The sequence below is a fragment of the Myotis daubentonii genome, chromosome X (genome assembly GCF_963259705.1).
Source record: "Myotis daubentonii chromosome X, mMyoDau2.1, whole genome shotgun sequence".
Lineage (NCBI taxonomy): Eukaryota > Metazoa > Chordata > Mammalia > Chiroptera > Vespertilionidae > Myotis > Myotis daubentonii.
Window position 1 is genome coordinate 50,628,485 of NC_081861.1, and position 72,089 is coordinate 50,700,573.

Consider the following 72,089-nt stretch of genomic DNA (forward strand, 5'->3'; position numbering starts at 1 on the left):
TACTGACTCCTTTATAAAATTCTTCCCTCCCTCCTTCCCTTCTTAAAGCTTCCATTCGGGAGGGGGGGGGGGGTATTGACCCCTCCCCCCCCAGCCTAGGTGCTTAGCCCTGGCCAGGTGTTCACTGCCTCCTTTCCCTGACCTCCCCGCCACCATCCTGCTCCCATTCCCTGCCCAGGATGCTCAGCCCAGCAAGGGTGGCTGAGGCCTGTGTGGCCCAGGTGCTGCTGCTGCTGCCATGAAGCAGGAGCACCTCTGCCCAGAAGGCCTCAGACTGTCCACCACTCCTTCCCAGACCCATGGGTGCCTCCCTGCCAATGGCCCACACCAGGGGTCACCACCCTCCTCCCCTGTCTGGGCAGGTCTCCTGCCCCACCCCTCGCCAGGTGCACTTGCTCTCCCCCCCCCCCCCCCCCGGCAGTCACCACCAGTCCCACACACAGACCCGAGTTTCTTTCCCTTTTCCATTCCTGCATCTTTTTCTTGTTCCCTTTCTGTATTTCTGTTTCTCCTCTTGGCCTGTCTGCATGCAGGCCTGCCTTCCTCTCCCTCTCCTTTCTTATCCCCTCCTATCATATACTATCCTACCCTGGGCCTTGCAGCTGCCTGAGCAGAGGGTGGGGACGCAGTGTGCTGATCCAGTCATGATGTAATGCTAAAACGGATAATTTGCGTATTTCTCTATTATTAGTATAGATTTTGCATTCATGTTTATAAGTTTAAAAAAGTGGTCTATAGCTTTTCTCTTTGTTGCATCCTGTTGTCACATTTTTAAAGGTCATGTGTAGAAAATATTTGGGTGATCTATACAAATCTGGAACAGTTTGAGTAATACAAAAATTTTTTTGAAGGATAGATTGAACTCAGAAATCTCTCTCTCTCTCTTTTTTTCCCCCTATGGTTACTGGAATCTGTACTGATGTCCTACCACTTCTATTTTTTTGGAGGCTTATTATTATTATTGTTATTGTTATTATTGTCTGAAGTTTTACATATGTCTTTTTTTTCCCCAACTGACCCCCCTTCAGCCATTCCCACCCCGGGCAAGCCCCCACTGCCCCAGTGCCTGTGTCCATTGGATATGTTAATATGCATGCATACATGTCCTTTGGTTGCTCTCTAACTCCCTCCTACCACTTCTGGAGTTAATTATGATACTCTATGGCATGCTAGAAATTGTTCATTTTCTTTAGATTTTCAAAGTTGTTGAAAAGTTGCTTATAATTTTGTCTTAAAATTATTTCAAAGTTGTGTTTAAGTGGTTATATCTAATTTTTCATTCCTATTAGTGTACATTTTAATTATTGCTCTCTTTTTAAAAACTAGGCTGCTGAAGGAAGTGGTTTATTTTATAGATCTTTTGATTTTGGCTTTATACATTATCCTTTGCATGTATGTGTCTGTGGGGGATATGGCGGGGACTGTGTGGTGGTAGTAATTTTCATTTCTTTAATTTTAGTTTCTATATTAATTCTTTCTACTTCTTTTAGTTAGTGTTGCTTTTTTCTCTATTTTTAAAGTTAAATTCTTAGTTCACTTATTTTTTGCTCTTATTTTAATAATAACAATATTTGAGGCTACAAATTTTCCTCAAAGTTTAACTCTAGGCACATCTCATAGATTTCATTTTATGAAGTGTTCTTTAATTAATTTCCATATCATTTGTATATAGAAATTTGGCCAAACTTCAGTTTTTATTTCCTGTTTGATTCAGTGACTGTTCAGAAGAGTATTTCCTCATTTCCAAATATTTAATTTTGGGGAATAATATATTTTGTTAATTATGTGTTTTATTTTATTTAAAGAATGCAGTTATAAATTTCTACCTTTTGGAATTTATTCGGTTTTCTTTTTAGCCAAGTACATGTTTGGTTTTTAGAAATGTCTTATGGATATATGTTAAGAATGTGTATTCTCTGTAAGGTTCAATTTTATATTAAATTAAACTTGATTGTATTATTCAGCTTCTTTATATCCTTGCTTATTATTGTCCCCTGTTTTTGTTAAATAATCAAAGAGGTATATAAATTTTCCCATTGTACTATGGCTTTTTAGTAAGTTGTTTTTGTGTTTCTAGTTTTTTACTTGCTGCATTGGCATCCCTCTTCTCTCAATTGTGTGTAAATATTCATCATCCTCGTGTTTTCACATAAGATTTATGACAGAAATGCTCTGTGGAATGTGCCTTTTATCATTATAAGAACATATTTTTGTTCTGCTTAATTCACTTGGCGTTGAATTTTACTTTATCTGATTTTAATATTGCTACTCTTGCTTTATGTTTGCACTTGTGTAATGCAGTCTTTCACTTTTTTATTTTTATTATTTTTTAATCTTTACTGTTAAAGTATTGCAAATGTCCCCTTCCCCCTCCCCATCAGTCTTTCACTTTTTGAGGAAAGAATAATATAACCCATCCTTACTTATTGTGGGAACAAATATATTTGATCTTATTCTTTCCCTTATGTTTTGTTTGTTATGCTTCTCGTTATCCTTTTCTTCTTTTTTAACTTTTGCTAGATATATCAAGTTTTTAAAAAATTACTTATTTGTCCTCTCCCTCTCCCCAATGGATTTAGATGTTCTCTAAGCATAGCTCTGTTTTGCTAACGATTTTTAGCAATTATTTAATAAATGTTTCCCTTGAGATATATCAACATTAAATAATAAGCATATTCCTCTCATTCTGCCACACACTTTATAAAGATAAATGACTACTGCAAAGTGAATTGGTTACAGAGGACTAATAGGATATGGGGAAAACAATTAGGCAATAATTGCTGTAGTTAAGAATTTTTGCCTTGGAATATATATATATATATATATATATATATATATATATATATATATATATATCTTTTGTTTTAAGTACTCTTACTTAACACCTACTACAGTCAACTGTCACATTATCATCATCCTTTTTATATTTAGCTTTATGTATTATACAGCCACTGTTTTTTGGCCCTAAATTTCTACTTATCTTGAAATGTTTGTTTTGATTTCATTTTAATTTGATTAGGATAGTTTCTTTAGTAATTATTTTATTTTTAAAAAATTGTTTTATTGCTTAAAGTATTACAAAGAGTCTATGTCTCCTTTTATTTTTCTCCCTTTGACCTTCCCCTAGCCTCCCATACCCCCCAGTGTCTTGTGTCCATTGGTTATGCTTATATGCATGCATACAAGTCCTTCGGTTGATCTTTTACCCACCCTCCATCCCCCAAGCAGACTGTCAAAATCTTTAGTAATTTTTTGAGTCCTTGAATGTCTGAAAATATATTTTGCTCAGACAGATGAATGATACTTTGGATGAGTATAAAATTATAGAATGACATCCCTCTTCTCTCAGTTGTGTGTAAATATTCCATCATCCTTGTGTTTTCATTGAGGATTATGAGAGCTCTGGTCCTAGTCTGTTTTTTTTTTCTTGATAAAATCAAATAAAAAAGCCTTTTCTTTGTCTGAAAGTTTGTAAGATTTTTCCTCCTTATCTGTGGAATTTGTAAGTGCACGGAAGTTTTCTTCTATCATTTCCTCAAGTATCACTTTTATACAATTTGTTTTTTCACTCCTGAAGTCTATTACTTGTATATTAAGGTTTTAGATTATATCTATAAGTATATCTCGTATCTTCTCAGTCATAATTTCAATTTCCCAGTGCTTTTGCTCTAATGTTGTGGGCTATTTCTTTAGTCCATCTGCTGGAAAACTAATAATGTTTTCAGCTTGTGACCATGTGTCTACTGAAGTTTTTAATTTGGCAATGATTTTACTTTAATCTTCAGTATCTCTTCTTTTATGTCTTCTAATTAAATCTACTACACATGAGTTATATTTATCATTACATATATAATAAAATTCAACAAAGTTATTAAGACTCTGAAAAACTACAGTGATAGAGTCACAAAATAAAAAAGCTGCTGATCACTAAACACAGATTGTAGGTACAAAAGAACTTCAGAGGATAATTCAAAGTGGGCAGAAAAAAAAGAAGTCTGATGCCATAGCCTGAAAGGCAAGAAGGGTGTGGAATTGGTATCTATTTCAACCTTGAAGCTTTAAACCAGGGATGGGGAACCTTTTTTTCTGCCGAGGGCAATTTGGATATTCATAACATCATTTGTGGGCAATACAAATTATCAACTTAAAAATTAATTGCTATATTTGGTCAAACATTTAATTAACTCATCCCTAATGCTGTAGCAGGCCAGACCAAATTTTGAGGGTCTTATACAGCCCAGTGGTCTGATGTCCTCCACCTCTGCTTTTTATTGATTTCAGAGAGGAAGGGAGAGGGAGAGAGAGATAGAAACATCAATGATGAGACGCCCCTTACTGGGGATCAAGTCCACAACCTGGGCATGTGCCCTGAGGAGTCAAATTGTGACTTCCTGGTTCATAGGTTGATGCTCAACCACTGAGCCACACCAGCTGGGCACACCTCTGCTTTAAACCAATATATCACCCTCATGCTTCTGCCATCCTATAAAGTGATCCCTGAATGTCTAACAGTATTCTTGGCAAATATTCCACCACTCTCCTTGTTCCAATATAATTGTTTTTTTTTACCTGCTTTTACCTCCAACATGTAATAGTCTAATTCAGCGGTTCTCAATCTGTGGGTCGAGACACCTTTGGGGGTCAAACGACCCTTTCACAGGGATCGCCTAAGACAATCAGAAAGCACATATATAATTACATATTGTTTTTGTGATTAATCACTATGCTTTAATTATGTTCAATTTGTAACAATGAGAATACATCCTGCATATCAGATATTTACATTACTATTCATAATAGTAGCAAAATTACAGTTATGAAGTAGCAATGAAAATAATTTTATGGTTGGGGTCAACACAACATGAGGAACTGTATTAAAGGGTCGTGGCATTAGGAAGGTTGAGAACCACTGGAATTTAAAAATATCAATATATTATTTATGACTCTGACTCTGCTCTAGTCCTTGGAACTGGATATTTGCATCTTGTCTCACTAGCTCTTAATTATTTTCTCCATTTCAAAGACTTGAGCTTTGAATGGACCTACTATTCTTTTTTCCTGATTTGGGCAACCTAGAAAGTATATCTGCCCTTGTGGCCCCTTGAAACTCAACCTCAGACTCTGATGTGCTAACTGGTATCCAAGCCATTCTACCCTATGAGTGCAGGGAATTCAGACAGGCTGGACATGATGAGTCATGTGAAATTGATAGAATATTAAAGGAACAGAAAAAAAAAAAGAGTTCACCATGAGGATGAGAGAGCTGTGTGTATGTGTGTGGGTGCTCAGTGAGTAAGCAGATTTACCGGGATGAAAAATATAATATATAGGCAATGGTTCATTGATGGGGAAGTAGTGGATGAGTTGTATAGCTGAAAGGGTTCCTCATGACCAATGTTGGTGTAACAAATATTTTTCCCTAAACTGTAGGAGGGTAATGTTAAAGCTAGAGCTGTATGCAGAACCAAGGGTTTAGTAGGGAGCTAAAAGTCAAGTAGGGAGCTAAGGCAGAGAGGAGATTTGCACCAATTAACCAAAACCAAGGGAAAGGTCAGAGATTACAATCCAGGGGATAAGATAAATTAGGAATAGTCTAGGGCAGTGGTCGGCAAACTCATTAGTCAACAGAGCCAAATATCAACAGTACAATGACTGAAATTTCTTTTGAGAGCCAAATTTTTTAAACTGAAACTATATAGGTAGGTACATTGTTATTAACTTAATTAGGGTACTCCTAAGCTGGCCTTTGCTAAAAAACGTCCTCAATCTGGTTGAGGTACGTTTGCTGAGGTCAACCACTTCCAACTCTCCCATCCTCAACTCATGCATGAATCGCGCACGCCTCCCCCAGCGCTGTGTATCCCCATGGCCCGCCTGCGCAGCATCTCTCGTCGCCCAACTGACCGACACCCCCCACTTCTTCTAATGCCACTTCTTCAAAATAGACTCACCCAGGCCGAAAACTGACTTCTGCGCATGGGCCACAAAGTTTCAATCACAATGTACGTGAGCGCCCGCAGGTGGTATTTTGTGGAAGAGCCACACTCAAGGGGCCAAAGAGCCGTATGTGGCTCGCAAGCCGCGGTTTGCCGACCACTGGTCTAGGGAGAGCGCTTACTAAAGTCATGGCTAACATTTAGGTGGCTCCTACAATATGACACCAACAATATGAACATGATCACATAATGAAGGATGGATGGGTGAAAAGAAAAAGGCTAGATTGTGCTGGGTCTTAACAAACAGCAATTTAGATTTGAAGCAGTGAATAATAGGAAGCTATCAAAAGATTTTTGAGCAGAGAGGTAATATGATGCAAACAATGTTATTATGAACAGCTGTTTGGCAGTTTGGAAGGGATTGAAGGAGGAGAGACTGAAAAAGATCTTGAAGATCATATAGGAAGTTCAAGTAGGAGATGTTGAAAATTTAGACTTGAGTAGTGAAAAGAAATAGGAGACATTGTGAAGAAACCCTAAATAGATGCATTAGGTGAGAAGAGATAAGGAGCCATCAAAATAAACATGACCTGTCTCCCCATGGAGACTGGGGAAGGTTGGGCATGTTGAATCTGAAGCAGTGACTGGATATACACTTGGTGGAAAACTGTTTGATATTAGCTTATAGGTGTTTAGCCATAGAGGGCTTAGATGTCAAGCTGCATCAACTTAGAAATGATCATTGAAATCATGATGGAATGGAAAGAGAAGAATGGAGAAGGAAGGATGTAGGGGCAGATGGTTGGACATTGGGAATACATTCACATTTGCAAAAGGGAAGAGGATAAGAAACATTGAAGGAAAAATAAAAAACAGAAGGCATTAGAGAAACCAGGGATGAGATAGTTAAACAAGAGGAGGTGGTCCAATGGGTTCAATTATTTATAGGGAGGTGGGAAAGGTGGGTTATCTGCGAAGGAGGGTGATAATTTTTAAAGGCTTTGATTTGGCTAGAGAAGTGATTCTCAAACTTGAGAGTGCATCAGAACCCCCTGGAAGGTTTGTTAAAACCAATTGCTGGTTCCCATCCCCAGAGGTTCTGATTCAGTAAGGTCTGGAGTGGGGCCTGATAATTTGCATTTCTACTCAGCTCCCAAGTGATGCTGATTCTCCTGATCTGGAAACTACACTTTGAGAAATACTGGACTATAAGGGTGGTTCTCAGCTTTGTATTTGTTCACTTCTGTCCCTAGACATCTGAGTGCTATGACACACTTCTACTCATATCAATGGTTTGAAAAGGCAGGGATTCTTATGTAGGGCTGGGGACCAGGTGTCTGGTTTTAAAAAGCATTCCCCCCCCCCTCCAATAATTCTAAGCATCCTTTACTTGGGGAAAATTACTGAACTGATACATGACATTATTAACTTTTAAAAACCACATTTAAAAACACATTGGGGCGCGGGTGGCCCCGGGCGCCTGACCCCGGCCGCACCCAGCGCCCCGCGGGGACCCGGCGCCAGGCCCGTCACTCGCTGCGCGGCCCGGAGCAGCGGTGCGTGACGTCCTGCGTGGCCGGTGCCGGCGCGCTCTCCCCGCCATCCCAGGCCGGCGGGGCACGCGATGCCCCTGATGGTGGAGGAGGCCATGAAGCCGCTGTGCTCCCTCTCGGAGGCGAGGAAGATGAAGGCAGCCGTCAAGCACGCGGGGCGGGGCGCCCTGGTCACCGGCGCCGTGGCCTTCGTCGGGGGCCTGGTCGGGGGCCCGCCGGGACTGGCCGTTGGGGGCGCTGTCGGGGGGCTCCTAGGGGCCTGGATGACCAGCGGGCAGTTTAAGCGGGTCCCTCAGATCCTGATGGAGCTGCCGCCCGCCGAGCAGGAGAAGCTGCTCAACCAGGTCACGGCCATCGTCAGGCACCTGGAGTGGACGGACGCTGTGCAGCTCACCATGCTGGTCCCCACACACTGTCCTGCCTTCAGACCCGCAGCTCCCCGTCTGCAGAGCCCACACGGTTTCTGAACAGCCTTTCCCCTCCGATTCCTGGAAAGATCTCTAACCCGGGAGGCGTGCACACCCAACAACAGGGACAAAGGAAGGCAGGGGGTGGGTGACTTTAAAATGGAAGGAAGCTGGGCATTCCCTGCCTGACTGCCACCTTTCCAGACTGCTCCGCCTCCCTGTGCCCCCAGGAGGCGCTGCTCCGCCTCCCTGTGCCCCCAGGGGGCGCTGCTCCGCCTCCCTGTGCCCCCAGGGGGCGCTGCTCCGCCTCCCTGTGCCCCCAGGGGGCGCTGCTCCGCCTCCCTGTGCCCCCAGGGGGCGCTGCTCCACTCCCAGAGCCTCCAGGGGGTGCTGCTCCGCCTCCCTGAGCCTCCAGGGGGCGCTGCTCCACAGCTCTGGGAGTGTGTGTGTGGGGGGGGGAGGGGCGGGTGCCCTCCTGCCCAGGATGGTCTGACCCCACACCTCCATGTGCACAGAAAACTGGGGAGTGGATTGAACCCCAGGTGCCTCAGGAAGGACGGAGCCTTTGGTCTCACAGACACTGCTCTCCAGCAGCCTGGGCCCAGGGTGGCCGCCTGCCTCCATCCCTTCTGTGCTGCTCCAGGGCTGGGCAGGGTGGCCCATCTGGATGGTTCTCCTATCAGACAAGGTGACAGGGTTACCCGTGTGGGGTGGCCCTCTGCCAGGCCCAGGGGCACAGGGATCAGAGGTCCCACACCAATGACCACTGAAGCCACCCCCCCCACCCCCCTCAGCCAGCCTGCCTTTCCCCTGGGAAACAGTGTCGGCAGGAGAGGGCCCCACCCCTGACCCCAGGGGCTGGAGGCCCCACGTGTACTGAGCCGTCGCCCATAACAAGCCGGGTCCTGGGTACTGGCAGTGGCTTTGGCCCCAGAGCCCCCCTCGGCAATGAAGGTACTTACCTGGCTTCCTCAGGCATGCTCAGTGCCTGGGCTTATTTCCTTGTAAAAGACCTTCACTTACTTATTTTTGAAAAGGCCTCCCCAGGCTGGTACAAATCAGGTACAAGCATAAGAGGGCTCCCTCCTCAGCTGCCCCCTGCCCCGCCCCTCTTGTCAATCAATGTCGTGTGCATCCACTCGGTTTAAACATGGTCTTTGAAAATGATTCCTTTCCCTATATTTGTCAATGCCGATTGCCAAAGACTTGGAAAAACACAGACGAGTATATATAATAAAAAGTGCTACGGATTCCAGCACTCAGACAACCAAAAAAAATAAAAAAATTAAAAAATAAAAAATAAATAAAAACACATTGGAACCATGCCAAAACAGACCATTCTTTGATAATGTAGGAGGTACTTAGGGATCTGGTCTGCTTTGGATGCACTCACATGTGGGTGGTGGTCCCTTCTATTTTCTGACCCTCAAGGGGAGTCTCTAGCAACTATTGGTATGAAAAGCAGGGGAAATGAACCTTACTGTCTCTCCAGCTGGATCGTCATCCACGGTGGATTATCCTTGAAACCCTGTTGCCCACAGCCGTTTGCTGGTAGGTACTCCTTGCTACCACATAGTCCACAATGAGAGTGCTGTTGATACCCATGGAGGGAGTAAGGCAGCTATTTCTCTCTTTGGCACCCTGTTCTGCTGCCATGTTTTGCCTTTCTCTAAGGCAGTGGTTCTCAACCTTGGCTGCACATTAGAATCACCCGGGAATCTTTTCAAAATCCTGATTTCTGGGCCTCATCCTCCGGAAATTCTGTTTCTTTGTTACTAATGTTGTGGCCTCGCCCCCTAACAAAGAAACAGAATTTCTGGAGGATGAGGCCCAGAAATCAGGATTTTGAAAAGATTCCCAGGTGATTCTAATGTGCAGCCAAGATTGAGAACCACTGCTCTAGGGTATACCATATACCTTGGACTCTGAAGGAGATTCAAGTAGTTTCAGGCTCAGGTGGTTGATCCAAAATCACACCAAGTTGAAGGTGAGGATAGGCATTGTGCCCATAGCCTAGCTACCTCATTCCCTTAGAAAGGTACAAGGCTTCACTGCCTTGGTTCTTGGGGGCATGACATATAGAAGCTCTCCAGGACTCTGGTGGATGGTCATTCTTCACTGATTTGCCCCCTTTCTTTATGCCCTCTATAAGGCTTCTCCCTTTACCCTTTTCTTCCCCCATGTCCCTACTTCCCCTTTTCCGGGGACATGTCCCACCCCTCCTACAGAAGTGATCATGTCCCATGTCTTCTCTGCCTCCGTTGTTTGCTGAATGTCAATGACTTCCCTCCTCTGTCCAATTTCTGCTGAATCTTCATAGGGGAGGGGCAATCATAAGTCTTTCTATCAGCGTTAATAAAATTTGTTTTCACAAGATAGCTTAACAAGTAATACAGAGGTATATGAAGAAAAATATACATCACTTTATCCCCAATCAAAGCTCCTAAAATAGCCAGTGTTAACAGTTTGTTGTATATCCTTTTATACCTTTCTCTACATTTTTACAAGTGTGTATGTGTGCATGTTTGTTTTTCCGATAGTAGATAAAATATTTGCAATAAAACCCTATGCATTACTCTGCAACTTGCACCTCCAAACAATATGTAAACTCATTGTCTCTTGATCCTATGAATGGTGGGGTTGAATGAACTCTGATGTGTGGGGATTCTACAAGGATTGATTTCCTTTTGACAACACTTCCCCCAACCTGGTTTGCAAGAGAGATTCATATTTCTTCTTTTCACATAACTTGTAAGTTATTTCTTATGAGACAATAAGTGTGACCTCATAGTGTATTTACCTGGACCTCTCCCTTTTAGCTGCCTAATGGGCAGATGATTATTACAATATATTACCTTGACAGCCCTATTCCTGGATGCCCCCAAGCTATACTTTATATACTGGCAGTTATTCTTGTTTCCTACCACATACAGTGTGCCTTTCCAATGCTTGGCTATCTTAGACGCAGGATGCCCAGGTTCTGCAACTGGACCCAATCTCCGGTCCTTGACTCCTGGCACCGCAGTTGTATCAAGTGTTTTATTTGTCTTGCTAGGTTATTCTGAGATGCCTTATCCTTTGGCTCAATTGCATATCTGTTAAGCCTGTTTCCTTCTTCACCCTGCCCTGTACCCTGAAGCTGAGGTCAGTGAACAACTGGGACTTCTGTGCAAATATCAGTAAAGGAGAAGTCAAGCTGGTAGAGTCCTTTCTAATGTCATTTGTGGGCATTGCTAGAAAAACCACATGTTGACTTCATTGCCCCTTTCGCTCAGGGTACAATATCCTCACACATTCAATAAAGCTGTGTAACTGTGAGGTCCATTTTCCACTGACCCACATTGGAGTATTCTCATATTTTGGATCCAGTCCTCCCAACCCCACTTCAAGCACAGGTATGGTTTCTTCCCTTCCATGCAATTAAGCGTCCCAAGGTCTCCTTGGGTTTTAAAGTGGTTCTGGTAAGTAGACCCCTCATGGAGGAGTTTTACAGTGTTAGTTCAAAGATTCACAGCACACTGTCTTGAATAACTTTCCCAATTTGGGGACCTGGCATTGAGGCTTCTCTTCCATTCTTGACTTCTTCTGCCTCTGGACCCTGCCCACTTTATCTTTCTAAACCAAAAGTATTTTCCCCACCCCAACCCCTCTTTCTCTTTCACATCAATCCTCAGTAGCTATGTGTGAAAGCTTTTCTGATGAGCCTATTGCAGTGATGGCGAACCTATGACACGTGTGTCAGAGGTGACACACGAACTCATTTTTTTGGTTGATTTTTCTTTGTTAAATGGCATTTAAATATATAAAATAAATATCAAAAATATAAGTCTTTGTTTTACTGTGGTTGCAAATATCAAAAAAATTTCTATAGGTGACACGGCACCAGAGTTAAGTTAGGGGTTTTCCAAAATGCTGACACGCTGAGCTCAAAAGGTTCGCCATCACTGGCCTATTGGCTTAATCATATAAGAGCCTGAATCACTGGAAAACTAGTGGTTTTCCACTCTCATCCTTTCCCACTAGAGCAGTGGTTCTGGTGATACTGCTCTTCCTAGGGAGCAATTGAGAAACCTCTAGGGGCATTTTTGATTGTCACAGTGATTGAGAGACCTTATTAATGGGAGTGGGGCCTAAGGAGTAGGTTTATAGTTGTTCATATGGGAAATAATACAAGAATAAACTCTGTGTTTTGTGAACTCACAACTATAAACCTATTTTCCCCTACCCTGTATTCTGCTGGATAGTCCAGTGGGTGCAAAGCCTGATTATAATTATCTGAGTCCAGAACCCAACTCTATGTTAAGTATAAATACAATGGAACTTTAAAAAGGTTTCAATATGTATTGAATTTTCTAAAAATGTAGCTACCACATAAATTGAAAGAATTGAGCTATGATTTGTTTGAAATTTTACCAAGAATGATTTACTATTTTGAAAAGACCACAACACTGACCAGTAGTGGTATTTCAGTTGAAAATACCACAAATAACACTGATCAGGCCCTCTCACTGTCCTGTCCACACCTCCTTGCCTCTTCTCTCTGGGCTGAAGCCCAGAGGACCAGAGTGAGAAGTCTGGACCATGTTCTGATGCAGCTTGATCGCCTTTGACCACCACAACCCTGCTGGCTTCAATTGCAAAAATGAAACAGAATTTATTTATTTGTAAGTCATTTTTTAATTTTTTAATTACAGTTGACAACCAATATTTTATTAGTTTCAAGTATACACCCCAGTGATTAGACATTATATAACTTAAGTGATCATCTTAATAAATCTCGTACCCATCTGACTCCATACATAGTTATTGGAATACTAGGGGCCCAGTGCACAAATTCATGCACCTTGAAAGGAACTGTGGGCCGCAAGGCTGAGGTGGGCACAAGGTCGGGTCTTGGCCCATCCTCTGTGCCCCAACCCAGCCCCTCCCGCTGTGCCCCCTGGTCCCTTATCTGCCAGCAGCCCCTGTGGCTGCCACTCCCACACTTTGGCAGCTCTGGCCCTGCTTGCACCTGCTGATGGTGCAGAGCGATTGGGGCAGGCGCTGTCAGTGGGTGCGAGCGGCGGCTGCTGCCCTGATCACCCCTCAAGAGCAGAGTGAGGTGGAGAAGCCCTGAGAGGCAATCGGGGCGGGAAGCCACCGCTCACACCCGCTAACAGTGCTGAGCAATCGGGGCCGGCACTGGGTGCTGGCAGTGGGTGTGGGCACTGGCAGCAGCTGTGAGCACCCAGGGTGACTGCAGCATATGGGAGCAAAGAATTTTCAGTAACCATCAGAAGCTCGCCTCAATGACAGCAGCCAGCACCCAGCCTTGGTCTGGCACCCCCGCTCACCTGCTCAACCATCCTGCTGTGGCCAATGCCCACCAAGTTTCGCACTCTGCCACCTGCTGCCGATGCCCTCCATGTTCCACGTGCGCCCCCTGGTGATCAGTGCACATCATAGCGACCAGTTGTTCAGTTGTTTGGTTGTTCTGCTGTTTGGTCTATTTGCATATTAGGGAGATATATATATATATATTTGACTATATTCCCTATGCTGTACTTTACATACCCATGGCTATTCTGTGACAATCAATTTGTACTTCTTAATTCATTCACCTTTTTCACCCATCCTCCCAACTGTCAAAATGTTTTCTGTATCTACTAGGGGCCTAGTGCATGAATTCATGCAACTTGAAAGGAACTGTGGGCCACAAGGCTGCAGTGGGCACAGGGGCAGGTCTCCGCCCATCCTCTGTGCCTCCACCTAGCCCCTCCCACCACAGCCCCTGGTCCCCTATCTGCCAGCAGCCCTGCTCCTGCTGCCACCGCTCCCAAATGCTGATGGCACTGGCCCCGCTTGCACCCGCTGACAGCGCAGAGCAATTGGGGCTGGCACCAGCAGCAGGTGCAAGTGGGGCCAGCACTGTCAGCGGGTGAGTGGTGGCTGCTGCTCCGATTGCCCTTCAGGAGGAGGGGGAGTGGAGAAGCCCTCACAGGCCATCAGAGCTGGCAGCCGCCGCTTGCACCTGCTGACAGCGCTAAGTGATTGGGACTGGCACCAGGAGCTGTCAGCAGGTGCGAGCAGCGGCTCCAGCGCCAGCTGCAGGTGTGAGTGAGGCCAGTGCAGGCAGCAGGTGCAAGTGCCAGGTGGTATCGCGGCGCGCGGGAGCAAAGAATATTCAGTAACCACCAGAGGCTCGCCTCAATGACAGAGACCTGTGCCCCACCTTGGTCTGGTGCCCCAGCTCATCTGCTCCACCATACCGCAGTGGCTAATGCCCGCCATGTTCCACATGCGCCCCCTGGTGGTCAGTGCATGTCAAAGTGGCGGGTTGTTCATTTGTTCTGCCATTCCGTCTATTTGCATATTAGCCTTTTATTACATAGGATGAGTCTGTGTTTTGCTTGCTTATTTTGTTTTTCAGATTCAATTGTTGACAGATATGTATTCATTGTCATTTGATTGTTCATATTTCTAATATTTTTTCTTCTTCTTTATTGTTTGCCATGAAGACCAGAAAATCAGACACTACAAAATTAAAGACAAAAGTAATTTAAGAAATATCCACAGCAGTGACTGATCCAAGTTCTTTGAAATGTATCTCAGAGATGACTGGTTTCTTGGTGTAGCTGTTAGACTTGAATATGGATATAATGCTGAAGAATACAAGGACTTGGTACCTGATAATATAAAAAAAATGCTGACAATGTAGCTAAAAATGCAAAGCCATTTATCATTTTGGAGGTAAAAAATTTTTAAATATGTTTTTATTGATTTTAGAGAGAGAGAAAGGGGGGAGAGACATTGATGAAAAAGAACCATCCATGGTCTGTCTCCTGCATGCTCCCTACTGTGGATCCAGCCTGAAACCAGTGACCTCTTGGTGCATGAGATGAAGCTTAACCAACTGAGCCACACCAGCCAGGACTGGAAGTAAATAATTTTGATTTTAAGGCTGGTGGAATGGCTTTAACTAATGTTCAGATTCTGTGTCATGATGATTACTTGGTAATGCTTAAGGCAATTCGCATTTTGGTCCAGGAGTGCCTGACACAGGATGCAGTTGCTAAAACAAATCAAACAAGAGAGGTTGCCTGTTGCTTTAAATAGCATATTCTTGGTTTTGACACCGGAGATGCAGTTCTTGCTAAAGCTGCTCAATTTCTATGATTGCTGCATACAGAAGAGCTCAGAGAGCTACAAACAAAAATGAATGAAGCCATAGTAGCTGTTTGGACAATTATTTCCCAACCCAAAACAGACTACAGATTGGGGAAAGTTGGAAGATGAACATTTCAGGGTTTCAGCCTCTCACCTACCTAGCACCTCTCAAGTGTACCTTGAGAATCATGTACACTCTGGTATGTGTTTGGAAATCAAATGTCACGTTTTTAAGGGAAAAATTCCAGAAAATTGACTGTTTTATAGATTTACCATCATTGCTATTTCTTTAATAAAGTTTGGGAAAGTAGAGAGAAAAAAACCACCAATCACTCATGGTATTTAGGCTGAGACTATCACAAACTACCATTCTGTTGCACACATGGTTGTTTCATCATAAAGGTATAAATAATCAAATACTTCAATATTTCTTTAGTGAAACCATAACCATGTACATATTGGAAAATTAATTAGATAATTCCTCTCACAATTTTTTTTTTTTTTTACCAGGGTGAGGGCAGTAAATGAGGTTTAGGTTAAACTTTGATGGAGAATTGAACCTGAGATCACAGTAAGGAGAGAACTAAGTTCTAAACCATTATACTAGCAGAGATGTATGGCTCACATTCAGTCTTTCATCTCTTTAACCATACTTTTTGGTACATAAAACTATACATAAGATATATTAAAATTCATAATAATAAAATAAATACACATGAATTTACCACCTAATTCAAGTAATAGAACATTATTAGTAATTTACACCTATCTATCTTATCCCACTCTCTGTAAACCCTGAATATTTGGGTTGCCACCAAATATTTGCTGTTATAAACAGTACTTATATGAACATTTCTTATTTTGAATCCTGGCACAAATGTGCAAGAGTACAGACCACGGAGTGGAATTGCTGAATTGTGGAGCATACAAATACAAATTTATGCCAACTTGTTTCCCAAAGTCATTGTTCCTGTTGACAATCACAGCAGAAATGTATGAGTTCCTGTTTATTCACATCCTCTTCAACATTTGGTATATCAGATGTCTTAATGTTTGTCATAGTCATAAAATATTATTTTATCATGGTCTTAATTTGCCTTTACTTGATCACTAATGAAGTTTAGCATCTTCTCATAAGCTTACTGGCCATCGATGTTTCTTCTGCAAATGATTGTGTATGGCTTTTGACCATTTGTACATTTGTTTTCTTTTTAATTTGTAGAAATGCTTCATATTTCTGGTTAGGGATCCTGTTTTGGTTGTATATATTTTAAATGTTTTCTAAGTTTGTAGCTTTTTTCATTTTAAAATGATCTCTTTTGACAGATAGACGTTCTCAATGTTAATGTATTCTAATTTGTCATTTTTTATGGTTAGTAGTGTTTGTGTGTGTGTGTGTGTGTGTGTGTGTGTGCGCGCGCGCGCTTTATTCAAGAAGTCCATTACTTCCTTAAAGTCACAGAGATATTCTCTTACGGTTTTTCCTAAAAATTTTGTGTTTCACGTGTAAGTCTTCAATCCATCTGGACTTTATTTTGTGTATGGTATATAAGATGGATCTATTTTCTTTTCGGCATATGGATAACCACTTGTTCCAAACCAGTTATTAAGTAATCACTTCTTCTTCAATAACCTTCAGTTCCATATATGTGTGATCAGCCATGGTATTTGACTTGAAAACACCATAAATAACACTTATCAGTCATGGTATTTGACTTGAAAATACCACAAACCACCTTGCTGTTGCAGACATGGTTGCTCTTTCTGAGCCCTCATTTAGTTCAGTTAGTCAATTGGTCAATCCCCGCATCATGCTTAATGCTGTCATAATTACTATACCTTTATAATCAGTCTCAATAAGTCTTTATAATGTCTCAATAAATCTTTAACAGCAGTAGTCAGAGTGCCCAAACACTGCCATTTTCTTTGTGGAGAGCAGTCTTAAGTAAAGCTGCATATAACTAGCAATAAGTAAATTGAATGGTTGTATACTATTCATGAACTGAATGTTTTGAGACTTGTGTATGAAATGTTTTTTTTTTCAAATTCTGTATAACTTTTAAATGGCTGGAACTACTCGTATATGGACTAGGCTGTATTTTTGACATGCACATATTTTTGCTTATGAGGCACTATTTCCCCAACTATTCACCCCCAACCCGCAGCTAATTTCTCCTCTGGTCCCTTCTTCTAGGCTTGCCTTTTCTTTCCAGCAACATTCAAAGCTAATGAATTATTATCTCTGAGATTGGGACCAGAGCACTTGGAATTCTGGGTGCCACAGATGGACAGATGAGCTAATTAAAGAAATCATTTCCAAAGATTCTTCCAGAAATGACATGAAAAGATCAGAGAAACAAAGGAGCATGTTGGCTACTCAGGCAGCTCAGTGCTCCAAGGCACAGCAACTTCAACTGGTAAGTGTTGCAGGCTCCTCTTATTGATTTCCTGTCCTTGAGTAAGAGAATTCAAATAAAAAAGCTCCAGTCTATATTTTTTTCTGTTACAGAAAGACCCCTCGAAAATACATTTGCAAATTGTTATCCTTGCTTCCCTTCAAGGCCCCAAATTTCTTTTTACAGCTAAATAGCCATCTCTATCTGGATTGATCTAATCCTATGCTTTCTGCAGAGCTGGATAAGTCGTGTAAAGGCAGTGTCAATGTTTAGAATGAGTGGTTGTGGGTGGCAGTCTTTATCCATTATTCTACTCAAGGAGACAGAATTTGGGGAGATGGAGCAGCCAGTCAGCAAGCCCCAAAATATAACCATTGTATTTGTGCAGCAATTTGCGATTTTCAAAACATTTTTACATTTGTCTTATTTTATTCTCACAATCATCTGGTGGGGCAGATAAAACAAATTCTATTCAACAGCTGATGAGAGAGGTCACAATGCACAGCAGGGGCCGAATGGCATTAGGATACAGATCTCCTTGGGGTGGGGACCAGGATTTAGAGACCACCCAGCATTTGTTAAACCAGGAGGGTTGGTATGTAGAATCTTGGAGTTCCCAAATAGGAAAGGAAAAAAAAAAACCCGCATGAAATTGACCTACATTAGACCAAAATACATTTTATGTGGTATCAAACCGTGTTCAAATGTGGTTCTGCTGGAATGACTTCTCAATGATCTGCTCAGACATCTGAAATAGGACATTTCCTCCCTGTTTCAACTCTTTATTGCCACACATTCTATTCCCAGATTCTGCCTAAAGATCAAATAAACATTTGATTTCTTAACTCTGAACTTCAGAATCAAGATAAGGAATGAGAGGAAAACAGTATTGCCTTTCATGGTCCTCCATAAATATGATACACCTGAGAGGAGGAAGCTTTTGATCATTTCTAAGTCAGGGGAATATCGCTGACACATGGCACCACATTTTGAAGCCAACCTTTTGCTCCTACTAGAAAGTGATAGTTAAAGTATTATGCTTACTCTATTTTTGTGTTTGCCAAATTGCTAGTACTATCCATTAGGAAGTTGTAAAAATCAACTCAGCAGGCTATAACCAGCATTTAAAAATTAATAAAATAGATTGGAGAGCATTATGCTAAGTGAAATAAGCCAGTCAATGAAGGAAAAATACCACATGATTTCACTCATTCATGGATAATGCAGACCATTATAAACTTTTGAACAGTAATAGATACAGAGGCAGTGCTGCCTCAAACAGATTGTCAAACTGCAGCGGGAAGGCTGGGGAGGGTTGGGGGGCAGGAGGGAGATGGGTAAGAGATCCACCGAAGGACTTGTATGCATGCATATAAGCATAACCAATGGATATAAGACACTGGGGGGTAGGGGAGGCCAGGGGATTGTCAAGGGCGGGGAAAAAAAAGGACACATATGTAATACCCTTTGTAATACTTTAAGCAATAAAAAATAAAGTTTAATAAAGGAAAAATAAATAAATAAAAATTAATAAAATAGAAAATGCCTGCCCTAACTGGTTTGGCTCAGTGGGCCCTAGCCGGTTTGGCTCAGTGGATAGAGCATTGGCCTGTGGACTCAAGGGTCCCAGGTTTGATTCTGGTCAAGGGCATGTACCTTGGTTGTGGGCACATACCCAGTAAGGAGTGTGCAGGAGGCAGCTGATCGATGTTTCTCTCTCATTGATGTTTCTAACTCTCTATCTCTCTCCATTCCTGTCTGTAAAAAAAATCAATAAAATATATTAAAAAAAAGAAAATGCCAGAAAGATATTGCAAATACAGTTGACCACTGAACATCAACATCACAGGTTTGAACTGCATGTGTCCACTTATATGTGAATTTTTTCATCCTATAAACAGACTAGAAGCCTGGTGCAATCCGTGCACCAGTGGGGATCCCTCGGCCTGGCTTGTGGGGATTGGGCTGAAACCGGCTCTCTTACATCCCCAGAGGGGTCACAGATTGTGAGAGTGCAGTTCTCAGGTGATGCATCATGGATTCGGGCTCCCTCCTCTCTGGTTCCGGGTGCGTCACCTGAGAAGTGCAGCTGCCAAATCACTGAAGCTCAGCAACTCCTGCATTGAGCATGTGTCCCCTGGTCATCAGTGTGCATCATAGCTACCAGTCAGACGTCGAATGGTTGGATGGTTGCTTAGGCTTTTATATATTAACTTACAGTATCGATACAGTAGTGCTATAAAAGTATTTTCTGTATGATTTTTTAAACATTTTTTCTCTAGCTTACTTTATTGTATAAATATAGTACATAATACATATACAAAATGTGTTGACTGTTATCAGTAAGGCTTCTGGTCAACAGTAGGCTAGGCTATTAGTTAGGTTTTGGGGGAGTCAAGTTATATATGGAATTTTGACTGTGCAGGGAGGGGTGGATAGGTTGGTGCCCCTAACCCCCATCTTGTTCAAGGGTCAACTGTAGTATCATTAGTTTTACTTTGCACGTACATTTTTTATTAGTTATATGTATGCATCTACATAGTGGGTAATGACCTTTTTAAAAATATATATTTTAGTGATTTCAGAGAGGAAGGGAGAGGGACAGAGATAGAAACATCAATGATGAGAAAGAATCGTTGATCGACTGCCTCCTGCATGCCCCAAATTGGGGATTGAGCCTGCAACCTGAGCATATGCCGACTAGGAATCGAACTGTGACCTCCTGGTTTATAGGTTGACACTCAACCACTGAGCCACACCAGCCAGGCTGGGTTATGATAACCTTTTATACTTCTGTGGGATAAAGCAAAACTTTGGAAAGCCACTTAATATAGAGGATGCATACACCTCAATCCCATATCTACATTATATCCTAAGACCCTCCATCTAACACATTATTTCAATAATATTCAACATTGCCCTTTTAAGTGCTTTTCTAGGAAGCAAGGATGAAGTATAAAGCCTGCTGATAAGACACTGAGAAATCTTTTCATTTGGCAAAGGATAAAAATTAATAGAATGCAGCAGAGTTTCATAGCATGTGTTTTGGTGAAATATTTTTATTGTATGGAGCTAACTGCTAAATCAAAAAGCCCTATCATTTTCCCCTAAATGTGTTAAAGTTATGCTTAAAGCATATCTATACTTATCTTTTCTACCCTGTAATAAATCATTTTACCAAAAATCAGTAAATGAAACCCCCTCTGTTAAATTTCCTGCCTAACTAGTTTCAGGCAAGTAAATCCAGCAACATTGCAGAATTAAAGAAATCATGCTATCTTCTTGGTTTTGACTTTGCTCCTTTCCAAAACACTGCATTTACCCTTTAACGTCATTAGGACTATCTTTTTAAACACAGCATACATTTTAGGTAGTTTTCAAAATCTAAGAAAATATGACTCCTATTCACCAAGTCACATGCATGCTTATAAATGAAGTCCGTGGCTCTTCCAGCCATGAGCTAGTCATCTAATTTAATAAAAGACAAAAAGGGTAATTGACCATACCTTCGCTATGCCTCCCATTGGCTAATCAGCACGTTATGCAAATTAACTGCCAACAAATATGGCGGCTAAATTGCATAGTGCAGGCAGATCCCACTGAGCTGCCCCAGCTCAAGATCCTGGCCTGCCGTGTGTGTGGAGGATGGGGCGGGTGGCAGCATGATCTGAGCGGCCGCTAGCCCCAGCGCAGGATCCGGGCCTGCCGTGTCTTGGGCAGGGTGGGCAGGGCAGGCGGGGTGAGTGGCAGTGTGATCCGAGCTGCTGTCCGCCCCAGCGCAGGATCCGGGCCTGCCGTGTCTTGGGCAGGATGGGCAGGGCAGGCGGGGTGAGTGGCAGTGTGATCCGAGCTGCTGTCCGCCCCAGCACAGGATCTGGGCCTGCAGTGTTTTGGGCGGGATGGGCGGCAGCACGATCTGAGCGGCCGCTCGCCCCAGCGTGGGATCCGGGCCTGCCATCTGCTACCGGGGGAGACGGGGCGGACACTGAGGGATTGGGCGTGCCATCTGCCACCCGGGGAGCGGCCCTAAGCCAGCAGGTGGTTATCTCCCAAGGGGGTCCCAGACTGTGAGAGGGCACAGGTTGGGCAGAGGGACCCCCCTCCCCTGCCAGTGCACAAATTTTTGTGCACGGGCCTTCTAGTCTATATATATATAAAAGCCCAGACACCGGAACAGTGAAACACCAGAACGACCGGTGGCTATGACGTGCACTGCAGCAGCCAACCAGCTTGATCCAGGCCTCAAGTGCCCCTCCACCTCCCCTTGGCTGGCCCAGCTGATTGGCCCCCAACACCTTTGTTGTGAGCCAAATTAATAAATGCCCAGATTTGATTAATCTGTCAACATTCAGGTTGAGTCACCTACTGACTCAATAAACCTGGCCAGAGGAAGCAGGGTGTGTGGGGGGGAGGAAGGGGGTGGGAAAGAGGAAGGGGCGGGGGAAAGATGCAGTAACCAACACAGCAGCTCAAAGACAGGAGCTCTAAACATCCAAGTGAGGTTACCACACCCAAATCAAAAGCACACGAATGAAGTCAAGGAGTGACAGGAAAACCCAGGTTCAGTCTCGGAAAGTAGAAATCAAATATAAGAGAATCACACCAACCACAAAGGGAACTGTCCTCGTCTCGGCTGGCCCCACTGGCCAACTTCCCACGGCCCCTCTCCCCCAACCGGCCCGGCCGATGGGTCCCCATCAGGGCAGGCTGGCTGGACCCCACCCATGCATGATTTCATGCATCGGGCCTTTAGTAAAATATAAATAACTAGGTGACAGAGTTTGAGTAATGAATTACTAGCCTCTTAAGCTTATAGGCTTTTACTTTTACTAATGCCTACAAATTCAGACCTAAGTCAATGTATTTCACCAATGTAAGAATGTAAGATGACATCGATTATAAGACTCAATAGTATTTTATGTACCACAGAGAAGAGAGGGGAAAAAAGCTGATTAGTCCCCTGGCCAGTGTGACTCAGTTGGTTGAAGTCCTCTTGGATACCAAAAGGTTGCTGGTTCAATTCCCAGTCAGGGCACATACCCATGTTGCTGGTTCAATCCCTGGTTAGGATGCGTGCAGGAGACAACCAATCAATATTTCTCTCACTTGGTGTATCTCTTACCCTTTCCTCTAAAAAAAAAGCTGATTCAACTGTGATTTTGCATCAACTTATGATTCATATCAATTTCAAGGATATTAAATTGTGAAAAATGTATGCACCTTTGAAGACATTAAATACAGTAGTTGATTTTATGGGCTATTGCCTCTCCTCACTCCTTTCCAAATGGCTGTTGACATATTTTTAATGTAGAATTAAAGTTAATGGAACCATACTTTCTGGAAACCAACTGTCTTTTGGTTTCACTGCCTACCAAACATAGCATTTAGCTAGTTGTTCAAAGTTAAAATTTCAGTGTCTTACCAGAAACTTCACTGCTACCTCAAATGGGTAATTTTGGGAATGTGAACAATTGGTAGAAAAACAGGAACAACAGGTGGGCTGGAGAAAAGACAATGTCCAAGTTGTCAAACATTGTTTTCAACATTATAACTTTTTAAATTTGAAAAACCTTATATTATAAAGAAACTATTACCTGTTCTGGAGCCTTAAAAAAATAAAAAGACCTTAAAACGAGCTTGCGAAAACTTGTCAAGACAAACTTTATTTTTTTTTCAAGTTACAAAAATATGTGCATGTCAAAAATATAGTCTAGTCCATATATGAGTAGTTCCAGCCATTTAAAAGTTATACAGAATTTGAAAAAAAAAACAGTTCATACACAAGTCTCCAAACATTCAGTTCACGAATAGTATACAACCATTCAATTTACTTATTGCTAGTTATATGCAGCTTTACTTAAGACTGCTCTCCACAAAGGAAAGGGCAGTGTTTGGGCACTCTGACTACTGCTGTTAAAGCTGTGGTCTTTAAAAAGCCAATCCAAAATCAGAGTAAGTTCATTTTAAATAAAGTATAAGTTTTGGTTAGTACTATAACAAGGAGTGGTCAAATTCCAATTGCACTCCCTCCTTCTATTTAATTCTATTTTGTTAATATGTCAGAAATATAATGTGTTGTTTGGGGGAAGAGTAAATGAATTACTGGTTTTCAAAAGAAGTGATAAGAAATATTAACTTTGAGCTGCAATATACAAACAAAACTGGCACATCTAGCTTAAAAACATTAAAACAACAAATTCAAGAATGAAAAAAATATTTAAAATTTAACCAAAAACTAAAGCTATATTTCTTTCTCTTTAGATGCTGAGACATAAAATGAATACTTTGTTCTCTTGAAGTTTATGGGCTAATGAAGATCTGCTGTTCTCTATTTTCTTGTTTAAAAGACAAAGACTTAACTACATAACTAGAACATGTTTTTTAAAAAATCTATTTGCTCATAATGCCATATAAAAGAACAAATCCTAAAATTAAATAATTTTAGCATTAATGAGCAAAAAAGACAATGTAGTTCACAGTGTAAAACACAGGAAAGAAATCACTTACTTTGGGGGTGGATAATACATAGGAGATTTTTGGCCTGAAGTTCACATGGAAGACTTAGAAGTTAAGGGTGTCCCAAAGAGAGAACAATGGCTTTGTTTCCAACTTTCCTGTTAGACCCTGCTGCAGGATCCGATTTATTGCTGACATTTTACCTCCATAAGTTCTTGAATAAATTGAGACATATATTGATGATAAGTATGAGGTGAACTGGAAAAACCTTTAAAAGTAATCTTTAGAACAAAAGTGACACTCGTGACCATTTGGCAGTGATACTTATCTTAATGACTTAAACCCTAAAAATAGGCTACATTTTTAGGAGGTAGAAAACAAGTACCAAAAATTTATCATGTGGCCACCCCTTCTAATTTTTGGCCAACTTTGGATCTCTATATTTCTCACTCCCTACTCTCCCATTAAAGCTACGTGACCCACTAACATTCATTACCTAAAGTTATAAATGTGGAGCTGCCATGAAAAATCTTTATAACAAGTTTTGCTTGTAAGTCACTGAATATATCCAATACCCAGGTATCAACTAAGAATATATTATACCTCTCTAGTATATTAATTCACTTCATAAGAACATGTCAACATAGAAAACATTAGATAACACTGAACATCTCTATCTGTGATTCTAATATGTCAGAGTAGTTATGGAAACCAAAAGTAGTAATATTTTCATTTGAACTTATTTGAAAAAGCCTTATACTTAAATTGCATTACCGGTGTTTACTGAAAATACATGTGTTCTATTACAAAATTAAATTAACCAAAAAAATACTCTACTTCCTCCCAGAGAATTATGCTGTGCTGATATCCTGTAGATAGTATTATAAAAGGATTTCATTTTTGCGATAGGTTGGGCTCACAGTGAGTATGTTAGTACAGAGATCATGTGTTTATAATATTACTGTAGGTATGTTATTAGTGAAATGTATGTAAGGCATGTAAAAATTTATCATTAAAGCTCTTAAGGGCAATAACCCAAACTGGCAGCTGCTAGAAATGGTGCTGCTAGGAATTAAAGCTACAATGAAATGAATTAATTCACATAAACTGTTGCTGAAACTAATGGACCAAAGGAGAATGGACTTTCGTCCCTTTATCTAGTACTAGCCCAATCTTGAAAACGGAAGCAATCACTTGCAATCTTCCACACAGTGTTGTGAGGAGTAGTTTGAGCAGTCAGCAGGAAATTCTGATTGAAGAAGTGCTGTCTGTTTCCATCAAACTTCACAGTTCCACTGGTCACAACAAGAACTGTAGTCTGGGACTGAGTAGCTTGCTCTTTACACACACACACAAAAAGAAAAGGTTAGTTTCTATATCTAAATAAGCAGATTTTCAGGCTTAAAAGACATTGCTCATAATTTAACACTTAAAAAGATTTCATAAACTTTCTTTACTTACAGCATACTCTTTTTTTTTAAAATATATTTTATTGATTTCTTACAGAGAGGAAGGGAGAGGGATAGAGAGCCAGAAACATCCATGAGAGAGAAACATGGATCAGCTGCCTCCTGCACGCCCCCCACCGGGGATGTGCCCGCAACCAAGGCACATGCCCCTGACCGGAATCGAACCCGGGACCCCTTGGTCTGCAGGCCGATGCTCTATCTACTGAGCCAAACCGGTCCTGGCTACAGCATACTCTTAAGCATGTACACTCAAAGCCAAAAAACTAAATAATCATTTCAAAGATACTAAAATTATTTTCTGTTCAGAAAGATTCTGGGTACTCTAAAGTTTCAAAATAAAGAGCTTATATTTACTAATATTTCATTGGGTTTCTAACAGAGCTTTTTCGTGTTTTGCTTAAGCTACAGCTGTCTAACTGTAAAGGAAAAAGAAATCACCCTAACCTACTAAAGAAAATTAGGAACCACCTAGAGGTTAATCTTGTAAATGGCATCAGCCTATCTTAAATCTAATTCTGTGTTGCCAAAAATCCTTTCACGTAACAGAGTAAAAAGTTTCTTCTGTGAAATTTTAATAAATTGTAAGATAATAAAACACATTTATTAGGGACATAATTTTTTGGAGACAGTTCAAGGCATAGGAGGCAACTATTTAGAGAAAATAGATTATTATTTCCCATAAATAGAAATCACATTTAGCTTCAATTTCTCACATAACTATTAATAAACTATAATCACACAATCCACCAAAACATACTAATGATCTGTTGGAGTGAGATGGGTCTAAAAGGATACCAAAAGTTTAATTTGATAACTCAGTGCTCACTAAAATAAAACAAAATAAACACCTTGAAAGACCTTGCTCTTACCATGAACTGGTTGGCAATCTAACATATTAACCTGGAATTCACTAGAAGGCAACACCTCAAAAAAATTAGTTAAGGCGTCCAGCCCTGTAACAACATTTCCATTCCATATTAAAGTGGCCTTGTCCAGATACAGCCGGATCAGTGCCTAAAAAAAAAAGATAAAAGAAAAGTGAAAATAGTTTTGTTTCTGGGAAGGCATTTTAACAGAAATGAACTGAAAGGTTACATACAGGTAATATACAAACATTTTCATAGTTCTATCTCCATCTCTACTCCCCTGCCCCCTTGCACTGGAAAACATGAACAAGGTTTACTCTTAATAAACTAGGCAGCTAAATATACTTTTTTCATATTTTACTTTAGCCACAATGAGAAAACTTTGCATCCAAACTGGAAGAGTTTTTAAAATTTGCTTTCTATATTTAAATGAATTAAATGGTCACAAGTTTCAAGCACCTACAACCCAAACCAGTTTTAGTCTCTCTTCTTTTTCTGAGAATTAACAAAGTTGTCTTCCATCAGGCCCTACCTGTACACTTTAATCCTAGTGTTCATATACATGGAGTCATTTCATGTCTGAGCCATTTAATGTTATGTTAGGAAGAATGGGTTGTTTTTAGTACTCAAACAGCATATTTAATTCAAAAGAATCACCAGTACTTGCTAAAACAGTTTTTTATAAGTCAAATTAAAGCTTCACTAAGGCAAAATTCAGTAAACTCTTTAGTCATAGCAGTTTAGTGTGTCACAGGACTCATTATTTGCTTAATTCTAAAATTTATCTTGGATTTAAAGGCCAACATATATCTCGACTCTGCCTTTTTTTTTGCTACTTTATTTTTGAAAGCAGGAAGGTACAATAAACATCCATTGTCACATCCCTTGTCCCTGGTCTCATGTCATAAAAAATCAGTACCAGGGACTTCTTTTATCTTCTGCCTTAAAAAATAAATTTTTAGATATAAGATGTTAGCTTCTGTGCCTGCTAACTATTTTTGAGACAGTTCTCTAAAATACAGTCCTATACTGATAAGAGACCTAGGCAAGCTTGAAGCATATTCTGAAACAATTACTTAGAAGATATGGCTCAGGGACAAATTACAATGAAAAAAGCTGACAAAGTGATAAGTTGTTCTTTGGAAGACTAAAAGTAACCAAGTCATGTGGATTATGCTTGTGAGTGTCAGCTACAGCTGTGAGATTTAATTTAAAAATTATCTATTAATATATTCCATTAAAGGGACAAATCCGGGAACATTCCCTATAATGTCAGACTCCTTCACCAGCACTAATACTATTTTAACCAAACTGAAGTTAATTGGGACTGAGAAAATGTAACATATTTAAATAAATATATGTTGGGTCCTTTGTTAAGTGCAGTATTTAAATTCCCATTTATCACTCTAAAAATAAAATGAGGTTAAGAGAGGTTAGCAACTTGCCTAAGGTCAGAGATAGGTAAACACAAAGCTGATATATATACATATATGCATATGTGTATACATATATATATATAATCTTTACTGTTGAAAGTATCACAGCTGTCCCTTTTTCCCCATTGACCCCCTCCACTCCACTCCCACCCCCTCCCTAGGCCTTCATGGCACTATTGTCTGTGTCCATGGGCTATGCATGTATGCATATAAATTCTTAGGTTAATCTCTTCCCACCACTCCTTCCCTCTGAAATATGTCAGTCTGCTCAATATCAGAGTTATCACTTATGCAAGTCAGATGAATGGCTGGATTGAAAAATAATGGTATTTAATAAAGAGTAATATAGCTTATAACACTCACCCGTCTTCTTTTGTCCATTGTCTCATAGTAAATATTGACAAATTCCTCAGCAGCTCTACATGCCTGGTCTACATAAGTTTTAAAATCCTACAAGAAAAATTTTAGAAGTGTACATTGCCATCCTTCCAAACGCTCACAAACACAAAATCATCAACAGAAGCTGATTTATTTCAATCACTTTGCAGCTCTGTACACAGTCCACATTCTTCCATATAAATGTTGGCATTTTAAAGGCTTAGGGCTCAAAAGTTTCCAATTTTTAAAATTTTCACTATGTTTGGGTACATATATTTAGGACATACTCATCTCTCATTAGTGCATTTGATACATTTTTTTCTCACTTCAAATATAAATTTATAATCTTAACTTGGAAACTAGTACTTCAGTGCTTACTTTAGGCTTCCAATATTTTACAAAACATTCACCATAATAAAAATGTTCCAGCCAGAAACTTTAAAAAAGTGGGGGTGAGAGAATTGCCACTGAATAAATTTGAAAAATGCCGAGTTCTTTTTTCAAGAGAGAAGTTATAACCAAAATCGAGTTGTTGAATGAAAAAAAAATGTATAGTAACAATAAAGTTCAATGAACTACTTGAAAAATTAGGTCCTTAGGAAACTTCCTCACATTACATAAAAATTTACCAGCATTTGTAAAGAATTGTAAAACCGAAAAAAAAAAAAGGAAACAAACACCTTCCTCCCTAGCCATTTACCCAGCCCAGCCTACTATTTGAATTAAGAACTAGTTTTATTTCTAGCTCAGGTGATCAAAAGTTATATAGAGAGAGCGGGAGATAATCCAAAAAGGAGTTTGCAAGCCACAAACCACAGACCGCAACATGCCCGCCTCTCGCCCGTTCCCATCTCAGGGTCCTTTCTGGCATCTTAAAGAGATTGCACAGCCCCCGGGAATAGGGAGTCGGGAACTGGGGGGTCCCAGGCAGCGGGTGTAGGAATAGAGGGGGGTCTGTGGAGAGCGGGCCCCGCCCCGAGCCCGGCGGGCCAGCCCCTGATTCGCTACTTGAACACGTGAGCTGCAGCCACCCGGCCGGCGACCCTCCCCTCAGCCGCCCGACTGCCGCGCTCAGGCACCCTGCCCACGGTCCCGGCACTCACCACAGGCATGGCCATTGGGGAGCTTGAAGCAGCCTGAGGCAGTGGCGGCGTCACTACTTCCTCACGTGTCCGGCTCCCTCTGCTGTAGGAGGACCAAATATTAAGGAAGATAGTGAAACCCGCCAAACATACGGAATTCTTTCTCCGCCCATTCTCTCCCGGAAGTATTTCGGTACGTTCTTAAAGGAATCCCATGGTTCCAACCTTAAGCCGCTTCCCTTCAGTTCCGACTGTACCTTCCCAATCGCCCAAGGTTTTCACTTAGTTTGGAAGAAAAAAAGTCACTTTGCTTTTGTAAACTAGATACTCTAATGCTGCTACTTTTCCTACCGCAGGCGCGGAGACAAGCAGAAAGAACTAGGATCCAACAGGGGGAACCTCTTTGCTTTCAGAGGCGGGACCAAGGCTAGCTGAAGACCAATGAGAAACCGAGGAAAGACATACAGGACCTGTAGCCTATAGGAAAAAAGGGGTGGAACTTGAAGCGCGCGCAATCATACTGCGCATGACTGGCAAAGAAAGTTTTAGAGTTCTGGAACAATCTGGAAGAATCGATCCTCGTATTGAACCCCAACATCTCCGTAGTACGCCTATGATAACTCACTATTTGAATTTGCTCACTATTTGAATTTGCACTATCCAGTGGAAAAGGCTCATCCGGTTCTCCCATTCTTATAGACCTAAAATGAAGATTAGTCGACCGCGCCATTCACCACCTTCCACAGCCGATTCGCTAACAGTTAAAATATATTGACTGGTGACAACGAGCAAGGTACTTTTCTAAGCATTTTAACCCATATTTACTTGTTCAGTTACAGTAACACTATGGCGTATTATCTCCATTTTATAGTTAAGACATTAATTAAGTAACCGGCTTCAGGCCATAAACTAGTTGGAATTAAAACTTAAGCGAATTTAACTTCCTCTGCAAACGTACTTTACTCCCCAGCATCCTTTAAAACGGCCCATGTCAAAGCTGCCAACAACTTCTGGGGGTTCAAATCAATTAAGTATCTCTATATATAGTCTTACCTTGAGTAACTGGCTTGTGGCTGCTCATAATAACGATCAGGGTTGCGGGAACGGTAAAGATTATGCTCCTGCTCCCACTCCTGCTCCCGGTCAGGATCACGATCACGACCATAGTCGCGAACACGACCATAGTCGCGGTCCCGGCCATAGTCGCGGTCCCGGCCATAGTCGCGGTCCCAGCCATAGTCGCGGTCCCAGCCATAGTCGCGGTCCCAGCCATAGTCGAGGTCACGGCCATAGTCGCGGCCACGGCCATAGTCACGGCCACGACCATAGTCGCGGCCACGACCATAGTCACGGCCACGACCATAGTCACGGCCACGACCATAGTCGTGGCCACGGCCATAGTCGCGGCCACGGCCATAGTCGCGGCCACTCCTTCCTCGGTATCCTCCTCTGTCTCTTTGATACCAGCCTCTTCCAAATCGTCTCATATTCTTAACCTTTTTTTTCCCCACCCCGTTTGTCTGTCTTTCCTTTTGCCTAGTTCTAACTGCCGCTTTTCTCTGACTGCCTTCTCCGCTCCGAACTCCTCTCCAACGGCTCTTTTGGACGTGTCTCCTACTTAAAGCCGCAGTACTCTTACGTGATGTGGATCGTTACTTGTATGCAAATGAGTCTCAACGACACATCTCGAGCCCCCACCTCCGTCCACTCTGAGCTCCGATTCCACATATGGCTATGAACACCACAAGGCACTACAGGCTTCTCAAACTTGTAGAGTCCAGAATTTAAATTCATTATTTCCTCTGTACTAACAATCTTATGTATTTTTTCTGTCATTTATGCTTGTATCTTGGGATATTTTTGATTCCCCCTCTCCCCCGCTCCTCCCCCCTCCCCCCCCGCCTAATAATTTTCATTTATTATTTCAATGTATTAAGTGCATACTGTGGGCCAGGCGCTGTGCAAGGTTCTAAATATAGAGTGGTGAACAAAATAGACTTGATCCATAGCTCATGAAGCTCAGAGTGCTAGACAATAAACAAGACATTAATGAATTACAAAGGAGTTCCAAGTAACTTGTCCATCTTTAAAGCAACCTCTCTGTCTCTCTCCCCTGTACACAAAGTTTGACTTTGCTCTATTCTAATTTTTCTAAAATTTTCCTAATTTTTAAAGACCTATCTTGGTTTGGGCTCAATTTACCTTTCCAAACTTTTCTCCCATTATTCACCAATATTGGCAAAGTTAACTATTGTTTGTAAAAAATGACTCATATTTATTGCTTTATAGTTGATTGCGTTGTTTTTTTATTATTGAAAGCTTAGACTGTGTCTAGTGCTTATTATGATTTCATTCAATCTTCCCAGCCCCTGGAGAGGGAATATTATTATCTAGATTTTTAAGAATTTAAACAGAAGTTCAAAGAGGTGTAAATTGGCTATGATGACACAACTAATTGAGCTGGGATTACAACCCACAACTGTCTTTGCTCTTAGATACTCTACTATTCATGCATTTGTTTGTACTATGCTTATTTTGGAATGTTTGTTCCCTCCATTTATATCTGCCCTTCAGGGACCAGGACAGGTAAAGTCTCTTCCAGGAAGCCTTCCTTCATTTCATGTCCCCAGAACCCTAAAGAATATTATCTCCCCCGTGGCAATGGAGGAGTGGCTTTTGGTATGGGGCAATAGTGCCAGGGACTATAGCATGTTGAGTACTGAAAAGGGACAGCTGGCAGCTGTGCAGCGAGTTTTAGGGGCCTCAGGCTGTTGCAAGGTAGGGTTGCCCCCTCTCCCCCTAAACTACCCCAGCCCATGCAAAGCAGAAGCTGTGCTGGGGGTGGCTCAGTCTCAAAAAGGAAGTGAAGGCCCTTCCCAGACCCTCGTGCAGTGATGGCAAACCTTTTGAGCTCGGCGTGTCAGCATTTTGAAAAACCCTAACTTAACTCTGGTGCTGTGTCACATATAGAAATTTTTTGATATTTGCAACCATAGTAAAACAAAGACTTATATTTTTGATATTTATTTTATATATTTAAATGCCATTTAACAAAGAAAAATCAACCAAAAAATGAGTTCGCGTGTCACCTCTGACACGCGTGTCATAGGTTCGCCATCACTACTCTAGTGGTTCAGGTTCCCTCCCCTTTCCCAGGCTTCTGCCAGCACCAGCACCATAGCTCATACAGCCTTTGTCTCTGGCTGAGGCAGTCTCTGGGACATTCTTCTCTCCAAACTAGTCTCCAAAGTGTGCCTTGGAAAACTTGGGTTTTATTGGAACCCTTCTTTGCTTAAAGCCCTTTGGTGGCTTCCCATTACCTTTTTCCTGTGTCGGGCCATTCAGGCCCTTTTCATTTCCTCGATCAGCTCAGCCCCTGAGCTATACAGGGCACTGTGCCAGGTACTCACAGTGCAGAAATCAGGAGAGGTCAAACAGTTACCATAGATGACACAAAAGGGACCCAAGGGTGCTTGAGACTGACTGTGGAGTGTGGTCCAGGTGCTTACAGTTTCTGCCTCTCAGAATGGTTCAGCATTGAGCATGACAGGCACATGCATATATGCAAAGGAAAGAAGGAGGTGCTTGGAAAAATACCACATGATCTCACTCATTCATGGATAATAGAGACCATTATAAACTTTTGAACAATAATAGATACAGAGGCAGAGCTGCCTCAAACAGATTGTCAAACTGCAGTGGGAAGGCCGGGGAGGGTGGGGGTCAGGAGGTAGGGGGGTAAGAGATCAACCAAAGGACTTGTATGCATGCATATAAGCATAACCAATGGACATAAGACACTGGGGAATAGGGGAGGCTAGGGGACTGTCTAGGGCGGGGGGAAAAAATGGACACATATGTAATACCCTTTGTAATACATTAAGCAATAAAAAAAAAGAAGGAGGTGCTTTCCTTTAGTTAAAAATATTATTTTAAAATGTAATTAAAGCCCTGGCTGGTGTGGCTCAGTTGGTTGGAGCATCCTCCCATACACAACAGGGTGTCCAGGTTGTAGGAGGTAACTGATGTTTCTCTTCTCTTGTCTCTCTCTCTCTCTCTCTCTCTCTCTCTCTCTCTCTCTCTCTCTCTCTCTCTCTTTCTCTCCTCCATTTCTTGCTCTAAAATAATACATATTTTTAAATGTACATAAAAACATTTGGTCACTTCATTCTGGAAGTGAAGGTTGTTTGCAGCTACATCCCCAGCCAGTCAGTCATTCCCGTGCCCAAGAAGAGCTCTGGACAAATCCAGACTCTTTTAATCTTTTATATTTTACTTTTCTGTCTCTAAAAGAGCATTATGGCTCTTGACACTTTTTACAAGTTTTCAAATGCTTTTCAAGACACTTTATGTAATTAGCTTTGAACTCTCAACAGGGACTCTTGTCACTTCAGTCTATATTTAATCACATATTCACCAGCATGTGTGAGTGAAGTAGGTGTCACTGCCCACTCCACCCCCACCCCCAGGTAAAGAAAATAAAAAGGACAGCTGAGCTAGAGGTAGAGGAAAGGCTCAGAGTTTTGCACTGAATGCTTGCACAAAATTTTGGACACTTCTATTAATGTGCTAGTAGGATGGGAGACTGGGTAAACTGGTAATGTAGAAAACAATCTTGGGCTCTGATTGGTCAGAACAGTGAATCTGAACCTTAAGAAAACTATGTTTGGTGGAACAAATGGGAACCAGGTGAATAAGACACAAAATTGCTCTTTACTAGATAACTGCACATATGCAAAACATGGAGAGAGTGACTAGCAAGGGTGTGAAAGAGCTTTTCTTAGAAACATAGAATGGCATATTGGTTATGCACATTGTTGTCAGCATAAATCTGGGTTTAAATCCTTGCCATGCCACTGAGTAGCTCTGCGACCTTGGCCAAATTACCTAAACATCCCATGCCTCAGTCTAGGGGTCCTCAAACTACGGCCCGCGGGCCACATGCAAATACAAATATTGTATTTGTTCCCGTTTTGTTTTTTTACTTCAAAATAAGATATGTGCAGTGTGCATAGGAATTTGTTCATAGTTTTTTTTTTAAACACTGGCCCTCCAATGGTCTGAGGGACAGTGAACTGGCCCCCCGTTTAAAAAGTTTGAGGACCCCTGCCTCAGTCTCTCAATCTGTAAAATGGAAATGAAAATATTGCTACATATTTTGTAATACTGTTGTAAGAATTAAACAAGTCCGTGCCTGGCATACAGTCCTTGCTTGAGGAATATTATAGTATTTTCTTACCCATGGAAGATGAGATTATACAGCCACCTATTTCAGAGTGTGAAGTTGGGACAGATTAGATAAGTTTTGGTGAATTCAGAGGCATTAGTACAGTTCAGGAGAGTGATAGGGACCCTGAGAGAGCAGATTGTAGGAGCAATAAAGTGGGTTGATTAGGATTACTTGTGGCTGTGCTGTGCAGCCATCTCTCCTGGTCAAGTATAAGCCTAAGGGAGTTAAAGCTGTTTGGTTACCAACATCCCTATCTGAATCTGTATCTTTCTCTGGACTTGATAAGGACTCTTTAGTAACAATCAGGGAAGTGATCTGAGCAGTCAGCCCCTTCCTCTCAGGTCTCTAATTGGCAACCAACCTCTTCACATTAAGTCTCATGCTCTACTAAGTAAACTAGGTGCCTTTGGTCTGTTCACAATAGATAGGGCTTTAAACACAAGTTTATTGTGATATAATTCACATACCATTCAATTTATCCATTTAAGGTATACAATTCAGTGTTTTTTAGTGTATTTACAGAGTTATGCAAGCATCGCCATGAAATTTAGGAACATTGTCCTGAAAATAAACCCCTTTTCCATTAACAATCAGTTCCCATTTCTCTTTCACTCCAGCTCTTGGCACCACCAATCTACTTCCTACTTCTACACATTTGCCTATTCTGGACATTTCATATAAATGGAATCATAAAATATGTGGTTCCATCTTAGCATAATGTTTTTAAAGCTTATCCATATTGTACTCCACTCCTTTTAATTGCATAATATTCCATTGCATAGCTATAACAGATTTTATTTATACATCATCCATTGATAAACATTTGGGTGGTTTTCATTATTTTTGGTGTTGTGAACAATGCTTCTATAAATATTCGTGTACAAGTTTTTGTGTGGACATATGTTTTCAGTTCTCTGGGGTGGATCCCTGGGAGTGGAATTGCTGAGTCATATGGTAACTTACTAGTATGTGTTAAAAAACAAAATTCAACTGAGTAAACTTTGAAGATCTTATTGGCTTTATTCAACAATTCATGAATTGGGCAGATCCAATCTAGCAGATAGAAAAGAGCTCTGAAGAGCTGTACAAAATGAAAGACTTTTATAGTCAGAAGGGAGTGGGAGTTAGTTATAGTTAGTAATGTCACTTTTCTTTAGGGCAGGGGTGGGGAACCTCTTTCTGACAAGGGCCATTTGAATATTTATAACATAATCCAAGAGCCATATAAAATTGTCAGCTTAAAAATTAGCCTGCTGTATTTGGTTAAACATTTAATTACCTCACCCCTAATGCCTTGGTGGGGCCAAATAAAATGATTTCCTAGGCTCGTGGTCTGCAAACTGCGGCTCGCGAGCCACATGCGGCTCTTTGGCCCCTTGAGTGTGGCTCTTCCTAAGCCTTAGGAGTCCCCTAATTAAGTTAATAACAATGTACCTACCTATATAGTTTAAGTTTAAAAAATTTGGCTCTCAAACGAAATTTCAATCGTTGTACTATTGATATTTGGCTCTGTTGACTAATGAGTTTGCCGACCACTGTCCTAGGCCTTATATGGCCTGAGGGCTGGATGTTCCCTTCCCTGCTTAGGTAAAGGCAGTGGTCTATCAGATTATGTGACTAGTGGTAATCAGGGGATTCTTCCTTGACTGTTTAAAGATTCAATTTCTGGGAGAGCTGAAACTGTAATTAAGTCTTAGTTTGATAACAAGAGGCTTAGGGTAAGCAACTCCATTTGGGGCCTATTGTCTTGTTTTACACATATCTTTAATATTTTAAGGAACTACCAGACTCTTTTTCACAGTGGCTGTACCATTTTACATTCCCACCAGCAATGCATAAAGGTTCTGATTTCTTCACCTCCTCACCAATACTTGTTATTGTCTTTCTTTTTTATTATAGCCATTCTAGTGGGTGTGAAGTGGTATCTCACTGTGGTTTTAATTTGTATCCCTTTGAAACCTAATGATGTTGAGCATTTTTACATGGGCTTATTCACCATTTGTATATCTTCTTTGGAGAAATGGCTATTCAACTCCTTTGTCTATTTTTAAAATTAGGTTTTCTTTTTATTATTGACTTTAAGCATTCTTTATATATTCTAAATACAAGTCCCTGATCAGACATATGATTTTCAAATATTTTGCTTCATTCTATTGATTGTTTTTTTTTTTTTCACTACTGTGGAGCCATGGAAAGAGGTATGGAAATAAGTGAGTAGGTCAAGTTACAACATTACAAAACCTGCTGCCCTTATGGGTGTTCAGTAGTTTTCCTTGAATAAATGCTCCTTAGATTTTTGCAAGTGTTTGCTTAATTTCTACAGTTTTGAATAATTAATTTTTACAATTTTGCGAATATTTTCATTGCTTTTATGGAGGTATGAAATCATGGAGGTCCTCATTTTATCATTCTAGAATTATTGCCTAGATAATACTTTTTGTTAGGGTTTCTGAAGGAGGAATGCATGAGGCCAAAGTGGTAAGGGATTATAAATTTATTAGGTCATCTGGATACCAGATGGACTGAGCCCCAAATTGGCATCAGCACCCAAAGACGAGGAGTCAGAGGTTTTAAAGGACTCTAGGCGGGCTTTTTCTGAGTGGAGAATTCTCTGTGCAGATCGGGAATCTGGGAAAGTCCAGAGGGGAGAGATAATAGTCTTAGCAAGTGGATTGTCCATTGTGAAGTGGCCTAAAGGTCAGTTCCCAGGGGAGGGGGCATTTTTTTTTATTTTTTTATTGCTTAAAGTATTACAAAGGGTATTACATATGTATCCATTTTATCCCCCCGCCCTAGACAGTCCCCTAGGGAGGGGGTATTGATTCAATAATTTGATCAGACCTAACGCTTTTGTATATATTTTAAAGACATTTTTATAGTCTGCCTTTTATTATTTATATATTTATATTCATGACTAGATTTCAAATTCCTGGGGCTAACATTATGTGTTTTTCATGTATTAAACACTTACTGGCCCTGAGTAAAACCCTTACACAATGTAGGTGGTTAAAAACGAATGACCAAATGAAATTTCCTCCTGTTTTTAGCTTGCCTTTATCCCCCTTCTGAATCCATTATAAAGGAAGGAAAAGTGTGAACTAATTTCTTATAAAGGGATCTTTTTCTTCATGTCATGATAGAATTGAGAGAATAATCCATTTTCACCTCATTACTTTTCAATTGCCTCCTCTATGGGTTATTCACAAGTCTTATCTTCAGGGGAGAGCAATTCTTTCAACTCTCTGCTGGAAACTTCTTTTTCTTCAAGTAATTATTTTCAGAAGCAAAATGTATAATAAGGCTTTTGTCTTGTTTGAGCTTATCTTGAGGTTTTGGGAAGTTTCACTAAAACTGGCTCACCAGTCTGCAAATTTCTTAGAAAAATGTGAACTATCATTGTCAAGACATCATATTGTAAGATTCAGACAGGAGCATGCATTTAAATAACAAGATGAGGAACTGAAATCTGCAGATTTTCTGATCTTAGTTGGCTCAATCTGAGATATCTCCTTCACAGTAAACAACTATTTCTTTATAACTTTCTCCATTCAACCTAGTTCCAATACTCTTCCTATGCCCATGAGCTCAGTAATAATAAACAAAACAAAAAGTGCCCACTCACTGTCCCCAAAGAAAATGTTGGTATGGGCTTAATGTAGTCACTCAATTTTTATTTCTTCTTTTTATCTTTAAGTATATGTTTCCTGATATTAACATAGACCTACAAAAATATTTGTTAGTATTTGCCCGACAGAATTTTCCCTATTATTTTATTTTGAACTTTTTGAGTCCTCATGTTGAGGTGTATCTTTTGTAAATTGCATATAGCTGGATTTTGTTGGCCTGGTAATCTGTCTTTATTTAAATGATATGTAATTTACCTACAGTAATGTTCATAAAGTTGGTGTACTGCTTAATGGATTTTTAAAAAGTAAACAACCATATAACCACTAACTACATCAAAACAATATTTTCAGTGTCCCAGAAGTCTCTTTACTGTCCCCTCCCAGTCAGTACTCCTCAAAAGTAATCACTATAACAACTTTTATGATTATAGAGAGTTTTTGTTAGTTATTTAACTTCAAACTGGAAATGACACCAATGTCAGTCAATGGGAGAATACACAAAAAAACTGATCTTAGAGGAAAATCCTCCTATCTAATAATAGAGAAACATGGTAATTAACCATAACTTCGCTACCCTTCCCATTGGCTAATCAGGGTGATATGCAAATTAACTGCCAACTAAGATGACGATTAATTTGCATATGTAGGCACAATGCTGGGAAGCAAAAGGGAAAGGACAGAAGAAGCCCCCTGCCACGGACGGTGATCGGAAACCCAGGGGGGAGCTAAGAGCCAGGGGGCAGGGCAAAGGTGGCCCTGGGGGCTGCCTTTGCCCTGCCCCCCAGCCGTGATCAGAGAACCGGGCGCCTTTGCTGCCCCGGCCAGTGATAGTGGGAAGCAGGGGTGGAGCCGGCAATGGGAGCTGGGCAGGGGTGAAGCCGGCAGTCCGGGGAGCTCGGGGTCCCTTGCCCAGGCCTAAAGCCTTGGCCAAAGACATTAGGCCTGGGCAGGGGTGGAGCCTGCAATCGCGGGGAGCTGAGGGTCCCCTGCACAGACCTAATGCCTCGGCCAGAGGCATTAGGCCTGGGCAGGGGTAGAGTGGGAGATCGCGGGGAGCTGGGGGTCCCCTGCCCAGGCCTAATGCCTTGGCCAGAGGCATTAGGCCTGGGCAGGGGTGGTGCCAGCGATCACAGGTAGTAGGGGCAGAGTTGGCAATGGTGGTAGCTTGTGGTCCCCTGCCCAGGCCTAATGCCTCAGTCAGAGGCATTAGGTCTAGGCAGGGGCAGAGCGGGAGATCGCAGGGAGCTGGGGGTCTCCTGCCCAGGACTAATGCCTCCACCAGAGGCTTTAGGTCTGGGCAGGGGTGGTGCCAGAGATCATGAGTAGCAGGGGCGGATCCAGGGATGGTGGGAGCTGGGGGTACCCTGCCCAGGCCTGACACCTCTGCCGGAGGCCTCAGGCCTGGGCAATGGGCCGATCTGGTGATCGGAGGGTGATGAGGGTCTACTCCTCTGGCCGAGGCATCAGGCCTGGACCGGGGGCAGAGCCAGCAATCGGAGGGGGCTGGGGGTCCCCCGCCCAGGCCTGACACCTGGGCCAGAGGCATCAGGCCTGGGCGGGGGGCGGAGCCGGTGATCAGGGGCAGATGGGGGTCCCCTGCCCAGGCCTGACGCCTGGGCCAGAGGCATCAGGCCTGGGCGGGGGTCAGAGCCAGTGATGGGGGAAGATGGGGGTCCCCTGTCCATGCCTGACACCTCTGGCAGAGGCGTCAGGCCTGGGCAAGGGGCCAATCCTGCGATTGGAGGGTGATTGGGGTCAACGCCTTTGGCTGAGGCGTCAGGCCTGGGCGGGGGGTGAAGCCATCAATCCGAGCGGTGTGCGGGTTCCCTGCTCAGGCCTGATACCTGGGCCAGAGGCATCAGGCCTGGGCAAGGGGCCGATCCAGCAATCGGGGGGTGATGGGGGTCAATGCCTCTGGCTGAGGTGTCAGGCCTGGGCAAGGGTGAAGCCTGTGATCGGGGGAGATGGGGTTCCCCTGCCCAGGCCTGAAGCCTGCGCCAGAGGCGTCAAGCCTGGGGCAGGGGTGGGTGGGGTGCCAAGCCACCGATTGGTGTGAACTACAGAGGAAGCACCTTTTCTGACCACTCATTGGTTAAGCTCCCTGTATGCCACTGGTAATAGTCTTAGTAACTTGGGTAATAAGAACCCAAAACGGTGATCTAGGGTTTTTCACCACAATCCTGGTAAAAAAAATGAAGGTCCGCTGCTGGAGGGCTAAGAAATGTCATATCCTGCCCTAGCCACTTGGCTCAGTGGATACTGCCTTGGCCTGCCGATGGCAGGGTCTGGGTTCAATTCTGACCAAGGGCATGTACCTAGGTTGCAGGCTCCTCCCTGGCCGGGGCCCAGGTCAGGGCTCATGCAGGCGGCAACCAATCAAAGTGTTCCTCTCATTTTGATGTTTCTCTCTGTCTTTCCCTTTCTCTTTCACATTCTCTAAAAATCAATGGAAACATATCCTCAGGTGAGGATAAAAAAATAATAAAGAAATTATTATTATATGAAAGACACATCTTGAAAATGCCTAAAGAAAGTTGTCATTTTTTCATGGTGATGGGACTGGAGTCCATGTTGATGAAAAAACCTTGCTGGCTGTGGTGACTGGCAGTGGCAGCAGCAGCGGGGTGATGGGGCTGGTTCCTTCCCCTGATCAGCCCGGTCACCTCCCACAAAGGGAGGCCAGACTGTGGCTTAGGCCTGCTCCCCAAGGGGAGCAGGGAGCGGGCCTAAGCCATCAATTGGACATCCCCTGAGGGGTCCCAGTATGTGAGAGGGGGCAGGCTGGGCTGAGGGACACTCCTCCCCCCCCCATGCACGAATTAGGCTAATATACAAATTGACTGAACTGCAGAATGACCAGTTGCTATGATGCACACTGACCACCAGGGGGCAGACGCTCAATGCAGGAGCTGCCCCCTGGTGGTCAGTGCGCTCCCACAGGGGGAGCGCTGGCCAGCTAGAAGCCTGGCTCACTGTTGTTGAGTGCAGCGGTGGTGGCGGCAGGAGCCTCTCCCGCCTCCGCAGCAGTGCTAAGGACCCCTTGAGGGATGTTTGACTGCCGGCTTAGGCTTGTTCCCCACAGACATCTCCTGAGGGGTCCTGGACTGTGGGAGGGTGCAGGCCGGGCTGCGGAACCCACCCCCCCACCCAGTGCACAAATGTCATGCACTGGGCCTCTAGTCATGCACTGGGCCTCTAGTAGTTTAATATTTCACCATTAAGTATGATGCTAATTTTTAAAAACTACCTCTTATTAGATTAGAAAAGTTCCTTTCTATTTCTATTTTGGTGTGTATGTTTTTAAAAAAATTATGAACAGGTGTTAAATTTTGTCAAATGCCTTTCTGCATCTATTGGCAGTTTTCTCTTTTATTCAGCTAATATAATAAATTACATTGCTTGACTTTCAAATATTTAAGCAAGATTCCATTACTGGGATAAACCTCACTTAGTCATGATTCATTTTATACATTACTGGATTCATTGTGTTAATATTTTGTTTAGGATCTTTGCATTTATGTTTATGACCTGTGTTGGTCTTCAGTTTTCCTGTCTTGCTATATCCTTGTTAGGTTTTGATATCAGGGTTCTGTTGGCCTTATTAAATATAACTACATTGACTTTCTTTTCTACTTTTTACATTTTATATATTCTCACCCTTTTTACTTTCAACTTTTCAATATCCTATTGTTTAATCTGAGTTTCTATTAAGCAGCATGCAGTTGCATTTTATTTTCTGTAAAAGAAAAAGTGGTCTGATAATCATTATATTTTAATTGAAGTTTTTAATCCATTTAAGTTTAAAGTAATTGTCAAATATTTTTGGGCTTATAGCTACCATCTTGCTACTTATTCTTTTTTATTGCTTAAAGTATTACAAAGAGTATTACATATGTCTCCTTTTTTTAACCCTTGACATTCCCCCGGCCTCCCCTACCCCCCAGTGTCTTGTGTCCATTGGTTATGCTTATATGCATGCATACAAGTCCTTCAGTTGATCTCTTACCCCCCGCCCCTCCAACCCTCCCCGGCCTTCCGGCTGTAGTTTGACAGTCTGTTTGATGCTGCTCTGCTTCTGTATCTATTTTTGTTCATCAGTTTATAATGGTCTTTATTATCCATAAATGAGTGAGATCATGTGGCATTTTTCTTTCATTGACTGGCTTATTTCACTTAGCATAATGCTCTCCAGTTCCATCTATGCTGTTGCAAATGGTAAGAATTCCTTCCTTTTTAGAGCAGCATAGTATTCCATTGTGTAGATGTACCACAGTTTTCTAATCCACTCATCTGCTGATGGGCACTTAAGCTGTTTCCAAATCTTAGCTATGCTAAATTGTGCTTCTATGAACATAGGGATGCATATATCCTTTCTGATTGGTGTTTCTGGTTTCTTGAGATATATTCCTAGAAGTGGGATCATTGGGTTAAATGGGAGTTCCATTTTTAACTTTTTTTAAATATATATTTTATTGAACTGTCACAGAGAGGAAAGGAGAGGGATAGAGAATTAGAAACATCAATGAGAGAGAAACATCCATTAGCTGCCTCCTGCACTCTCCCTACTGGGGATGTGCTCGCAACAAAGGTACATGCCCTTGACCGGAATCAAACCTGGGACCCTTGAGTCCACAGGCCAACACTCTATCCACCGAGCCAAACCAGCTAGGGCCCATTTTTAACTTTTTGAGGAAACTCCATACTGTCTTCCATAGTGGCTGCACCAGTCTGCATTCCCTCCCGCAGTGCACGAGTGTTCCCTTTTCTCTGCATCCTCGCCAGCACTTGTCATCTGTTGATTTGTTGATGATAGCCATTCTGACAGGTGTGAGATGGTACCTCATTGTTGTTTTGATTTGCATCTCTCAGATGTTTAGTGACTTTGAGCATGTTTTCATATGTCTCTTGGCTTTCTGAATGTCCTCTTTTGAAAGGTGTCTATTTAGGTCCTTTGCCCACTTTTTGATTGGGTTGTTTATCTTCCTTTTGTTAAGTTGTATGAGTTCCCTATAAATGTTGGAGATTAAACCCTTATTGGTGATAACATTGGCAAATGTGTTCTCCCATGCACTGGGCTTTCTTGTTGTTTTGTTGATGGTTTCTTTTGCTGTGCAGAAGCTTTTTATTTTGATGTAGTCCCATTTGTTTATTTTCTCTTTAGTTTCCAATGCCCTAGGAGCTGTATCAGTGAAGAAATTGCTTCGACATATGTCTGAGATTTTGTTGCCTTTGGATTCCTCTAGTATTTTTATGGTTTCCCGTCTTACATTTAAGTCCTTTATCCATTTTGAGTTTATTTTTGTGTATGGTGTAAGTTGGTGGTCTAGTTTCATTTTTTTGCATGTATCTGTCCAATTTTCCCAACACCATTTATTGAAGAGACTGTCTTGACTCCATTGTATGTTCTTGCCTCCTTTGTCAAATATTAATTGAGCGTATTGGTTCGGGTCGATTTCTGGGCACTCTGTTCTATTCCATTGATCTATATGTCTGTACTTGTGCCAGTACCAGGCAGTTTTGAAAACAGTGGCTTTGTAATACAGCTTGATATCTGGTATTGAAATCCCACATTACTTATTCTTTATTTGGCCTATCCTTTGTTTATTTTTTCTTTCTTGCCTTCTTTTCATTATTCAAGTATTTTATCACACCATATTTTCATCTATTACTTTTTAGTGATATATTCTTTTATTTTTTCCTTTTGTAAAATAAATATCTATACAAATAAAAGGGTAATATGCTAATTAGGGCAGACATCTGTCTTCTGTATGTCCATCCAGACAAAGCCACAGCGGCTGCGAGGTCCAGGGCTCACAGCAGTCTTGGGCTCATGGTAGCCATGGGCTCAGGTAGCCGTAAGGTCTGGCGGCTGTGAGGCCCGGGGCTCAGGCCTCGCAGCCACCACCGCCAGCAGTGGCAGCAGCAGCAGGGTGATGGGGTGGCGCCTTCCCCTGATCAGCCCGGTCGCCTTCTGCAGAGGGAGGCCAGACTGCAGCTTAGGCCCACTACCCTTGTACCTCCCCTGAGGGCTTCCAGACTGTGAGAGGGGGCAGGCCGGGCTGAGGGACACCCCGCACAGGCCTCTAGTTTTCAAATAAAAGTTAAATTATTTTTGCCAGCAGATTTACAGTACAAAAAATTTGAAAGTGGATACTTCAGGCTGAAGGAAAATGCATGGTGGTATAATAGGTTACCCTGGAGATTATAATATGTACCAATGACTTATTTAGTCAATCTTAGATTAGTATTTTTACCACTTCCTGAACATGTACTCCTATCTAATAAAAGAGAAAAATGGTAATTGGCGTACGACGATACCCTTTTCATTGGCTAATCAGGGCTATATGCAAATTAACTGCCAACTATGATTGGCAGTTAACTGCCAACTATGATTGGCAGTTAACTGCCAACTATGATTGGCAGTTAACTGCCAACTATGATTGGCAGTTAACTGCCAACTAAGATTGGCAGTTAACTGCCAACTAAGATTGGCAGTTAACTGCCAACAAGATGGCGGTTAATTTGCATATGTAGGCACAATGCAGGGAGGCGAAAGGGAAAGCAGGAAGAAGCCCCCTGCCACTGACAGTGATCGGAAACCCACGGGGGAGCTAAGAGCTGGGGGGCAGGGCAAAGGCGGCCCTGGGGCCGCCTTTGCCCTGCCCCCCAGCCATGATTGGAGAATCAGGCGCCTTTGCTGCCCTGGCCAGTGATAGCAGGAAGTAGGGGTGGAGCCAGTGATGGGAGCTGGGCACGGTCGAAGCTGGCAGTCCCGGGGAGCTGGGGGTCCCTTGCCCAGGCCTGACACCTCTGCCGGAGGCCTCAGGCCTGGTCAAGGGGCCGATCCGGTGATTGGTGATCGGAGGGTGATGAGGGTCAACTCCTCTTGCTGAGGCATCAGGCCTGGGTGGGGGGCGGAGCCGGGGATTGGGGGGATATGATGGTCCCCTTGCCCAGGCCTGAAGCCTGGGTCAGAGGCGTCAGGCTTGGGCGGGGGGTGGAGCAAGCGATCAGAGGGAGATGTGGGTCCCCTGCCCAGGCATGATTCCTGGGCCAGAGGCCTCAGGCCTGGGCGGGGGCCAGAGCCAGTGATCAGGGGGAGATGGGGGTCCCCTGTCCAAGCCTGACACCTCTGGCGGAGGCGTCAGGCCTTGGCAAGGGGCCGATCAGGCGATCGGAGGGTGATGGGGGTCTACGCCTCTGGCCGAGGCATCAGGCCTGGGCAAGGGGCCGATCCTGTGATTGGAGGGTGATGGGGGTCAACGCCTGAGGGCTCCCAGTATGTGAGAGGGGGCAGGCTGGGCTGAGGGACACTCCCCTCCCCACACACACCCAGTGCACGAATTTCATGCACTGGGCCCCTAGTCACTATATAATAGTGTTACTATTTACTGACCTCTCAACTTTTGTGTGGTTGTTGTTAAATATTTTACTTCTATATATGTTTAAAACCCTATGTGAATTAGTTTTTATGTCATATATTTTACCATGCTAAAAATACTACAGGATATTATTATCATTGGTTTAAACAGTATTCTTTGTTCTCTCCTGCAGTTTTATGCTTCCATCTATGATCATTTTTCTTGTTTAATTTCTACATATTTGTGAACTTTCCAGTTTTCCTTCTGTTATTTCTAGGTTTATGATATTATGGTTGATGTTACAAAATATATTAATTTTTGCATCATTTGACATAGTTTTATAGCTTTATTTTTTAAATTCTATACCTAAATTAAAGGTGACTTATGGACTATGGCTACAGTATTATAGGAAGCTCTATTTGTCTATTTATTTACATTTACCAGAGGGCTTTATATTACTGTATGCTTTCATGTTCTCCAGGGGGTGGATAAACCCTGATTTGTAGTATTTGCTGAGCTATATGTTGTAAATACTCCCACCATAGACAATGTCAAGTAATATAGTATATGAATTAGGGAAGAGATGTGCACAATCACCTTTAATAAAATAGTGTGAGTTTTGACTCCAACATGCCACTTATTTCAATATACCACAGAGTTTCACCCTGCACACGTGTAGTTTAGGAATCTCCTAATGATTTGAGAGGAATTCATATGCAGATTTTGGAATTAATTTCTCTGTGATTCTCTTCTTTCTATAATTTTGCCCCCTGAATTTTTAGCTACTTTGGTAGCCCTGAACTGTACTTCTGTCTCTTTGTCCCAGAAATTCTGACACTTTCTGCTTGGTGTTTATCCCCCCTCCCCCCATTCCACAAATTGGAAAAATGTCCTCTGAGAAATACCTGTAAAATATGAACTTTACCTCATGTGCATGTCATCTTTCAAGGAAAGTAGTATATAAAGTCCTGCCTGTGTTGGTTGCTTGTCAATATCTCTAAGTGCATATATAAATTTTTATAATTATTTCCAGTGGAAGAGTTTGTCTGCTAAAAGCTACTCTCTTACAACTGGAATTGCAAGATTTCTTTTTTCTGTCCAGCCTTTGACTCGAATTGAAGATGTTAGTCTATTATATTTATTGTGGTTAATGATATATTTGGATGTTTCTACATTCTAACATCATATTTTGAGTTTTCTCATTGGCCTACTTCTCTTTTTTCTCTTTATCTATTTCACTTCTTGCTTTCATTTGGATTTATATTGTAAAATATGTCTGTTTATCTCAATTGCTCTTTCCTTTTCTATTTGAAAGTTATATGCTATAAATCTATTCTTTTAGTGGTTAACCTAGAAGTGTTAACATGCATATTTAATAAAATTATAAAAGTAAATCAATATGTTTGCCATTCGTTTAAACAATACAGTGACTATATAGAACACTTTAACCCTGATCACTCTGTTCTGTGTTATATGGTCACTCTGAGTGGCTCTGAAAGACAGTGGGAAGGCAGTTTCTCCCAGTCACTGAACCTCAGTTGGGACATCTAGTTGTCAATTTGGTGTGGAAGTAGAAATGGCCTGATATATGTATACTAGTATGCTGGTCAGGGACTTGGAAAAAAACATAATTGGACAATTCCTGGCATAAGATCTAGGGAAAAGATATGTAGATGAACCTCTTGGATTGGGCAGAGTGTGAAGATAATTATGCCCTACATAAATGCCCACCTGAAGGTACCTAGTCCAGAGGAGATCTTTCGTGATCATGTGAGAAAAGTGACCAAGCCTGTGGACATCTCTTCTTAGACACCCCACTGCTTGCACAATTGACCCATGTGCAATAGAAGGGATTCAGCATGGACTCGGCAGCATAAGGCTTATTAAGGTTGATTCTGGCTACTATTCCTGCCAACAGCATAGGCCAGATCCTGTTAAGGCACCTTTACCTTGGAGGACCTGCTGGCTACCTGGTGATTACATCAGGTTGATTACATCAGACTTTTCCCATTCTGAAAGGGCAGTACTTTGTCTTCATAGGAATAGACACATATCCTGGTATAGATTTGTTTTTCCTGTCCTCAGCTATTCTGCCTAGTCACCATCATAGATTTAGAGGATGATTTATTTGCACCAGAACCAGCACACTGCAATGACTAATTGTATGTGTCAACTTGGCTATGCCCAGATATTTGGTCAAACATTATTGTGTATATTTCTGTGAAAGTGTTTTTTGAATGAGATTAACATTTCAATTGGTGGAATTTGAGTAAAGCAGATTGCCCTCCATAACATGTGTAGGCCTCATGTAATCAGTGGAAGGCCTGAATAGAAAAAGAATGACTTGCGCAAACATAAAAGACTGCCTTTGGACTTGGACTACAACTCTACCTGGGGTCTCCAGCCTGCCAGCCTGTCCTTCAGATTTTGGATGGCCCAGTGCACAAAATTTGTGCACAGGTGGGGTCCTTAGGCCTGGCTGTCGATCAGGGCCGATTGGAGCCAGGCCAATCAGGGTCAGGCTGGAGAGGAGGCAATGGTCACCAGGCCGGGTGCAGAAGGAATGGACGCCAGACGCTAATGCCGCCATTGTCGGTGCCCCGCCATTAGGAGGTTCCCCACCTCCCAACCTCCTCCTTCCCTCGCTGCTGCACCACGACCATGGTGGGCGGGCAGTGGGCCGATTGGGACCTGCCATATGGGGGGAGGGACAGGATATGGAGGGTTAGCCACCAGCCCTGAGGAGGGAACTGGTCCTCGGCCCCCCTGGGAAAGGGGCCGTGTCCACCACCACCCACCCCTGGTTCCTTGTCCCAGCCCAGGGGCTGCAGGGAGTGACTGCGGGAGGTTGGCCAGCCTGGGGAGGTTGGCTGTGGGAGTGCACTGACCACCAGGGGGCAGCTCCTGCGTTGAACATCTGCCCCCTGATGGCCAGTGTGTATCATAGCAACCGGTTGTTCTGGTTGTTCCAGTCGCTTAGGCGTGTGTGTGTGTGTGTGTGTGTGTGTGTATATATATATATTACATATTAGATCAGTGGTCGCCAACCTCTTTTGGACCTCACGGACCACCAGTGGTCCACAGACCACCGATTGGCAACCGCTATATTAGATAGATAGATATAGATTTACAGGGTGTCCCAAAAAGATGTATACACATTAACAGCGGATAGCTCAATTTGGAAAATGAAATGTATCTTAATAAACACTGCCTTTATAATTATTCAACGTGTGTGTATACATTTTTTGGATACTACATACACACATGTATACATAAACATACACATACACATGCATATACATATACATATACATATACATATACATATACACATACATATACATCCTATTCGCTTTGTTTCTCCAACAAACCCTGACTAATACATCCATGCCACATTGCCTCTGACCAGAAATACACTTTATAGCAAAGGAAGTAAAACAGTGGACTCACACCATGGAATTGACTGTCTTATCATGTACTTCATTAGCCAGAAATAGCTGTGTAGGGCTGTGATAGAATGTGTAGGGCTCAGCTGAAGACTCAGTTATGGCAGCATTTGGGAGACACCTTGTTAGGTTGAAGTGCTGTTCTATAGGACAGTTTATGCTTAAAACTAGCAGCCCATTGCCAGAATGTATAGGTATGAGAAGCAAGGACTGGATTTGGGAGTAGCCCTTCTTACTATACTATCTAATAATTAATGTTCTCTTCCTATATCTCCAAGCTTGGACTTGGTGTGCTTGCTCCAGGGTAAATGTTCATGTTTCCAATGAATTGGGAGCTGAGACATCACCTGGTCATTTAGGATACACCTTGCTGCTAAACCAATAAGCTGAAGAAGGAACAGGGCCTTGGTTGGAGTTACTGATCCCAGTAACGGGCCGGGGGGGGGGGGGAGAAACAGGGATGCTAATATACAGTGGGAGAAAGGAGGAATATTTTTGAACCCAGGTCATTCACCAAGTTGTTACTATTCTCCTTTGTACAATTTATACTGGTCAAAGGGAAACGGAAGCAACCCAATAATATAGATAAGACCACTAAGAGCTCATATCTTATAGATGTAAAGAGTTTTTTTTTAACCCACAAGTTTAAGAAACGTATCTAGCCTAGATGCTGGCAGAGGATAAGGGGAATATTGCAATGGGTGGTGGAAGAAGGCAGTTTTGATTATTACCTACACACACTATAAAAACAGAGCTTGTAGCAGCTATGTTTTATGTTACTGTTTTTAACCCTATTTTATCGCCACTACCTTTTGTGAAAAACACTAATGGTAACTATTGGTTTCAGGTGGAAATATGACCGAATTGAAATCACCCTGTGATCAAACAGTAGCTGGTGGGATTTAGCGTGACCCTGTGCTCGTGAAACAAAATTTTCACCTACACAAAGGACAAGAGTGGACACTGAGGAGCATAAGGGGTGGACTTTTAGACATCTTTCACTTGCTCCTCCAGATCCACTCCTCTACTTTTTTTTTTTAACCCTGCTCTGATACCTGGAAGGTGACCTTTACAGATTCCATCAATAGGCTCTCTTGTCCATTAGTTGGTTTCTTGTTAGGTTTATCCATTGGAAGCTCATGGCAAGAGATAGGAGAGTGAGGTTAAGCTATTTATTGCCCACAGCTCCTTCTTATTAGGGCCATCTAGAGCTGATTGTGTCCATCTGCCAAAGGTCAAAATTCTTCTCAGAGTTACCCTTATACATGAATCATTTTGGGTTCTGGTAATCACTTCTCTCATTTCTTCCAGCTTCAGGGTTTTAACAACTCCAGTGTATGGTGCCACCCCCTGTTGTTTTGCTACATCCTGTCCATCATACGTTTTTAAACAATTCCTTTATTAAACCCTCCTTGAATTTTCCTATTTTGAATGTGCATCTGTTTCCTGTTGGGATCCTATATGGTTCTTCCCCTTGTTTCTTCCCTCTCTGTCTTGTCCCTTTCCTCTTTCAGTTTCCTTAATTGTAGGTTATTTAATAGCATTTCAACTATTATCGCTAAACAGATGACACCCATTCAGGCTTAAATCTCAAAATCATATTTGACTCATAACCTTTTCCACTTCCACATCCACTGCCATCAAATCAGTTGCTGTTATCTCCATTCTATCTCTTGAATGTTTCTTTCATCCACTCCTCTTCAGTTTCATGGCATGGCTATGTAAGACATAGGCATTGGCCTCAGTCAGACCTGCATTTGAATTCTGTATCTGCCACTTACTTGGATTAAGTTCATTCTCTTATTCATAAATAGTTATTGAGCATCAAATTTGTGCCAGTTACTATCCTGAAGATTCAGCAATGAACAAGACTAAGTACCTGCCTTCATGAACCTTACATTCCAGTAGGGGAGACATATTATAAATACATGAACAAAACAATAAATAAGATAATTTCAGATTGTGCCCTGTTGAAAACAAAATAGAGTAATGAGAAATAAGTGCCATGGAAGAAGGAAATTTTAGATAGAGACATAAGATGAATGTGGCTAGAGAAAAAAATGTTGGTCCTGGACCAAGTTCTGGGGCAAGTCAAGATTTAGAGGTTGGGAAATATACAGTAAGTCCTCATTTAATGAAGTCGATGGGTTCTTGGAAACTGACTTTAAGTGAAATGACATATAATGAAACCAACTTTACCCTAGGCCAGTGGTCGGAAAACTGCGACTCGGCAAACTGCGGCTCGCGAGCCACATGTGGCTCTTTGGCCCCTTGAGTGTGGCTCTTCCACAAAATACCGGCTCTTCAAAAAAATACCGATTTCTGCGCACGGGCCACAAAGTTTCAATCGCACTGTACGCTCGCCTGCACGGGTATTTTGTGGAAGAGCCACACTCAAGGGGCCAAAGAGCCGCATGTGGCTCGCAAGCCGCAGTTTGCCGACCACGGCCCTAGGCTAATTGATAAAAATAAGAGTTAAGTTCCCATGGCATATTTCTGGTCACAAAAACATTACCAAACTTCTAACTAAAGACCCCAAACACTTCTAATGTTAAGCATTGAAATAAATATGAGCTATATGTACATTTGAGAAAAATGGATAAAAACAAGTAAGAATTTTTTTTCAGTCTGCTGATTCCAGTTCAGAGTCACAGGTAGCCAGAGCCTAGATGGGAAGCTCAGGGTACAAGGCAGGACCAAACCCTGGACAGGACGCCCTTTCATCACAGGGCCACTCACATCCACACCCACACTCACTCAGACTGGGACAATATAGAAATGCCAGTTTACCTAACATGCACATCTTTGGGATGTGGGAGGAAACCGGAGTACCCAGAGGGAACCCACACAGACATGGGGACAACATGTACATTCCGCACATACAGTGTCCCCAGCTAGGAATCAATAATTTTTTCATATCCACATTATAAAGAAATGGCATTGAACAAAATGACATTATTCGAAGACATGCTGTAATAGCAAAAGTGTTTATTGCTCTTACTAAGTATCAGGTGCTGTCCTAAGTGCATTACATTCAGTAATTCATTCAATCCTTGCTAGAACCCTAGTAGGTATCATTTTGATTTTAACATCATTTTACTAATGAGGAAACAGGCATTTATACTAATAATAGAAGAATATGCAAATTATCTAAGATGCTGTCACAGTAACAGTAACAACCAAACAGCAGGCTGCTTGGGGCTACAAGCCTGGGGGTGGGGGGCTGCGGTTAGTGAGAGATGACAAAACGACTGAACAGCAGGCTGCATGGGGTGACCAGGCCTGCAGGGGGGTTAGTGAAGGACAACCAAATGACTAAACAGGCTGTGTGGGATGACCAGGCTGGCAGGGGGGCATTTGGGGGTGACCAGGCTGATGGGGGCAGTTGGGGGCAACCAGGCTGATGGGGGCAGTTGGGGGCCTAGAGGCTGGCAGGGGAGGGCAGTTGGGGGAGACCAGGCCAGCAGGGGAGGGCAGTTGGGGGCGATCGGGTTGGCAGGGGAGCATTTAGGCATCAATAAGGCTGGAAGGGGCGCAGTTAGGGGGCAATCAGGCTGGCAGGCAGAAGTGGTTAGGGGCAATCAGGCAGGCAGGTGAGTGGTTAGGAGACAGCAGTCCCAGATTGTGAGAGGGATGTCCAGCAGTCGAACATCTCCCAAGGGGTCCCAGATTGGAGAACGTGCAGGCCAGGTGGAGGGACACTCCCCATGCACGAATTTCGTGCATCAGGCCTCTAGTTAAGAGATAAGTAACTTGCCCAAGGTAAAATAGCAATTTGAAAATTGGGGTTTAGAGTTAGTCTTGTTTTGGAATACCTGTTCTGAACTTCCTTGAAGAATACTGCCCTCTAAGAGAAAGAGGAGAAAAAGTCAGCAAAAGAAACTGCAAAGTAATATAACCTCTAAGAACTTCAGTTCTCTCATCTGTGAAATGGAAATAAAATTAGTGGGTGATTCACAGGGCTGTTGTGAAGATTAAAATCTTATAATGCCTGCCAAGTACACATCACAATGCCTGTCAAGTAGCCACTTGATAGATGGCAGCTACTATTATTACTTCTGACACTATTGTAATATGTTTCTAATGGCCTACTTGACACCTCACTCTCCAGCTGCACCATCCCCTCCCCTGAACCCAAACCAGACAACCAGCTCACATATTCCAATTTATCTCTATGTAGTGGGGTCACTGTGATCTTACATACTACTCACCTTCAATGGCTCCCAATTGCTTACAGCAGGGGTAGGTCAATGGTTTATGTAAAATACCATATAGTAAATATTCTTAGACTTTGTGGAACATATGTTCTATATTGCCACTACTTGTCCCTTCCATTGTATAGCAGAAGCATTCATAAAAATTTATCTTGGATGTATTCCAATAAAACTTATAAAATAAACCATGGGGAAGTTCAGATTTGGCCCACAGGCTATAGTTTGTCAACCCTTGATCTACAGAATTAAGTTAGACATTCAGAATCCTACATGCTTCTAAGAATCTTGCCTCCAACTGCTCTCAATTTTTAGTTTGCAAACTGGCCCCTGTACAGAGAGGGAAAGGAGAGACAGAAGAAAGGCAGGCTCTCCAGATTGGTAGGTGGTAAGTTTAACAAGCAAGGGAACTTACTTGTACAGTTGCAATACAAGTAGGTATCTGTATCTGCCTACCAGAATCTTAAAAGTTTCAATACAGACCTTGTCTGGGATCAGTCACATACACTTGTCTGGGCCTCATCCTTTGGAAATTCTGTTTCTTTGTTACTAATGTTGTGGCCCCACTCCATAACAAAGAAACAGAATTTCCGGAGGATGAGGCCCAGAAACCAGGATTTTAAAAAGATTCCCAGGTGATTCTAATGTGCAGCCAAGGTTGAGAACCACTGATCTAGATGGTCTCAACAACACATTACTATTTCAAGGCTGTGTCCTTGGGGCAGCTTCTAGCATGGGAAAAGCAAGTGGAATGAACATTGCAATGATAGGGGAAGGGGTGAGGAGCCTCCAGTTGCCCAGGTCCAGCTTGTGGCTCAACTGGTGGTCACATCCTCCCATTACCTCCTCCAATGCCAATCATTCATTAAAAACTCCAGTCAAACAAGATGATTTTCTGTTCTCTCTGTTTATATTAGTTCCTCTATCTGATTCCCCTCTTCTTCAAGCACTGTCTGTTTAAATCCTATGTACCTGTATTGATGAGGTTCCTTTGTTTGTAAGCAACAGAACTGACTTTTGACTGTGGTATAGACTGCAGGTGCTCATTGATATCAGTACTCTCTTCTTTTAGGATGTCCATTTATATTACATTTCCTAGCCTGCCTTACAGCTAAGTGCGGCCATGTAATTGAATTCTGGCCAATGGAATGTGAGCAGAAGTGATACTAGTATATATCATTTTCCACAAAAACTTCCCACATTTGATCCTTCCAGCTGATGCAGAGGATGCCTATCTTAGACAGCTCAAGCTGTGATAACAAAATACCATAAAATGAGAAAATTTATTTCTCACAGTTCTAGAGCTGGAAAGTTTAAGATCTAAGTACCAGCCTAGGACCTTCTTTCTATCTGCAGAAGGACTCATTCTTGCTGTATTTCCACACTTCTCTTCTCATTTCCCTTCTTTTAAGAGCACTAATCCAATTCATGTATGCTCCATCTTCATGATCTAATTACTTCATCAAAGGCCCAACTCCTAATACAATTACTTTGGAGGTTAGGGCTTCAGCACATGAATTTTGGGGAGACATAAGCATCCAGTCTATAGCAACTCCTAAGACCTAGAAGAGAACAGAACCAAAGAATAGAAGGAGCCTGGATCCCTGAATAACTATGGAGCATAGTCTTCCTCCTGACCCACTTTGGATTGGACATGGATGAAAAATGGACATTTTTAAAAAGCTGCTAATATTTATGAATTTGTTTATTACTTACCCAAACTAATACATTGACTAACCAAAGAATTTATTTGGGAAGCAATGGGTTAGCTCACAGAGGAAAAACTAAACAACCAGGTTTTGGGAACAAGGTATCTTCTTGGATCCAGATAAAGGGGTCACTCTTTCAGGGCACCACTGACACTATGCATCAGCTCCAACTGTTTTCCATCTTTGCATTGCTCAGCTTAAGATTCAATTGCCTGGGAGAATCCAATGGACTTGGCTTGGATCTTGTGCCCACCTTTTGACCAGAGGAGCACAGGTAATATTTATTGGCACTCCTCAAAAGCTACACACGATGTGGGAGGGGAACCTTCCAAAGGAAATAACTTACCTGGCACTTGGCATGTCCTGAAAAGTAGCAGTGAACCTTAGGCTTTATGTGGCCCACCAATTGAATTCTTAAATTTAGTTATTGTGTTTTTATTAAAATTTTATAATTTTCATTTGATTCTTTTTAAAAATAGATTCTAGCTTTCTAGTGAAAATCCCCATGTTGTTCTTTTTCTTTCTTTTTTTTTTATTGCTTAAAGTATTACAAAGGGTATTACATATGTGTCCATTTTTCCCCCCCGCCCTAGACAGTCCCCTAGCCTCCCCTATCCCCCAGTGTCTTATGTCCATTGGTTATGCTTATATGCATGCATACAAGTCCTTTGGTTGATCTCTTACCCCACTACCTCCTGCACCCCCACCCACTCAACGTCTAGATATGTCAGTGAGATCAAACATGGGTAGACAAAGAAACCCCCAAAGGAAAGAGAAGGAGGACTCTCCATGTTGTTCTTTATTTTCTTAAATACTTATAGTCCATATCATATAACTGCCATAACTGGATCACTATGAATCTATTTCTATTGCTTGGGCTTTGTTTCTTCTTTTTTTTTTCCAGTGTATTTTTTTTTAATTTCAAGAAAAACGATTGTAAATATAATGTTATATGCAATAAACCTTAATATTTCAAGAAAAATTATCTTAAATATAATAATGTTACATGCAGTAAACATTAATATCTCAAGAAAAACGATTTTAAATATAATAACGTTACATGCAGTAAACACCAATTATTAAAGAAAAATGATCTTACATATAATAATATTACATGCAATAAACATTAATATTTCAAGAATAAAAGGATTTTAAGTATAATAATATTACCAAAACTGTACTAACATAGTATGATATCACAAAAGTTGTAGGAAATATTAGAAATCTGAAAATAATAGGATTACTTGTAGTATATTCTAGTATTTTTCCCCCTCTGGCTCTATTTTTGTTCATCAGTTTATGTTGTTCATTATATTCCACAAATGAGTGAGATCATATGATATTTATCTTTCTCCGACTGGCTTATTTTGCTTAGCATGATGCTTTTAAAGTCTATTTTGTTGGATATGAGTATTGCTACTCCAGCTTTTTTTTTCTTTACCTTTTGCATGGAAAATTTTTTTCTATCCCTTCACTTTCATCCTGTGTCTTTTGTTTTGAGGTGGGTCTCTTGTAGACAAAATATAGTTGGGTCATGTTTTTGTGTCCATTCAGCTACCTTACACCTTTTGATTAGAACATTTAATCCATTTACATTTAAGGTTATTATTGAGAGGTACTTATTTATAGCCATTTTAATTCTGTATGGCTAGGTTCCTCTCTCTGTTTCTTCTCAGAAATCCCTTACAGCAGTGGTTCTCAATCTTCTGGCCCTTTAAATACAGTTCCTCATGTTGTGACGCAACCATAAAATTATTTTCACTGCTTCTTCATAACTGTAATGTTGCTACTGTTATGAATCGTAATGTAAATATCTGATATGCAGGATGGTGTTAGGCAACCCCTGTGAAAGGGTCGTTCGACCACCAAAGGGTCCTGCCTTACAGCATTCCCTTTAGCATTTCTTATAATGCTGACTTGGTGGTGATAAACTCCTTTAGCCTTTTTTTGGGGGGCGGGAATGGGGGGAAGCTTTTTATTTGACCATCTATTTTGAATGATAGCTTTGCTGGATATAGTAATCTTGCTCTCAGATCCTTGCCTTCCATTACCTTGCGTACTTCATGCCATTCCCTTCTGGCCTGTAGAGTTTCTGATGAGAAATCAGGTGCCAGCCTATGGGAACTCCTTTGTAGGTAAGAGGTTTCTTTTCTCTTGCTGCTTTTAAGATTCTTTCTTTGTCTTTAATTTTTGGCCTTTTAATTTAATTATGATGTGTCTGGGCATGGGTCTGTTTGGGTTCTTCTTGTTTGTGGTTCTCTGCCTCCTGAACTTGTGTGACTTTTTCCTTTACCAGGTTAGGGAAGTTTTCTACCATTATTTCTTCAAACACGTCTATTTCTTTCTTCCTTTCTGCCTCTTCTGGCACAACTACTATTCTAATATTGTTATGTTTCACTTTGTTCCACAGCTCCCTTAAGCTATCCTCCTGTTTTTTAATTGTTTTTTTTTCTTTTTGGTTCTTTAATTGAGTGATATTTTCAACTCTGTCTTCTAATTCACTGATTTGATCCTCAGCTTTGATTAATCTGCTGTGTATTCCTTCCAATGTGTTCTTTATTTGTGTTATGTCATTCTTTATCTCAGACTGTTCTTTTTTTCATAGTTACTATATCTTTTTTTCATACTGTTGAGCATTTTTAACATCATTACTCTGAACTCTGTTTCAGATAAATTTCTTATCTGTGCTTCATTTATCTCTTCTGGAGAATTCGCTAGTGCTTTCATTTGGAAGTTGTTTCCTTGTTTCCTCATTTTGGTTGTCTGGATTTGTGACTATGTTTTAAGTAGATCCTCTATACCTCTCAATCTCTAGTGCAGGACAATGTTAAGGATATTTGAAGCATGGTAAAAATTATTGGCTACAAAACATGAAGATAACTTCTGCTAAATAAATGTTTAAATAAAAAAAGTCAAAACTGTAATGAATTAATTTTATAATTATTTCTCTTTTATTCATAAAAATTGAATACATTGGAAAAATAGTTCATTTGCAAGAATTCCTGAATATATATAATCTCTGTTAAGAAGTCATAACCAATAATATATTTCAAAAGCAAAATTTAAAAATTACTTCCAAAATTTTTTAAAAGTTAATGTAGGATGTGGGTACATGTTAAAGTATATATGTGCAGTAGGACCTCCAAAAGTAAGAGTGACTAGGATTTAGCATGGTCTTAAAATATTTTGGTTAAAAAATGCCATGTTTTTACCATGTTATATGTCAGATACATAATATGCATCATCTTTTTTAATCCCTACAGCAGTTCTGGGTTGTAGCTCTGTTTATCATCAACATAGCTAAGAAAGGCAGTGCTGTAATTTGAAGGCAAGTCAGCTTGACTCCAAATCCTGAGCTGTGAATGAGATATTGCAATGTTATGGTATCAAATAATAATAATTTTAAAAAGCTTACAAAATTGTATAAATGGTTTGATTATAATTTTAGGAAAAATACTGTATTCATTGAAAACAAAACATGCTTCTGATTTTTTACCATTCTATATCTTCTAAAATATCTTTACAATGGTCGTGCAACACATGTATTGATTTTTTTACCTTGAATTTATTGGGGTGATATTGTTTAATAAAATGATATAGGTTTTGGGTATACAATTCTATAGTACATCATCTGTATATTGTATTGTGTTCACAATCCTGTCACATCTCCTTCAATCTATTTATCACCCCTTTACCCTCTTCTACCTCCTTTCACTCTCCCCACCTTTTTTTAAAAAATAAAAAATATATATATACTTTAAATGTACACATGTGTGTAACTGCACCCTAACCAAGATAAAAGGCATTTCCATTACCCCAGAAAAGTTCCCAGTGCTGTCTCTTCAAGACAGCCCACCACACCATCACAAAGCACTGTCCTGCTCCCATCACCACAGGTTCCTTTCTCTTCCTTCAGAGTTTCATGAGTTTCACCCTTTGTGAATGGGTTCTTCCACTCAGCATCAGGTTTTTAACATCCATGCATTTGGTTATTTACTTTTGTATTGCTGAGTAGTATTCCATTGTGTGAATGTCCACAGCTGGTTCTTTAACTCTCCTGTTGATGGAAATTTGGTAAGTTTCAGTTTGGGATTAAGCTACCTTAAACATTGCACCACTCTTATTGTGGACATGTAGTTATCTTGGGTGACACGTAGGAGGGATGCTTGGATGACACCTAGGAGGGATGATGTAATATGTTTAACTTAATAAGAAATTGCCACAGTGTGTGGGTGATTGAGTTGTCCTACAGCCAGCCCAGCATCAAGCATCTCAGTGGTTTTAATTTGAGATGTTCAAGTAGGTATAGAATAATATTTAATTATGGTCTTAAATGTACATTTCTTTGTATAACAATGATTGTCCAACATGATTTTAATGTGCTATTGACTACTTGAATATTCCACTTTGGGAAATGTCTGTTGTAAATATTTTGCTCATTGTTTAAACTGGCTTGGATTGTCTTTTTATCACTGGATTGTAGGAAATTCTGTATATTTTGGATGTATTTCATTCGTCAGATATGTTTGGCAAATGTGTTCCCCAAGTTGTGATGTGCCTTTTGCATTTTTTAAATGAACTTTTTATTGTTGATAGTATTACAGATATCCCCCTCCCCACCTTTTGAGAAGCGTTCAAGAATACTTGCATAATACTGTCATCTTGTGGTTTTATAGAATCATTACAGTCTCAGCTTTAATTTCACTTTGGGAGCTGATTACTAGAGGGCAGCACTGAGCTTTATTCTGGTCAAGTTTCCAGGGCTGATTGTGACAGAAAGCTAGGTCAGGATTCCACCTCTCCCTCAAAACTAAACAAACAAACAACAAACAAAAAACACGCAAAAAAACCCCCCATTTATAATGCCATAAATAAATAGATAGATAATCAAAATACCTTTCCATAGCTCCTTTGCATCTTGAAGCAATATAGCAGAGTTATTAAGTATTGAGCCCTGCAGCCATGCTGCCTCAATTTGAGCCCTGACTCCACCACTTACTAGCTGTGTGACCTTGGCCAAATCACATAACCTCTCTGGATTTTATCTTTTTCTCCATCTCTATAGTGAGGATAAGAATTGTCCCCATTCTTAGGGTTGTTGTGAAAAATAAATGAAAGAATACATTTACTAGTATAGTGCTAGTTAAGAGGGGTGCTCAATAATTAGTAATTATTACATTGCCTTCTGCCCAAAGCTATCCTTCTTTTAAGGATATATATATATATATATATATATATATATATATATATATATATATATATATATATGTTATTGAGCATTATAAGCAGAGAGAGAACTTTGTTATTACTGCTGAACTCCCCAAAGAAATTTCGGTGGGGTAGGGTTTATATTAAACACTTAAAGAGAGGTTGAAAATTGCAGTTCAGAGCCTGCACTGGAATCAGGCATATCTGGCTTGAATCTAGCCTGAGCCTGGGCAGGTTACCTGCTCTGCCTAAGCTCATTTGTTGAAAATAATATTACATGCATCATAGAATTTTTGTGGCAATTGAAATGAGAGTGTCTTTCATGCTTGTAGCATGCATAACTGGCATGTAGAACTCACAGAAACTTACATTTTGTTTTCCTCCTTATCCTCAGTGGGGTTTATGTGACACAGCAGCCCTTGTGGAAGAATATGGACATTTGTCTAATGTTCTTTCTTGTAGTTTTCCTCTCCCACTCTCGGTCTTCTTCCTCTACCTCCCTGGCTCCCCTAGTTCTCACGTGATGCCTGACTGCAAGGAGCTACATGCCCAAGGCTTGTTCTGGATGATTAGGAACACAGCATTCTGGACCTAGTTCTATAGCACATGCCCACATCTTGTAGAGCTGTGCATTCTGTGTCTCAGTCTCAAAAGGAATACATAGATCCCAGGCTAATGTTATGGAAAGTCTTTACACTTTCACATGATAGATACAATTGAGGGTTCTCTGTAGTATTTAGCAGTAAAAAATATTAAATGTTAAGGGACTGTGTTTTTGCCCTTGCAATTAAAGTTAAGAGGGAAGTTAGAGAGATTTGTTTGGCTTCACAATCAGTTTTGTGTAGGGAGAGGCCATTTTGGATCCTTTTATTCAGTGGCTCCTTAGGAATTAAAGATCGTGCAGTGATGACCGAATTTTGTAAATTGTTAGGCTTTCATATTGGGAATGTAGGACAGGAACTGATATAAGTTTTAATAAAGTCCAGTAGAATCTCATGAACATTCTGGTACTATAGGTCAACAAGACCCCCGAGGGACAATATTTAACCAGACAGTGTAGCTGATGTTTCTGACACATGGTAAAGGTCTATAGGAATGATCCCTAAGATTGTACTCCAAATGGATTATACTTTAGAGTCAAAAGGAACCTAAATAGTTTTTAATTTCTGTCTTAGAATCATCATTAATTATACTGCAACTGAAGTTAAGAGAATCAATGGGTATATTTGAACTTATGGGTAAGTCCAATAGACCCATCCCCTGATTTCTTTTAAGAGACAGTAGTTAAGAGCCTTGGATTATAAAGCTACACCACTGATTTTCACAATCTGGCTCCACTACATGTTAGCTGTATGCCCTTGTAACTTTACTTAACCTCTTTGTGCCTCAGTTTCCTCATCTATTAAATGCGGATGATGATACCAACCCTATAAGACTGTTGTGATAGATCAATGATTTGATACATAAAGTCCATAGAACACTATCTAGCACATAGTGAACCCTCAATAACCGTTAGCTACTATTATTAACATACAGGGTGGGCAAAAGTAGGTTCACAGTTGTTTATACGGAAAATAATACAATAATTAATTGTGTTTCATGTACTCACAACTGCAAACCTATTCTTGCCCCACCCTGAGAGAGAGACAAGTGACAAGTGTTTGTGGAACTCTTTTTTTTTTTTTTAAAGAAAATCACTTTAGACATTTTATTTATATGCTAATTCAGAGCTACTCCTACCTATGAATTTGGAATCTCATGTCTATTCCGGATTTTGGGGCAATCCTTGAATGATAATCTTTTGAGCATCCTAGTCCTCATCAGAACTCTCCTGTGAAGTAGCTGCTGGGGCTCATATATGGCACCATGGGACTGATAGGTAGAGAAGACTAGAAGGCCTTCACTTAAACAAATATTTTGATTAGGTGAACCCAAGTTCTACAGTTAGGGATTGTTTTCCTTAGGTAGTCATGGTGTTTTCCTGGAGCCCCTGTTAAAATGCAAATATCCTTTGAGGGAATAGCACAAGAAATGCATTAGTGGAATGTAGTAAAGAGAAGCATGGGCGTTGTTGTTGTCAAATGGTGTTGCCTTTAAATTCTGACTCTACCACCTATCCAGAATCAGACTGTCTGGGTTTAAATTCTGGCTCCACTGATTACTGACTATGTGACTTTGGTTAAGTTACTTTAACCTCTCTGTACATCGGGAATTCAATTAGTATCTACCCCATGGGTCACTATGTAGATTAAATGAGATAGGGCTTCCAAGAATGCCTGACACATCATCAGTAGTCAATAAATTTTATTATTGTCTAATTCATCAGTCTTGGTATTCTGATTTACAAAATAGGGAAAATAAAATATACTTTCATGGTTGTTATGAATATAAAATGAGATAATGTACATGTAAAAATGCCTACCGTAATAAAAAAACAAAACAAAACAGATAATAATGAGTTTTGGCAAGAACCCTCATATATTTCTGGTGGGAATTTCAAATGTCCCAGACTCTTTGAAAAACAGTTTGGCAATTCCTCAAAAAGTTAAACATAGAGTTATCACATGACCCAGCCACTACAATTTTAGGTATATACTCAAAGGAATTGAAAAGATATGTCTACACAAAAAATTGTATACAATGTTCATAGAAGCATTATTCATAAGTCAAAAAGTAGAAAGCACCCAAATGTCCATCCATTGATAAATGAATGAATTAAATTAAAAATAGGTGATATTCATTAAGAGTGCATTATGACTCAGGCACTATTGTAAGTTTTTTTTTTAATTTTGAGAGTACATTTATTAAAGCTGGGACAGTGAAACAAGGAAGGGCTTAGGATAGAAGAAGTAACATCCAATAAAATGGGATATAATTCAGCCATAAAAAAAGAATGAAGTACTGACACATGCTACAACATACATGAGCCTTAAAAACAGTATGCTAAGGAAAGAATCCAGTCACAAATGACCACATATTGTATGTTTACATTTATATGCAATGGCAAGAATAGGCAAATCCACAGAGACAGAAAGTCGATTAGTGGTTGACAGGGGCTAGGAGGAGAGGAAGAATGGGGAGTGACTACTAAATGGTTACAGTTTTTCTTTGTGAGGGTAATAAAAATGTTTGGGAATTGAATAGTTATAGTTGTACAACTTTGTAAATATATTACAGAACACCAAATTCCACACTTTAAAAGAATTAACTTTATGATATGTGAATTGTGTCTCAATAAAATTTTTATTTTTGAAATGTCTGCCTCATTTAATAGAAGCCATTTTATTTTTAAAATGTAGTCCTCATTTAATAGAAGCCATTTTTAGCTACCAACACCTTAGTTCTTACTTTAGGAACCCAGAAGAGGACCCTGAATGAATGGTGTCCATGACAGAGAGGACTGCTAAGGAAAAAGGGATAGATCTAAAATGTGGGGTAGGTGCAGAAGTGTGAGGGGAAGTTGGAAGTGTCTCTTAGAAGGAAAGGCAGTGAAGGCATTTAAGGGGAATAGGAGACAAACTTTACCTACTTTGAATTATGCAGAAAGCCAGCCTAGATCATCTTTCAAATCCTGGCTGGAAATACAACTGATGAATGTTTTGGCATTTAAAGTTGTCCTAGAGAAAAAAATGATGTGTTTTTATTAGAAAAAGGGAAAAAGGAAGAACACAGAGACAAAAATCCAAGGGTATGTTAGTCTGACTCTGAAAGAAGAGAGCAGTAGTCCGTGGAGGATGAATTTATCCAGAGAGCTCTAATTGTTGTTAATCTCTGGGTCAATGCATTTAGGTCAATGCAATGTTAAGATCTGGGTCTGCCACAGGTGGGATCAATTTAAAGGATTAGAAGTGTTTAAACCAGTGGTTCTCAACCTTGGCTGCACATTAGAATCACCTGGGAATCTTTTTAAAATCCTGATTTCTGGGCCTCATCCTCCGGAAATTCTGTTTCTTTGTTATGGGGTGGGGCCACAACATTAGTAACAAAGAAACAGAATTCCCGGAGGATGAGGCCCAGAAATCAGGATTTTAAAAAGATTCCCAGGTGATTCTAATGTGCAGCCAAGGTTGAGAACCACTGGTTTAAATCCTAATCCTGGTCTTGGTCTGGGGATGCTGAAGAGTGCTTCACAAAAGTGTTCGTATCCCTCTCAATTATTTGCCCCATCAGTGGAATTTATCAACAGACTGGAGTCCTTGGCAGTATTATGAATGCATAGCCTTCCCAGTGGTTCTTAACCTTCCTAATGCCACGACCCTTTAATACAGTTCCTCATGTTGTGGTGACCCCCAACCATAAAATTATTTTCGTTGCTACTTCATAACTGTAATTTTGCTACTGTTATGAATTGTAATGTAAATATCTGATATGCAGGATGTATTTTCAGGGGTCGCGACCCACAGGTTGAGAACCGCTGGAGGATTCACTGAAATGTAAACACTGGGTAGCCATGCCAGAATTTTGCATGCCAGGAGGTAAACTGAAGACATTTGAGCACTGACTGACATGGTGAGTAATTGACACCTCTTGTTTATTAGAAATATTGTAATGGGGGAAAACACAGCTCACTTGGGAGCTCAGACTTCTAACTGAGATACATTAATTTTACTGCAATATGTAGGAAAAGAAAATAAATAAAAGAAAGAATGAAAGAGAAAGAAAGGGGGCAAAACGAGCTTTCAAGACACTTTAAATCAAGATTTGGGCTCAAAGGCTCTCATCCAAGCTTTTATTTAGTTTTTCTTGTGATTCTTTTTTATTTCTTCCTAATGTTGTCGTAACACAAGCTGTTAACTTGATTCAGGCTGAAAAACAAAGATCAGTCATCCATACAAGTCCTTAGCTTGACAAGCTGGAGTGAGGAACCATTTTTCTCAGAGTTATCATAGTCTTTCTTTTTTTTTTAATATATATTTTTATTGATTTCAGAGAGGAAGGGAGAGGGAGAGAGAGATAGAAACATCACTGATGAGAGACAATCATTAATTGACTGCCTCCTGCATACCCCCACTGGGGATTGAGCCCGAAACCTGGGTATGTGCTCTTGACCAGAATCAAACCCAAGACCCTTCAATTCGCAGGCCAATGCTCTATCCACTGTGCCAAACCAGCTAGGGCTGTCACAGTCTTTCTTTGCACATATTTAAAAAAAGTTTCCTTGTGAAATCAAGCTTCCTACCAGATTTTGAAAGCTACCTGCATTGAAATGATGCATCCCTATGCTGTAGTTACTTTGCATGAAAGCCTGATTCCATACAGGTGTTGGAACCTGAGTTACCCTGGCAACGACTCCAAAAGAGCTGTGGGTCAGTAATATCCTATTTCCAAAGTTTCATACCTTCAAAAATTTAGTTATGTCCACATGTCCCATTAACCTTGGGGAAGGCTTTAACTGGCTTCTTTTGAGTACAGTGGCTTTTACTAGTCACAAGAGCTTTATAATTTGGTTTCAGCAGGTAAAGGCTTAGGGCATCTCCCTCCATCCCTCCCTTTCTTCCTTCAAACCTTCCCTGTCTTTCTACTTTTTTTCAGAATAAATTTTCTTTTGCAAAATATTGATCGAGACTAAATCCTAGAGTGACATAGAACTTTCTGGTTCTCCAGTGAGTCCTAGCAGAGTTAGAAATACCACTTGAATTCGTGAAATAGAGACCAGGAATAATGGAGGGACAAACCTTCAGCTTGGGGGTTGTTTAACAAAGGGCAACAACCAAGAACAAATAGCAAGAGGTACTTTCAGACATATGGCTTGAGGAAGGATCCATGTTGGAAATGTGTAAACTTGGAAAATGCTATCAAAAAGCAAAATTTTATTTAATTTGTTATTATAGTAGGAACAATTAATTTTTAAAATTATTTATTGTTGAAAGTATTACATATGCCCCCCATTTTCCCCATTGACCTCTTCCAGGCTGCCCCTGACCCTTCCCCAGGCCTTCACCACCCTATTGTCTGTGCCCAGGGTCATGCATATATGCATACAAGTTCTTTGGTTGATCTCTTCCTGCCCACCCACCCTCCCCTGCCTTCCCTCTGAGGTTTGACAGTTTGTTTTATGCTTCTATGTCTCTGGATCTATTTTTTTCATCAGTTTATTTTCTTCATTATATTTTGCATATGAGTGAGATCATGTGATACTTGTCTTTCTCTGACTGTCTTATTTCACTTAGCATAATATTCTCCAGGTCCATCCATGCTGGTGCAAATGGTAAGAGTTCTTTCTTTTGTACAGTTGCATAGTCTTTCATTCTGTAAATGTACCACAGCTTCTTTATCCACTCATCTACTGATGGGTACTTGGGCTATTTCCAAATCTTAGCTATTGTAAGTTGCGCTGCTATAAACATAGGGGTGTATATATTCTTACTAATTGGTGTTTCTGGTTTCTTAGGATATATTCCTAGAAGTGGGATCACTGGGTCAAATGGGAGTTCAATTTTTATTTTTTTTAATGAAACTCCATACTGTTTTCCACAGTGGCTGTACCAATCTGCATTCCCACATCCTCGCCAACACTTGCCCTTTGTTGATTTGTTGATGATAGCCATTCTGACAGGTGTGAGGTGATACCTCATTGTCCTTTTGATTTGCATCTCTCAGATGATTAGTGACTTTGAGCATTTTTTCATATGTCTCTTGGCATTCTGTATGTCCACTTTGGAGAAGTGTCTATTTTTTAATTGGATTGTTTGTCTTCCTTTTGTTAAGTTGTGTGAGTTCCATATATAGTTTTAAAATTAACCCCTTATCAGCTGTATCATTGGCAAATATGTTCTCCCATGAAGTGGGCTCTCTTGTCATTTTGCTGATAGTTTCTTTTGCTGTGCAGATGCTTTTTATTTTTATATAGTCTCATTTGTTTATTTTTTCCTTAGTTTCCTTTTCCCTAGGAGATGTATCCATAAACATATTGCTAAGGGAGATGTCTGAGATTTTGCTGCCTCTGTTTCTTCTGAGATTTTTATGGCTTCACAACTTACATTTATGTCTTTTTATCCATTTTGAGTTTATTCTTGTGTGTGGTGTAAGTTGGTGGTCTAGTTTCATTTTTTTTTTTTGCATGTACCTGTCCAATTTTCCCAACACCAATTATTGAAAAGACTGTCTTGCCTCCATTGAATGCTCTTGCCTCCTTTGTCAAATATTAATTGAGCATAGTGGTTTGGGTCAATATCTGGGTTATTTGTTCTGTTCCATTGATCTATATGTCTGTTCTTGTGCCAGTACCAGGCTGTTTTGAGTATAGTGGCTTTTTAGTATAACTTGATATCTGGTAATATGATTCCTCCAACTTTGTTCTTCTTTCTCAAGATTGCTGTGGCTATTCAGGATCTTTTTTGGTTCCATATAAATTTTTGGGATATTTGTTGTAGATCTGTGAAATATGTCCTTGGTGTTTTAATAGGGATTGCATTGAATCTGTAGATTACTTTAGGTAGTATGGACATTTTAATGATATTGATTCTACCAGTCTATGAACATGGTATATTCTTCCACTTGTTTATATCTTCCTCTATCTCTTTTTTCAAAATCCTATAGTTTTCTGAGTACAGGTCTTTTGCCTTCTTGATTAAGTTTACTCCTAAATATCTTAATTTTTTGTTGCAATGGTAAATGGGATTGATTTTTAGTTTCTCTTTCTGTGAGTTCATTATTGGTGTATAAAAATGCCATAGATTTATTGGTGTTAATTTTGTATCTTGCTACGTTGCTGAATTCATTTATTAAATCTAGTAGGGTTTTTTTGTGGAATCTTTAGGGTTTTCTATGTACAATGCCATGTAATCTGTGAATAATGAGAGTTTTTCTTCCTTTGCAAAGATTTTATGCCACTCTGTAGGTTGCCTTTTCACTGTGTTGTTTTCTTCCCTGTGCAAACCTTTATCGATTGATGTAGTGCCACTTGTCTACTTTTGCTTTTTTTGATTTGCTTTTACTGTTATATTCAAGAAATCATCGTCAAAACTAATGCCAAGAAGCCTCCATCCCTATTTCCTTCTAGGAATTTTATAGTTTTAGCTCTTGCACATTTAGATACTTGTTCCATTTTGAGTTAATGTTTTTATATAGTATAAGGTAAGGGTCCAACTTCATCCTTTTTTCCTGTGGGTATCCAGTTTTTCCAGAACCATTTGTTGAAGAGACACCTCCTTTTCCTCATTGTCTATTCTTAAGTCTCTGGTTGAAGACCAATTAACTGTATATGAGTGGTTTTATTTCTATATTCGAGTTCCACTGTCTATGTCTGTTGTTATTTCAGCACCATACTGTTTTGATTACTGTATCTTTGTAATATATTTTGATACCAGAAAGTGTGATGCCTTCAGCTTCTTTCTTTCTCATGATTGCTTTGGCTATACATGGTCTTTTCTGGTTCCATATGTATTTTCAGAATTTTTTTTCTCTTTCTGTAAAAAAAACAGTCATTGGGATTTTGTTGGAGAAAATACTAAACCTGTACATTGCTTTGGGTAGTATGGGCATTTTAATAATATTTAAGTCTTCCAAACCATAAGTTGGGGATGTCTTTCAATTTATTTGTGTCTATTAAAAAATTATTTCATCAGCGTTTTGTAGTTTTCAGTGTACAGTGGGGCCTTGACTTACGAGTTTAATTCATTCCAAGGGCGAGCTCGTTAAGGAGCTCATTAAGGAGCTCGTTAACTCAAATTACTCTATCAACTGAATGCAAAAAATCGGCCAAGAGACAGCTGGTATCTCAAAAGACTCTTTAGTCGGGACATGCGTAAGTCAAGGCCCCACTGTACAAGTCTTTTACCTCCTTAGTTACATTTATACCTAAGCATTTTATTATTTTTTATCTTATTGTCAATGGAGTTACTTTTTAAATTTCCTTTTGGATAGTTCATTGTTAGTGTATAGAAATGCAACTGATTTTTGTATGTGGAGTTTGTTCCTGAAACTTTTTGAGTTCAATTATCAGTTCTAATAGGATTTAGTTTGTTTATTTGTGGAGTCTTTAGGGTTTTCTAGATATAAGGTCATAAAATCTAGAAATCAATATAATTTTACTTCTTCCTTTACAGTTTGGATGGCTTTTATTTCTCTTTCTTGCCTACTTGCTTTTGGCTAGAACTTTCAGTACTATATTGAATATGGGCAGTGAGAGCAGGCATTCCTGTCTTGTTCCTGATCTTAGGGGAAAAGCTTTCATTCTTTCATCTTTGAGTATGTTAGCTGTGGGTTGTCATATATGGTTTTTATTATGCTGAGGTACATTCTTTCTGTATCTAGTTATTTGAGAATTCTTATCAAGAAGGGTGTTAAATTTTGTCAGATGCCTTTTTTGCATATATGATCATGTGATTTTTATTATTCATTCTGTTAATGGGGTATGTCACATTTATTGATTTACATATTTTGAGCTGTCCTTGCATCCCAGGGATAAATCCCACTTGATCATGGTTTATGATCATTTTTAGATAGTTATAGACATCTTTATTGCTGGTTTTGATAATCACTTCATTTCATGCATTACAGAAAGGCTTATGCTTCCATTTATTCATATAACACTGTGCTGAATGCAGTTTGCAAGCACCATTGTTAGAAACATCTTTATCACAGCTGCTGTTATACCTAATTACACAAATTACAAGAAGGTTATGGCTTCCATTCACTGAAAGTACACTATGCCGAATGCACCTGCAAAGTAGCTTATTAGAAACATTTTTACTACAAGACTTGTTAAACAATTCACTACATACATTATAGAAAGGGTATCACTTTCATTTTCTGAAAGAATCCTGAAGGCAGCTTATAAGTACATTGTTAGAAACATCTTTATTATTGGTCTTTTGAAATACTTTACTACAGGCATTACAGAATGGTTATTGAATTCATTAACTGAAAATGCATTATCTTGAAAGCTGTATGCAAGTAGCTAATTTGAAATATCTTTATCAAAAGTCTTGAAAAACTACTACATGCATTACTTCCATTCACTTCAAAAACCTGTACTGAATGCAGCTTGCAAGTAGTTTTGTTAAAAACATTTCTTTTTTATTATATACATTTCAAGTGTTTCACATTATCACTCAAATTTGTGTACACTATAAATGATCACTCCCTAAAAGTCTAGTTACTATCCATCATGGTATATGATCCTTTTAATGTGCAGTTGAAAAACAAACTTTTTTGAACTTGGTATGGGTAGGCATTGTGCTTAAGAGGAATAACCTGGATTATAAGAATACCAGCCTTATACCTAGCATAGACAGTTGATCACTTTTATCTGAGGAGCACAAAAAGTCTCTTAATTTTTCTAATTAAAAAGTGGTTCATCCTCCTTTGCCTACTTGTAAATGATGCTTGAAATTGAAATATAGATTAATTACTCTGGCATAAACTTCTTATCCCCGGTTAGAAACAAACACCATTGGTTGGAGAGGAGTAGATGAAAATGTCAAATATGATTAATCTTTTACATAGCAGTGAAAATTATATAAATATTTTCTTTTTCCTAGAGTTGTTTTTCTCGCCAATAATAGAAAGAGCAGAGAGAGCTGGACTAGTAGTTTGAGACACACTTTACCTACTAGGTAATTTTGCCAAAGGTGGTTTCTGACCAAGGCCTAAAATAGAGCCTTTTTAATAACAGTAATATAAAACATTTTTTTGTGCTCCATGTCTCTTCTTTACTACTTAATCAACAAATAATTGTTGAGTAGCTATTATGTGTTAGGCATTGTGCTGGGCACTGGCGATTCAATGGTGAGCAAAAGCAAGCAGGGAACCTACATATTTAAACTTACATATGAGCCCTGCTGGTGAACATTATTGCCCTCTTCCTCCTGATATACATAGTTGCTTTACCTGGTGAGATTTCCTAGCCAGGTGTAGGGAGCTGATAGAGGGTTAAGCCTCAGACTGACCTGTGGGCAAAGTCACAAACATTTCCCAGCTTAGAGGGCACAGTCCTCTTAGCATAATTAGGCTTGACCTTATAACACTCCCTAGATCTTATCTGGGAAGCTAATGGGCTGAGGAAGTGCAGGAAGTATAACCATGGTGTAAACAAGTGAAACTCACAGGAACAAAAACAAGTGAAACTCACAAGAACAGTGTAACTTTGGAAACCACTACCTTGTTTACCTCTCACTATAAAATAAAGGCTCAGCTTGCCTTGGGATATCTCTCTCTGAGGCCTCAGCCAGGCACAGGGAAGATCCACGGAGACTAAGGAAAGCTAGAGAGTTCTGAACACTGTCTCCGTGTAAAACATTCTTCGCCGACTCCGTCCACACCTTTGGGAACCCCTGGACCCGCTGGGGCTGGACCCCAGTAGCCAGGCCCTATATTCCCCCACTTTTTTGTAGTTTCAGGCTAAGTACAAACCATGCTCTCAATATGTACTTGTTAATAATGATGATAAGATAGTGAATGGTTTTAGGAACCGATATTGTCAGTATAGCATAACTCCAGCATTAGGTGGGGGGTACTTCACATTGTAGGTACTTGGTAGAGGATGCTAGACCATATTTAAAATGATCAGGAACTGGATCTGTAATATAGAACTAAGTACAAATCCATTAGAGGAATCCAGTAAAAAAAGCTAATTAGAAGGGCAAAGGCTAGAGAATGTTGAATAAATTTAGAATGCAGTTTAACAGTTCAGAGGTTTAGAAAAATCACGGCCTGGAAGAAGTACAAATCTAAGGATAAATGTACATAAGAGAAGAAAGGGACTTATAGATTTTCTAATTCAGCTGGGGGGGGGGCGGGGAGACTTAGAGAGGGGGAACAAATTCTTCAGTGTTACATGGAGAGTCAGTGGCAGAAATGGATTCAGGACCCAGACCTTCTGATACCCAACAGTCTTCTTTCCAAACAGCAGGAAGAACTAGTATTTATTGAAAGACAGCTGCATACTCAGCATTCTATCTTATTTAATCCCTTACATCAAGGTATTACATTAAATTTATTTCCATTTTGAGGACGAGGAAATTGAGAATCAGAGCAAACATGTTAAAGGCTGTACTCCCAAGACTTCCATTCTCAAAGACTAGGATATAATATAGTTGGCAGTCACCCCTCCCCCCCAACACACACCAGTTGTGCAACACTGAACTCTGAGTAAGGTGTAAGTGGGTTGCCCCAAGTGGTCTTGAACACTAGTGGCAAATTCCTTCCAGATGGATAATAAATTTCTATTT

At 40.8% G+C, this 72,089-nt stretch overlaps 2 protein-coding genes, 1 long non-coding RNA gene and 1 pseudogene across 6 annotated transcripts; 3 read left to right on the forward strand and 1 right to left on the reverse strand.

Annotated features, from left to right (window-relative positions):
* The first annotated feature begins 7,415 nt into the window (after window positions 1-7,415).
* LOC132223864 (protein C19orf12 homolog) lies at window positions 7,416-9,154 on the forward strand. The gene has a single exon (XM_059678901.1). The coding sequence runs from the start codon at window positions 7,561-7,563 to the stop codon at window positions 7,954-7,956; it is 396 nt and encodes a 131-aa protein (XP_059534884.1). The 5' UTR covers window positions 7,416-7,560; the 3' UTR covers window positions 7,957-9,154.
* Window positions 9,155-12,477: 3,323 nt separating this feature from the next.
* Window positions 12,478-15,171, forward strand: LOC132223489 (RNA transcription, translation and transport factor protein-like; annotated as a pseudogene).
* Window positions 15,172-23,080: 7,909 nt separating this feature from the next.
* Window positions 23,081-29,455, reverse strand: NXT2 (nuclear transport factor 2 like export factor 2). 3 transcript variants are annotated; one of them, XM_059680502.1, is made up of 5 exons: window positions 29,351-29,455; window positions 29,147-29,228; window positions 28,029-28,115; window positions 26,233-26,377; window positions 23,081-25,232 (listed from the first exon to the last, which is right to left on the reverse strand). In XM_059680502.1, the coding sequence occupies exons 2-5, from the start codon at window positions 29,159-29,161 to the stop codon at window positions 25,048-25,050; spliced, it is 432 nt and encodes a 143-aa protein (XP_059536485.1). In that variant the 5' UTR covers window positions 29,162-29,228; window positions 29,351-29,455; the 3' UTR covers window positions 23,081-25,047. The 3 variants fall into 3 exon arrangements, with proteins under 3 accessions (XP_059536485.1, XP_059536484.1, XP_059536486.1); XM_059680501.1 differs by lacking the exons at window positions 29,147-29,228; window positions 29,351-29,455 and adding an exon at window positions 28,864-29,009; XM_059680503.1 differs by lacking the exons at window positions 29,147-29,228; window positions 29,351-29,455 and adding an exon at window positions 28,422-28,707.
* LOC132225214 (uncharacterized) lies at window positions 29,223-31,000 on the forward strand. Of its 2 annotated transcripts, none has more exons than XR_009450818.1 (3): window positions 29,223-29,399; window positions 29,482-29,918; window positions 30,666-31,000. It is a non-coding gene; the product is annotated as an uncharacterized LOC132225214 (long non-coding RNA). The 2 variants fall into 2 exon arrangements; XR_009450817.1 differs by having other exon boundaries at window positions 30,750-31,000.
* Window positions 31,001-72,089: the final 41,089 nt, after the last annotated feature.

Coding starts and splice junctions, on each gene's coding strand:
- LOC132223864 (XM_059678901.1), top strand. CDS start 7,561: ATGCCCCTGATGGTGGAGGAGGCCATGAAGCCGCTGTGCTCCCTCTCG.
- NXT2 (XM_059680501.1), bottom strand. CDS start 28,914: ATGCCAGAAAGGACCCTGAGATGGGAACGGGCGAGAGGCGGGCATGTT. Junction 28,116..28,863: donor CGAGAGGCGGGCATGTTGCG/GTCTGTGGTTTG, acceptor TTTTTCTTGTAG/GATTTTAAAACTTATGTAGA. Junction 26,378..28,028: donor CAATGGACAAAAGAAGACGG/GTGAGTGTTATA, acceptor TTTTTTTTTTAG/GCACTGATCCGGCTGTATCT.